The sequence below is a fragment of the Pelecanus crispus genome, chromosome 2 (assembly GCF_030463565.1).
Source record: "Pelecanus crispus isolate bPelCri1 chromosome 2, bPelCri1.pri, whole genome shotgun sequence".
Classification (NCBI taxonomy): Eukaryota; Metazoa; Chordata; class Aves; order Pelecaniformes; family Pelecanidae; genus Pelecanus; species Pelecanus crispus.
Window position 1 is genome coordinate 70,914,818 of NC_134644.1, and position 72,089 is coordinate 70,986,906.

General features: G+C 38.0%; 1 protein-coding gene across 1 annotated transcript; it reads left to right on the forward strand.

Moving 5' to 3' along the window:
• The first annotated feature begins 4,308 nt into the window (after positions 1-4,308).
• SLC9A3 (solute carrier family 9 member A3) lies at positions 4,309-57,053 on the forward strand. Its single transcript, XM_075705235.1, has 16 exons — positions 4,309-4,504; positions 30,161-30,463; positions 35,988-36,148; positions 38,214-38,292; positions 39,679-39,856; positions 40,735-40,955; positions 42,916-43,118; positions 43,933-44,022; positions 45,691-45,761; positions 47,994-48,123; positions 51,378-51,493; positions 52,125-52,254; positions 52,787-52,963; positions 53,537-53,612; positions 55,336-55,449; positions 56,806-57,053. Exons 1-16 carry the CDS (start codon positions 4,309-4,311, stop codon positions 57,051-57,053), a joined length of 2,493 nt encoding a protein of 830 aa, XP_075561350.1.
• The last annotated feature ends 15,036 nt before the right edge of the window (positions 57,054-72,089 follow it).

Consider the following 72,089-nt stretch of genomic DNA (forward strand, 5'->3'; position numbering starts at 1 on the left):
CCCAGCCAAATCCATTTTCACCTATTTCTCCAATTCATTCATCCTCACCCTAGTCTTCATTTTGTTCTCTTAAACTGGTAGTAATATGTGTTGACTGAATTAATATATTGCTTCTTAAAGCAATTTCAGAGGTTTGTATTCATCATGCTGTAACATAATGCTCTGCAACATTACTCAGTCCAGCAATATTTGTCCAACTCTTTGCAGCATAAACTTGCACAGCTGCACTCATTTCATTTGGGGAGAAGTTGGCAAAATGTCAGCTGTTGAATCAAGTAGATTCACTATAAATTCATATGGTTCTGCATTCATCTGCATATAAAACACATTAATTTTCACCAAATCATACAGTTATATTGGTATTATGCCATTCACAACAATGACTGTTCTATTTAACTATGTATACAGTTGGAATTATGGCATAAAAATATACACTGGAACTATATTCTTTTCAAAATCTTACCTTAACCTGCTTATGCATTTAATGGACATTAATATAAAAAGAGTGCATTTCATTGAGGAAAGACAGGAATTGTAATAAGTGATTTATGATGGTTTATGTTGCATCAGGAGATTTTTCACAGTCCGCTTGCCAATTCTTCACTACTTAGATTTATTTATTTTCCTTTATGAAAGGGTTCTGGGTTCCACAGGAATGTGCTGCTTAATTTCACCTCAGCTTAAACACATTTGTTGTAAATGCTAATATTGAAAATTAATTATAACTTCTACCTCTGAGTTAGTACAACTGAAATAGTATGTGTGCTTTCTAGAGAAAACTAATGTAATTTTAAAGATTTCAGTTTATCTGTTTTTTTTGTTTTGTTTTGTTTTGTTTTTTAACTGAAATTGTCTTTTACCTCAGCTTTAAAAAAATCCCCAGGAAGTAATCTTTACAGGACACAGACCATGTGAAGGGTGTATAAAATACTACTAATTCTTTTCTTTAAGCAATTATTTACACAACATTTCCAGAAGTGACAATGCTGGATTTCTTTCGGTTGGGGAAAAAAAAAAAAAAATCACTCAAGACACAAAGCCATTATTTTACAGTAAGAAGAAATCGTCCTTGTGTGATCTTTTTGGAGAGTCAGGAAATATCAGCTGTTGTGTGATATGATATCTTTATTGCAAACATTGTACTCAAGCTAATGTTTTTTATTACTGATACAGAATGAGATCATAGGAAACCACATAAGGGCTTCCATAAAGAACCTTCAGGAAAATTGAATCTGTAAATAAATACATAAATGTAAATGTATTTCTATGCAACTATGTGTTCTGTACATGAGTTCACGTATATTCAGTGGACTGTTGGTTTAGCATGTGATTATGTACCTACAGGAGATTCATGATTGCCTGTTCCTTCTTCTGTGCTCTCTGTGTCATTCTAACATATTAATGAATTGCACAAGAATTCCCCGATATGTACAGTCATTTGATATCCAGCCTACTTAAAAAAAATTCCATAAACAGTTGGATGATAGGACAAATGTCACAGATACACCTTGAACCATTAACTTGTTAAACAAAAACCCAGTGTTGCCATTTTAACAGTGTTGTAAACCTTGTTTTGAGAAGATTTTGTGACAAGCAAAATTATGTACTTTTGTAGCAGTTTGGACCGAGGCCTTAAAAAGTCTTACAAATTCTAAAATTCTCACAGCATCCCTTTAAGGTAGGTTGCTGGGCATTATACTTTCAGCTGAGGAGCATATGCATATTAACGTTAGATTGTCTGTGCTAAGATGGTACTTCCAACATTTTTTGTTTGCTAATACTGGTTTACCTCCACCAGCAAACTCAGAATTGTCATGTAACTTGGTTGCTGTCATCACTATTGTCATGAGTAGAACATTACTTAAGGGCAATCAGAGGCATGATCTTGGCTGCAGCTCCTCCAAGTGAAGTGTAAGCCTTTGTTCATCTGTTAGAAAAGATCCACTGGAGAAGGCTTTCTCATTCTTCCAGCACAGCTGCAGGTATTCTTGATCTATGATGCATTTGTCCTAACAACATGGTTAGCTTCAACACTTTCAATAGTAAGGTTTATTTCTAACCCATTTGTTATTTTGTGGAACTAGATTTGGGAAGAATCATATGTATAAGATGGGACACTGTGGCAGCTGTGGTGCCCTTTTATCAGCTGCAGCTGAAATATTAATTGTGATGTCATGGTATTTGGAATAAATTGTGATAATAAAAACAGTGCTGACAGCTTGTATCTACTAAAGTTCTTTGCTCCCCTAATATCAGCAAATGGAACTGACATTAACAACTGGGAACTACTACTATCCACAGGGCTCAGCAACAGGTTACACAGATGATCAGCAGCTACTTACTTCCAACTGAAGTTCTCTCTCTATAATGGCAATGCATGAAAATATTACTCTTGCATTGGCCAGAGTCATTTGCAGAACCTTTAAAAAACTTGGAAGGAAATTCTAAATGACATTTGTGTGCCCAAGTCATACTCAGAAAAATATTAAAAAAATATAGGTAGAATTTCAGTTGTTAGACACTGAAATATTCTTTAGGTCTTTGTCTACAACATTTCCTACATGTAAAGAAAATATTTTGTCTGTCATGCTTCCTAAAAAGACTTGCCAATTCTATCTTCCTAGTTTAAAAAATTCCTACATAATTTTCTTTCCCTTAAGTAATGAAGAAGCAGGGGAAATAAAAACCGCAAGATGTTTCATTTTTTGGATAGAGGGTCCAACACAAGGCCTGCAATTGCTTTCAGGTAATAATAGCAACTGAATCCTCAGTGCATTAACTCAAGAGAACTTTGCTACCTGAATTCCTTAGCTAAATAAAATTAATATGTCAAAATTATAGACACCCTTTATAACAATGACATTCCATGCAAATTTATTATTTTAATTAACCGGTTAATTGATTTATGGAGTGTCTGTGCAGGTGACTTAGACTTTGAAAAAGTACTTAGCTTTTCTCCCAAAGTGATTGAAATAATCAAAATAATTTCTGAATCTTCCAAACGTTTTAAAGGAGAGATTTATCATGTTCATTTTGGAACTCTTGATAAACCCAACGGTCATGTAAGTAAAACAAAAAGGTAGTATTTTTCCACAGAAAGTCATAGAAGCAGTGGACTGCACATGTGGCCAGTTGAATTGCTTCCGAGCACACAGCAGAGGATAGGAGCTGCTGCTGTGCTGTGTGGAAAGGTGCACTCAGCTCTGTTTGCTGGGAACATGCTGCTTCGCTGCCTTTTTGCTGCAGGGTGATGACTATCACGGGTCCACCTGCCTACAAAACACAACATGGACCGTCCAGGATATCAGGCAAATGTTATCAGAAAGAAAGAAGGCTTTAGGGGGGAAGTGAGAACCTTCTAAAAGGTTTCACGTTGTAACCATTAAAAAAAAAAAAAAAAAAAAAAAAAGAAGAGGAAAAGAAGCCAGGTAGCATTTTTAATGCAGCGCATCTTAACAAACGGCTGCAAGCAGATCTAAGTGGAAAGGCAAACCTTGCCTACTGGTGTCATTTCCCCGAGCGCTGTGGGAAGAGGTGCTCTCTGGTGGACAGAAGGAAAGGCTGGCTTGAGAAATCTCTCGTACCTTCGGCGAGCTAGATCCTAACGCAGTTTGAAGCCGAAAAGCGGAAAAGCACGCGTCTCCTCTGTGGCAACCGGCTAGGAGAGTGGGCCTGAGGGAGGGAGGCTGACCCCTTGGGCTGCGCACCCAAAGCACCCGAACGGGGACTCGCGGAGCTGCTGCTTACCCGGCTCCCGTCTGAGCGCGGACCCGGGCTCCACCTCGGACATGCCCGCGGGAGCGCCCCAGCCTCGGCCCCCGGCGCCAGCAGCCTAAGGCCACTTCTTCCCAAGCCCCATGTGCCCAGAGCCCCGCCGGGGCGGCGGACACAGCCCGCAAGCCGCCGTCATCCCCGCGGCGGAACGGAGCGGAGCGGAGCGGAGCCGCCCCGCCGGTGCCGAAAGGTGCTCAGTGAGGGCACCGCTGCCTCCGCACTGCAGCCTCCGCGGGAGCGGCAGGAAAGCTCCGCCTCCGGCCGTTCGGGAGCAGCCTGATAAAGGCAGGTGCGGGCAGGCAGCAGGACCCCGGCTCGAAGCATCCGCCTGTGCTCGGCGCCCCCGGCCGCTCCTTGGCCCCCGGCGGGACAGGGCAGGAGCCCCTCGGCCGCCTGCGGGGCGCACCGCCGTCCCGCCGCCCGCAGCCTTCGGTCGCGGCTCTGCGGAGGGACCAGGACCTCGCCCCCAAGGACCTCCGAAGAGGCGGGATTTCTCCGGGAAGGGGAAGCGGGATTTTGTTGTGTGGCTTGGAGATGAGGCAGGTATCTGGAGTGGGGTTCCTCCTGGGGCTGATGGCTCTCCCAGCGGCGCTGGGACAGAGAAGCTCGGGAAGCTCCGCGAATAGCAGCCACCCTACAAGCTTTGCCATCGTCTCTTTCGCATGGAAACACGTCAAGGACCCTTATATCATTACACTCTGGATACTTGTGGCCAGCTTGGCCAAAATTGGTGAGTACGGCGTTACGTATTAATACATGTCCTCTCCCTTTCCCTTCCCCTTCTCCCACCCAACGTAGATGAAGAAAGCTTATGATAAAGTCCACTGACCCGTTTTCAGGGGGTTTACTGTACTCTGTCCTGATTTCATAATACTGCCCTGCACGCTGCTTAGCAGTGTGGTTTTCCCCTGCCCCCATGGGGTTACCTAGTTCATTTTCAGTGTCTGGGACTGTGGCTTCTGCATCTGGCTCCGTGCAAAGCCTTGCAATTCCTTGAAACCTTGCATTACTGTTGCTTCCCGAAAAAAAGCTTTTTACAGAAGTGAAACAGAAATAGGGCCTTATGGTTATACAAAACCTATTCCAGTTTACAATATGCTATTCTCCTGATTATGATTGGTAGCTATATTAGCTAGCACCATCGAAAATAAACACTGTAAACTACACATATGAACTTAGCATTCTCTGCTTTGCAGTGCATTGCTGAATTAGTGAAAGAACATAGTTTAAAGAGAAAAGTAGTATTATCAAACCATCTGATGCAGCTGAAACCAAGTTTTAAAGCACACAGAGTGTTCTTCATGAAATTGGAATCAGTGAAAAGCAAAGACTTAGTCTAAATTCAGTGTAATTTACGTTAATTTCTATGAATGCTCTAACTCTTGTGTTCTGAACTTTGTGACTTTCCCAAAAGCAATCTTATATTAATAACACTGCTGAATTTGAAGAGTCACTGTTTAATTGGAATGTATTTTATTTGCTTGATGCTATTATTTTCAGTCCTTTTATCTTTGGATCTAAGAACAGACCTCCAGCTTGGCTGACATTTTCAATGTAATTTTCAATTTTCAATAAATCATCTCTAAACTCAGTCCCAACTCAGAAAATATGATCAGCTGAAAATCCTACCAATATTTTTCTGTACTTGTACTGTTAATACTAATTTGGGACATGAGAATCACGTTCCATGGATTTTGCGTGCCACAGAGAATGGAAGGTGAGAAACAGTGTATTCAGGTATATTCTGCCTAGCACATAAGATAAACACAGTAAGATTTGGGTGGAAAATACTGTCTCTGAATCCAAATAAAATGTTTTCAAAATGAAGAGTAAGTTATATAGAGGTGATACCGTAAAACATTTTTCACTGATACCTGCATCTTGGGTTTTATTTGCTTAACCATAGATAACTAAATATCTTTATCTGAATCGCTGTTGGACTACACCTTGTAAATAGTTTGTGTTCAAATGGTTGCTGCATTACCTAGATTACATAAAAATACAGTTTTGTTTTAATTGACTTTTATTGGTGGGTTATATCAAGTAGAAAGCTGGGGAAACCAGATACAGGAAAAAACACTGACAACATTGAGTCCCTATAAAATTGTGCTAACTAAACTAATACGCAGGTTGCTCATTTGAACCTTCTTTTTGAGATACTCTTCTAAATAGGTATTTGCCCTCTGTGTTATTAAGACTTTGCTGCTTTGTACATGAGCCACAGTGGTACAGAGTAATACTAGTGCAGCACAACCATACCAGTGCTGTGTCAGAAACCCAATGAAGCTAACAGGACAGTTAGATTGTCCTATATTTAAATTACAATGGCCTGGATTAAGATTCGTTTGGATTAAGATGAGCCATTTTACCATGAAGTCCTTAGTCTAAACTCTTGATAAAGTGCTAATTGTCCTTGGATTTCAGGAGCTGAATATCACTGGTTCTGTTTTTAAATTCTTTGCACTTCTTTCACAGCTGCGCAGAGTGTCACTTATGAGTAGATAGTATCTATCATCAACTCCACCATTTTTCTTCCCCAAAGCTCTCAAGCTTTATTCTTTTCTCTCTTCACATTTGTAATTGCAATCCTATACTACTCTGGACATTGTCTCTGAAGAAACAATGGACAACTGCTGTATTCCACTGAGAGCCTATGAATGCTCCTGCTTTCCCCACCAGTCACAAATAAAATACGGAAAAGCAGAAATGTATGCTCACTGTTCAACAGCTTATTAATGAAGAAAGCATGAAGGTGTTCATATATGTCAATGAGAAAGGGAACTGAAAAAAAAAGCTTGTCAGCCTTCTATCTGCCTTGGTGTGTCAAGGGTTCTGGAAAGTAGACCAGAAATCTATCAGAAGATTTTGAATGGCAAAAATGCTATGATGGACCAAAGAAGTTTTATACATGCAAAAAGCAGACAGAAAAGAACTGAGGAAGAAAATATAGACCATCTTCCCTTGTGTCTCTTGCTTTACTACCTGAAGAAGGGCAAGGTAGTGGAGTCAAAATGCCGGCTTTGCTGTGGGTTTTTCAGCAGGTGTGGAGCTGTTCTTATACATGCAAGTTCACTTCCCCATGGCTACAGAGGTTGGGAGAGCTATTTTACTGGTGGAAGATAGGCAATTGGGTCAGCAAAAGGGTTTTCTGGGAATTGTAATTGGTAGCTGGGGATGAAAAATGTATGAGAATACTTTGCCTTCTTTTGCATTAGAATAACTTTAGGGGTTGCGGGGGGGGTGTTTGTTGTGGTTTTGTTTTTTTTTTTTCTAAAAAAGGTTTCAGTTCAGGATGTTATGTGGCTTGGGGAAACGTGTATTTAATTGGAGATTCTTGTGGATTTTCTGGGACTTGATGTTCAGGTTGTGTACATTCAGAATATAAATTGGTGCTGACAAGGTGTTCTGCAACATAAACTATTGTATGTGAAATCTCGTAAGCATCCCAAATAGATGAAGTACCTGGTGGTTTGGGCTTTATGAGAAGGAAGCTGCTATTTTTTTTTTTTTTTTTTTTTTCATGTGAAGCATACTTACATCTCTCAGGCAAGTCTAAGTATTGCTACAGATGAAACTGGAAGAAGCGTCTTCATACATGGCTTTCATGCACTATAGGAAAGAAATTAACTTGTCTGTGTCTACTATGAAACTGCTAATGCATCTCAGTGTACTGTTTTACATACTATAATTGATTTGATTTGACCCTCTTCATTTGAAATGTTCCAACTCTTCATTCTAAGGTACACAGTGTTCCACTTTGGCTAATGATCTTTATTTCCTCTTTTGATAGGCTCTCTTATCACTACAAATGAGTATCCTTATGGGATAAGGCCAATAAACTACTTACATGTGTAAAGCTAAGCCAGAAAAACATCTTATCTAAGTGAAGAAGGTACATGAGGTAAACTCCTAGTGGAGTTCAGGTGTCTACTTCCTGGTACCTCAGTTCTCCAGATGAAACAAGCAATACCAATGGAAAAAAAAATATAAATACATACATCTAGTATATAACTATATATACATAGGACATTTCCTACTGTAACTATGTTGATAAAGGATGTAACATTTTTAATCAACATGCTTGCATAGTATAGTTCTGATTTAAGATTAAAGACACATGCACACTGACCAGCCTTGGACATGCTTTCTAAGTTCACTTCATCATGTGCTATCCTCCTTCTTTACACATCTTTAATAGAGCACATCTTGAAAATATCCTTTTAATAAACAGACATGTAGAGGATGCAAACACTGGCAGGAAAATCTGCTACAGAAAAAGCCAGAATTAGGAGGGAGATCAGAAAACAACTTTGGAAACAGGTAGGAGAGGAATAATCAACTCAGAAGCTAAAAATGGGCAAGAGAAAAATAGTTTAAACTCTGAATATTGTATACCATTTTTTCTGAGGATATTTCTGAGGCCATGTGTATTGAAAAAAAAAAAAAAAGTATGCTTTTTACTTGAGGAATATCCACTGCATGTTTCTATGCTTGTTCAGAATCCTAGGAGACAGAGAGGGATTGTATTTATATTTTCATTGGAGGTTATGTTGGGGAACTTGTAAAATTCCTACTTGTGGTTTAAATCCTTTTGTGTACTATAATATTTTTCAGAAAGATAGTTAATTGCTTGTCCCAAAATAAAATAAAAAACCCTATAAAGCAGTCTTTCTATCTGTTTGGCTCCCTGAACTTGCCCAATGTGGAGCAGATAAGTAATTGTAAGAAATGGTGGGAGAGTGAGTGACCATGAACAGGAATGAGGAAGGGTACTTTTCATTATCTATGAGTCAAACTTCTTGCCACTGGTTTTGTTGGTATAGTTTATGCAGAGTCTAAGAATGTCACAAAAGCTCTTTTTTTTTTAAATGTCTGTGTAGTTGCACACAAATTCTAAAGGCTTTTATATTCTAAATTTAAAAGTGGGAGTGAAATTTGAATCCGGGGCAGTTGGTAAATCCGTCTTCAGGAATGTCACAAGGCTTTGGAGAAGGGGGAAGAAATTATTCAATAGCAACAAACAAACACTTAGAAAAAAAGCTGCCCTAATGATATCTCAAAAAGAAACTGTGTCAGATGGACTTGTTAAGTCCATTAGCTCCTGAGACCCCAGGAGGACATGAGCTGTAAAGCACACTGTATCGCCAAGCTTACAGTGATACGGGTTCCTACAAATGCTCTAGTTTATGCATGCCCAGGCCCCTCCATATTGTCTCAAACTACTCCGAGAAAGGAGCTCTTCAGAATATTTTAACACAAACAATTGCTGTGGAGAATTTTAAGCATGTTAGGGATGGGCTAGGGAAGGAGCTGTGAAATGCAGGTCTAACAACCCATCCAATTTAGACTCCTGGGGCAATATTTTCTTTGAAGAAATCAATACCCCTCCCTCCAAAGCAAACTGTCAAAACAAAAGCCCATTTGCCTCCCAAGTTTCTGGCATTTGAGCACTAGTGAAAAGTGTCAATTACTTAGAGAAAGTGATTTAGGGTATTGTTTTAATAAAAGCAAAAAATGTGAGAATAGCTATTCTGTTGGCAATTCTTCAGTAAATAACGTCTTTAGGAAGAAATGTTGAAGGATGCTTAGCAGAACTTTATTGGAAGTATTTAACTGAAAATGGAATCAGAGACTCAAATGGTCTCTGCAAAAAAACTACCAGCCTTGTCATGATTGTAGTGCTTGTTAAAAGCTGCTTTCATTAGCAAGTGATAATATGAAAAAGGATTTTGCATTGTGACTAGGAAGTCTGGACTTGGCTACCTTCCCCCATATCCTGAACAAGAAAACAAGGAAAAAATGTATCTTTTACTTTCATTGTGAACTCAGTAGAAGCTGGAACAGGCTGGCGTATTTATAAGGGAGGCATATGTGTTTCCTTCCTCGATACAGCCTTTCATTATCTATCTTAAAAGCAATTACATAGAAATGCTATAAATATGTGCTGGCCACTATGTTATATAACCGTGGTGTCTTCATTTTAGTAAGACACTGTATTTCCTCTTGCAAAGTGCTGTTTATAATACCTGTGAGCTAGGAATATTAAGTACTGTAAAATCTCTGCCTTCTAAGGAATTACCTTTTGTATGCAACATTTTAGGCAGCCGAAAAGGACATTTCCAACATATAATAATAGCTTAGCATTTCCAATCCTAGGAACAACTGTGTAAGCCATGTCTTTATTAAATTTATGATCTGTAAATGGATGCCTATTTCCACATTTTATTTCCATTTTACTCTTGTACTTTACTCATCCTTTTCCTGTCCTTCCTGCCTCCCTGAAACACACATCTCTTTCTTCCCCCCTCCCCCTCCAAGTCTTGCAAGTCTCAAGTCTTAATTATTTAGAGTAGGGAAGAAGATATCAGGAACAGTATAATTCAACAAGATTCAGATTACATCCCCTGAAGAATAGCAAATGTACAATGGCAACTTGTGTGAATTACGTAAGAAAACAATGGCATTTTGAGAATGGCCCTGAATTGAATACAGTTCAGGCATGCATACCTAAGAAAGGATCTCTGCCATCAGTTACTTCCAGGCACCTGTGTGCAAAGTGCTCAGTGTTCTTGGTAGAACAATGGAATCCTTTTAATACTTTAGTCTTAGAATTGTTGAAACCATTGATTTACTGTCTTCAGAGCTAAAGCCACTTATTACTAAGAGTGATCTACAAACCCCTTCAGTGACTGTAAATCTCTCATGTGGTAATGCAGCAGACCACAGGCCTGCAAGTAATAAGTGCAAGCAGCAAACCCTTTCAAGTGTACACAGGTTCTTCAAGTGAAAGGCTTTGTGAGGTCCCCTTTGTTTTTGTGGAGCCTTGTGTGTTAGAAATGCTTAGCAGGGAAGCTGGTATTGGAAATCCTGAATTATTACTTTGACCTGGCAGTAAGAAGGTTGCCTTTCCAGTTGTTTTGACTCATACCACCAGAAGTCTATCAAAAGTCACTGAGTTTCACCACCAGGTTGCTTAAAGAAAGGTTTTGAATTCAAATTTTCCTCCTATTTACCATGTTTTAATTGCTCTGAAGTAATGGTGTAATGGATTACTGAGTTTTTCTGTACCTTCTGTATGGCTCATTCTATTCCAAGATGAAGTGTTGAGTCCAAAGTCATAGAAGAATATTTCTTATCTGAATATTCTTTTTTTCTCTTTCAGGAAATTGTCTTTGATTTTTCTCATATGTCTGCAGTAGTGCAGTTAAACTAATGTCCCAAAGAACTAGGGGCTCTAACTATGCTCACCTTGCTAACAAGTGACACCCATTTAAAATTACAGACCATTAAAACAGTCTTGGTAAACTGCAGAGCATGGCTGGTTGGCCATGTTGTAATATTTCGATTCCTTTTGTAAAACAGCTTACAGAGTATTCACCCCTATGAAAGGAGTGATTTGGTACCCAATTGGCTATGTAAAGCGCTGTAAAGTCATAAATACTGAAACTACAGGCTGATAAGGAAGAGCTGACCTATATGGAATGCAAGACCTCAACTGGAAACACTTTTAATTAAGGCACAAATATTTAATGTTTATTCATGGAGAAGAAAACTGGAAGATATTCTGAAAGGCCTATGCAAAAGCATGGTTTTTAAGTAGATGGATCTGAAGGGTTTTCTCCTTCCAATAACTGAAAGTAGAAGTCTTTCTGGATTCACTAATATGTGCCTAAGTGAGTTCTTCTGCTTTTATCTATTGAAAGAAAAAATGCCTCAGCCTCTTGTCAACTCCAAATGTTAAAATAGCAGTACTCAGGCACCAAGAAAGAAATCTCCAAGTAGATTGTATACTGATTTTCAAAACCATTTGGTTATAATTTTCTCTGCTTCAATTATTGTTTTTTGAAAGTGGAAAGTGGAAGCTTTATGGATTCATTCACTTCCAAAAGTTTGGCTTTGAGGAAAATATGAAATATTCAGAAACCTGTAAAGGTCTTGAACCAGTAAGATTTCCTAATTAAATCTCCCAGGTGCAAACAGATTGTAAACTGGTGGAGGGACTTGTCTAAACACAAAACTGACTTTATGTTAACTATTTTGTCATAGTTAAAACATTCTAGCTCCTTTATTAAAATGAATATTCTTGCATTGGTTTGGTATAGTAGTATTCCAGGGACTAGATGCCATAGGTTGATATAAAATGGCTTTATATTAATGTAAGTACACCAGTACTAACAGTTGTACTGGAGGTATAGTTGTTACGTGATCATACATAAAACTAAATATAGTAGTAGTATGGAGTTATTACAATCCTCCTACTCGAGTGCAATAGCAGTACTGATGAATATCTGGATGTAGATTTTCAGGTCTTGACAGCTTAGACATATGCTTAAAAAAATCATTTAATAAATGTAATTTAGTCATTTCAGTGGTTACAAAATTCATGCGAGAGTGAATGAAACAGTGTTTGAATGCTTGCTTTTCTGTTCTGATGCACAGTCTAGAGTTTAAACTGCTATAGGACTTGGTTTGAATTAAGTTGCCAGGTGTTCCACTGAAACAGCTCTGGTCCTCAGAGCTATTGCATCCTACTTATCCAGACAGCTTTTGAATATCTGCAAGGATGGAGTCTCCACAACCACTCTGGGCAACCTGTACCAATATTTGGCCACTCTCACAGCGAAAAACTGCTTTCTGATGTTCAGAGGGAACCTCCCATGTTTCCGTTTGTGACCACTGCCTCTAGTCCTGTCACTGGGCACCACTGAAAAGAGCCTGGCTCTGTCCTCTTTGCACCTTCCCTTCAGGTATTTATACACATGGATGAGATCCCCCCCAGAGCCTTCTCTTCTCCAGGCTAAACAGTCCCAACTCTCTTAGCCTTTCCTCATATGTGAGATGCTCAAGACCCTCAATTGTCTTCCTGGCCCTTTGCTGGACTGTGTCCAGTATGTCCATGTCTCTCTGGTACAGAGGAGCGCAGAAGTGGCCACAGTACTCCAGGGGTGGCCTCACCAGTGCTGGGTAGAGGGGAAGGAGCACCTCCCCCAGCCCACTCGCCAATACTTTGCCTAATGCTGCCCAGGACACCAGTAGCCTTCTTTGCTGCAAGGGCTCATTGCTGGCTCATCTACCACGACCCCCAAGACCTTTTCTGCCAAGCTGCTTTCCAGCTTGATGGCCCCCAGCATGTATCTGGTGCATGGGGTTGATCCTTGCCAGGTGCAGGACTTTGCACTTCTCCTTGCTGAATTTCCTGAGGTTCCTGTCAGTCCATTTATCCATCCATTTGAGGTTCCTCTGGATGGCGGCATGACCCTCTGGCCTATCAGCCACTCCTCCCAACTTTGTGTCATCAGCAACCTTGCTGAGAGCACGCTCTGCCTCATCATCTAGATCATTAATGAAGATGTTGAACAGGACTGGACCCAGGACTTACGTCTTGGGTACACCACTAGTTACCAGCCTCCAACTAGACTTTGCGCTGCTCATCGCCACTCTCAGGGCCCAGCCATTCAGCCAGTTTTCAATCCACCTCACTGCCTGCTCATCCAGCCCCTATGGAAACAGCTTCAGGGGCTATGAAGCTCTTATAGGAGACAGTGTCAAAGCTCTTACTGAAGGCCCAGTAGATGCTAGCCACTGCTCTCCCCTCACCTACCAGGCCTGTCATTTGATCATGTAAGTTGACCAAGTGGGTCAAGTGTGACTTCCTCTTTGTGAAGCCATGCTGACTACTCCTGAAGAATTTCTTGTCCTTCATGTGCTTGGAAATGGTTTTGAGAATTAGTTGCTCTTTCAGTTAGACCTGCAGATCCCCGTCTTTGGATTAGCAGTGTGGATGGATCTTTACCCACATCCTACCTAGTCAAAGAAAGCAACACTTCTGCATGCTGTTTTGGTAGAATTGGTATAATTGGATTAACTGGAGCAAAATCACATGTTAATATACAGAGGAGAGGAGAATACATGATGGCCATATGGTGGCCACAATGGTCATGCCATCATGAATTAAAGAAAGGAATGACAAGGTACCAGCATAAAGTTCAGCTCTTCTCTAACCTGGATGCTTTCTGATCAGAATAGCTTCAATTTTCTCATCCAAATGGCTTTCACTCGTATGTCACCCACTCTTCTGCCTTCTCTTAGCTGATACAGTATGAGTTCCATCTCTTATTTTAGGGAAACAATTCTCCAGGATGAATTGATATTCTAATGAATAGTATTGTGTGGCCAGCAGGAGCAGGGAGGTGATTGTCCCCCTGTACTCGGTGCTGGTGAGGCCGCACCTGGAATACTGTGTCCAGTTTTGGGCCCCTCACTACAAGAAAGAGATTGAGGTGCTGGAGCGTGTTCAGAGAAGGGCAACAAAGCTGGTGAAGGGTCTGGAGCACAGGCCTTATGAGGAGCGGCTGAGGGAACTGGGATTGTTTAGCCTAGAGAAGAGGAGGCTGAGGGGAGACCTTATCGCTCTCTACAACTACCTGAAAGGAGGTTGTAGTGAGGTGGGTGTTGGGCTCTTCTCCCACGTAGTTAGCGATAGGACGAGAGGGAATGGGCTCAAGCTGCGCCAGGGGAGGTTTAGATTGGATATTAGGAAAAATTTCTTCATGGAAAGGGTAGTCAAGCATTGGAACAAGCTGCCCAGAGAGGTGGTGGAGTCACCATCCCTGGAAGTGTTCAAAAAATGGGTAGATGTGGCACTTCAGGACATGGTTTAGTATAGTCTACACTTGATCGGTTTAGTGTGGACTTGGTAGTGTAGGTTAATGGTTGGACTGGATGATCTTAAAGGTCTTTTCCAACCTAAACGATTCTATGATTCTATTACTCAATGGGAATGTGCAGTGACATCTAGTAACTGGTAGTACCAAGCTCAAGCAATATCTAGCTGATTCAGCAGGAACATGTGTAAACCTGGAGGTGGTGGTTGTAGTGTTCCCTGCTTCCTGCAGAATGGGATGATAGATCTGTTTCCTACAAATCTCTCTTCTGACCACAACTGTATGCCAGAAAGCACACTTCTGCAGTCCTCCTCTGTACTAGGTAGGTGTTAGTTTTGGGTCTTCCACTTACCTGAACTGCAGCACTGGTACTTTGGAATCCTATCTCAGTTTCCCCATTCTTAATGGGATTTTTCCTAAGAGGACTGCCTTTGTTCCCCTAAAAAAAGAAACCCAAACCAAACAAAAAGTAAAAAAACTGAGCAAACAAACAAATTAAAAAATGCCCCAACCCTCATATTCCATCATTACAGTTCTTTCCCCCTACAGGAAGGACCAGGAAACTTCTGAGTCCATGATAGTTATGGCCATGGTGGTCTCCTATCGCTTCCTTATATGAAACTCATTTGTCTCCTATCTTCATTTCACTTCACAAAAGACTGTTCAAGCTCTGACTCTGGATAGGAGGACATTTTGACTATTGAACTGGTATTCTGTCAAGATATTGGAGTGTAGATGAAGATATTTTGAGCTCAGTTATCTGTTTAGATTAGTTGCCATGGATGATCATTAGTGGAGGATAGTTTATTCTTTTTTAAGTAGAAATATCACATAAATACTGTGTTTATTCTCATGTTTCTTTAATACTTGCTAACATAGATGCTATGTGAAAAACCAATCATAGATATTTTTATAGGCAAACAACTAATCTGTTGCATGCACAATGTTTCTAGTGTAACAAGCTGAGTATGATAGTCTACATTTTAAAAAAATGATCAGTTTTGTGTTGAACAGTCCACTGATCAATAATGAAAAAAAGTAGGATAGAAAGTACTGTTAGAGAAAGGGTAGGATGGAAGCTACAGATGAGAGTGCTATTATGTATTTTGCATAAAAATATGTAATTAGATTGTGAGGGAAAAATGAAAAAGAGAAGAAAGTATGTACATATTTACATTCAGTGTCTAAGAAAGAAATGTATTAATTTCTTATTTTCTTAATTTCTGTTGTTGCCATAAAGAAAAAAAAATTGACTATCATCAGAGGTTTTCTGTTAACATATCTTCCATTCATTGAAAAGATTTTGTCATAAACTACTCTCTGACAGATTCTATCAATATGTCCATTAGTCATAATCTCTTATCATGAATTAGCAATATAAGATTTTTTTTAGGCTTTGCTCTATAGAGCTCTTTCTCTTGGGCAATCTGTCCTCAGGGGGACTCATCCAGTGGCTCTACATGTTTTCCTGTGGAGTACAGTGTATCTTAGAGGATGCTACCTTTTAGAGGTGTAAAAATAACATGCATAGCAAGGCTTAGTTTTTTTTTCCCACTAACAAGGCATTTTCTAGACAAGACGAATAGTCAGCATCACTTTGTTCTATTCAATGTTATGCTAAGTATTCCTTCAAATCAGGGAGCCACTTTTCTATCTGTTCCAAATAATCCTATAGATATTCATTTTACCTGGGCTTTTTAAAGGTGTATTATATATCTGCCAGTTGCTGCATTGTTGCTGATCTGTACATGATTATACCTAACAGGTTTAAAAAAAAAAGTATGGTGCAGCTATCCACAGCTGCAGAGTTTGAAGTGCTTTTCTATTTTAGTATTTACCTTTTTTTTTCTTTTTACTTCTGTGTTTCACAATCTCATGCAGCAAAGTCTTATGATTCAAGACAAGAACAAAAGATAGGTTGTAAAACAAGGAAGGTGGTATCTCACTCAGGCCAGTTACCTAAGTGGTTGTGCAGTATTCGTAACAGCCTGAAACTTGTATCCTGTAGTGGTGAAAACTTACATTTCTTATGCAGTAAAAGTGTCTGGAAACAGAAGGCTGGTTTTGTTAATTTCTTCTTGATAACATTTAGAAAAAAGGTCTGTGGTCTTCCAAAATTTTTATTAGAAATAAAGAACATAGCAAGTTGAGAAACTGCACTTTTTTTTTTTTTTTTTTTTTTTTTAAACCTCACAGTGTGATAGGTATGGCATTGAAGTCAGTGGAAGATAAGTGCTTTGTAATTCACCTTTCCCGTCCCCCACCTCAAGGTAATTTAATCAGTTTTCAGATATCTTCTGACCTGAGGATGACGTTATTACACTTCACATGAGTCTAAAAAAAGAGCTGTCGCATTTATCATAGAGTTAAGGGGAGAGCAATTCATTAGTACATAATACATTAATCTTATTTGCAACCTTATGTTCCCTAGCATTTCAGTAAACAGAAGTACATCTTGTTTTCACGTCTTGAATACCTGTACTGAAGAAAGTGGTAATTAAGTGAAAAGCTAAAGCTTTTTGCTTTGAGACAAACCTACTCTTTTTGAGCACTCAATAAAGCATCTTAATTCTTCAGACTTTCCTAAGGAACACAACAGAGCTGACCTTACTAAAAACCATAGTTTTCAAGGCATGTTCACTTGAATAATGCTTTTTGGTGTTTGAAAGTATGAGGATGTTAAAACAGCAGGAGGAAGGATGATGTTTCCTTCTGTTTATTGTGTTTTAGAAGTAAAGATTAAAACCAGTCCAAGATAAACCTGCCACTGTAGGTGGAAACTCAGCTTGCATATGGGTACGGAAGCTCTTATGTCAGGAAAGACCTACCCAAAAGTAAGGATGAATGGTCTATAGCTATATTTTCCTCTTACTGCCTGGTGTAGTATATGTTCTTTGTCACATGATGGAGGATCACAACATATTGAAAGTCAGTAGAATCTTGTCTATATGCCCTCATCTGTTAACTGTTTTGTGATTATAGTCAAGTGTAGTACTACAGCCAACAGTAGTGACTCTGCCCCTCTACTCTGCTCTGGTGAGACTCCACCTGGAGTACTGCGTCCAGCTCTGGAGCCCTCAGCACAAGAAGGACATGGAACTGTTGGAGCAGGTCCAGAGGAGGGCCACAAAAATGACCCGAGGGCTGGAGAACCTCTCCTATGAGGCCAGGCTGAGGGAGTTGGGGTTGTTCAGCCTGGAGAAGAGAAGGCTGCAGGAAGACCTTATTGTGGCCTTTCAGTACATAAAGGGGGCCTATAGGAAGGATGGGGACAATCTTTTTAGCAAGACCTGATGTGACAGGACAAGGAGTAATGGTTTTAAACTAAAAGAGGGTAGATTCAGACTAGATATAAGGAATAAATTTTTTATGAGTGTGGTGAAACACTGAAACAGGTTCCCCAGAGAGGTGGTAGATGCCCCATCTCTGAAAACATTCAAGGTCAGATTGGACAGGGCTCTGAGCAACCTGATCTAGTTGAAGATGTCCCTGCTCATTGCAGGGTGATTGGACTAGATGACCTTTAAAGGTCCCTTCCTACCCAAACTATTCTATGATTCTACTGAAGTTTAGCTCAAGTATATGTGGTACAGAAGACAAAAAGAGGCACTACTGTGCAAATACTGGGTGTACCATTTGATTCATAAAGAATTCTTGCTGGTCCCCAAAAATGAATTTTTGCACAGATGTTTTTAGGAACACATGCAAAATCTTTATCCATGTCAGAAGTGATCTGACTGTATAAAAGGCATTTTCCTATATAAAGCAAAGAATCCTATGTTGATATAACTTCGTATGTGTATCAAGTTTAGTCTATGTGTGTGACATTCTGGGATGTTGTTTTTTAGTTAGTAACAGATTTGTGTCTGGCTTCTACCCTCCTTTTTTCCTGAAATAAGCAGTCATCTTCAGTAACTAAAAGGTTTGAGTCGTGAGCTACTTCAAATACAGCTTTAGCCAGTTGTTTCTTTCCCCTCTTTTTTCTTTCTTCACTGTGAAAAATCAGTTTAATCCAATCTCCTTGTGAACTGCCTTTTGCATGCTAACCTTTCTCATTTTCCCTGTGTATGCACTACAAAACACAAACGCATAACTGAAAAAACTGCTATCTCATCATCATCTTCCTACCCCATTTCGAAACACCAAACCTATTTTCCATGTACTACATCTTGCAGTATAAGGATGCTCCTTAAACTACTGTTCTTCCTGCTGTTATCATCATGTACTTCACCACTTGAATGAGATAATGAAGGTATGAGAGTTAACTTGTTACTTAATCAGAAAAGCTGTAAGGACAAAAATCAAAAGCCATATTAAAGCACATTGAATGATAGCAGTATCTCAGAGCCATCTGCAGGAAAAAATTAGTGATATAAATTAAGCTCCATTTTGTTGTTCTTAAATCTGTGGAAAAACAAACCATGTACATGGATTTCTGAGCAAAATTACTTCCTTTATGGTCAGGAATGAGTGCATTCAATAAGGAAGCATGCAATGTCTTCTCCTCTCTATTGCTTAAGCCAGAAACTCCCAGGCTTGATTAGTAAAAATGGTGCTTTCTTAACCTTCTGTGGAACAAATAGAGAGAGTAGTGTGCAAGTATTGTAACATGAGAATCCTTGCCTATTTCTTTCCCAGATATCATCTTGCTCAGTTTCTTACCATCTTCTTTCTGACTAGCACTACTGATGTTAAAAGACCTAGTCTCTCATTAAGTAAAACTCCAAAGAGGGAATTGTATATGGAGAAACAGGTGAGTGACAAGTGATTTCACCGGCGTTCTTATACAAAAAACTTTCTACTTGCTTCTCCGTTTCCTGACAAAACTTTGGAATCCCAAATCCTTCACTGAGGAGCTTCCATAGCCCTGTAAAAATCTTAGGAAAAGACTCTATCCTTTATCTGTTGTCATTCTGGACACCTTCTGGCAATAGGGAGAGTTTCTCTTAAAAGTGTTTCTAACTTGTTAGTTAAAAATAATCTCATCTAGAAAATCTGAGATTACCAGATTCCTAGCACACGTAAACAACATACTTGAGTTTCTGAAATTATGTACCACAGTTGTAATCCATCATGAACTTCTTATCAAGCTGCTGGAGCCTTTCCTGCAATATAAGACTCTGGCAAAATTCTGAAGCCTTGCAGGGTGCAGAGTAGTATTCACTTTCGGTGGAAACTAGCCAGGTATGTTTTCTTAACTTCTCTCAAATTAAGTTTGTTTTCAGTTTTAAGCAAGAGGTACTTGACATTTGTGATTTTTTTTGTTTGTTTGTGGGCATCACTGCTAAATTTGAATACCCTATTGCTTATTTAATTTATGGCTGTAATTAGGAATACTCCCACTGTAATCCCATGCTATTCCAGTTATACTAATTAAAATATTGCCAGGGTGGAATGTAGGGTGCAGGAAACGAGGCAGTCTACCAAGGCTTGAAAAAAAAAAAGTCCTTTCCTACCCCATGACTTGGAGCAACCTTCATAGCTATTCCCCCTAGCCCCTAGGCTTTAATAATGTCCCTCATGCCCTTCCTAATAGGCAGCAATCCTTACTGTGCCCTGCAAGATGCAGCATTGGGGAAGAACAGGAAGTCCCTATAGTACAAGGAAATTTTCAGTTTCAAGCTACTATTGGGATTCATCATATTATTTCTTCTTCATCTTCTTTTTTTCTTTGTACAGTGGACCTGAACCAAGGAGAAGAACCGGTTCTGTTTTGTGTTCAGGCTTCATCATGTAAACTGTAATCCATCAGTTTCATAATGGATTACAACTCTTGTACATAATTTCAGAAACTCAAGTATGTTTTCTACATGTGCTAGGAATTTGGTCATCTCAGATTTTCTAGATGAGATTATTTTTAACTAACAAATTAGAAGAACTATTTCTGTTTTGTGTTCAGGCTTTGGTAATTCTTTATGTAATTTATCATGACACCAGCACAACTGTTTCCATATATTACCAGTAATCCATTTCTTTGCAGTTCTTTATCTGTATGAGCAAAAGCCAAAATATTCCCAAAGGGAGACCTTTGTTTTAATTCATTTATCATATTAAAGTGAAGGTCAAAAGGAAAAGAATTTCTAAAACTCGTAGAGTGAATTTAGTTAACTCAGCATTTCTTGGCATTTCTTTATTTAACTCAGTTCTCCCCATGTTACTGAAAAATAGTTTGGAATTTTAAAAATAAAAAATTGTTTTCACTATCTGTCAATAAATTTCAGTGAATTTTTGAAGATAATTTTAAAGCTGGAGCAGTTGCAATGTATACCATTAATAGAAAGTAAATTCTACAATTTCATTCCCCAAAGCAGTTTTTTAATTTATACTGTAAAATCAGCCAGATTTTTACACCTCAAGCAATCATTTTAGTCAAAACTACCTTAGTGATCAGAAAATTACTGCTAATTCTACTTACAGTTATTGCTGACCCTTTGACCTGTAATTGGAAAAAGTTATGACAGAAACACACCATTTTTATTCTTTTGTATACAGAGTAGCTCTAGTATGTAATACCCTTCAGCTGTGCTTCTTTATATTTGTATTCCGTATGGAATATCATGTACTGACAGCATCCTGAACACAGACAACTCACAGTGACCCTTAACTGAGTTCAGTCTGTGAGGAATATTAGTTTGAGCAAGAAGATTGTCTTTCAAACTTAACTGACCTTTGCATAGGAAATGAAGCAGTTTTATGATACTTTTGCTGTCCTGTTTTATATCCTCTGCTATACTTCAAGGTGTTTCTAATGTGTGCTTTGCTCTCATTTTGAAATATTATTTTTGACTGTTCCCATTTTTCTTTCAGTGCCATTCAGTTCCATAAGGGCCAAATGCTACCACACTTGCACTGCAGTGGGACTGCTCCTTCAAAAAAGAACTATTTGGCATAATTATGATAAACTGTACCTGACTGTTTAAACTTCATTATGTTCTAAGTGCTTATAGAGGTAATAGTTGCTTACTCACACACTTCTTTGATTTTGACTTGGGGCTATCTTGTTATGTTATGACCTATCAACTGGGAACCTTGACCTGTATGTTGATTGCATTTTTAATTGCTTACATATTTTGTTAATTGTTCACCTACAAAGAACAGCGACCTAAAATCTCCTGTTTAATGAGCTCATTACAATGCTGTACACTTTGTAAATGGTGATCATTACATATGTGACAAATAAAGAAACCCTTCCTGAGCTGGATAAAACCAAACTCAAACCAGTTCATCAAGTAAAATATGAAGGACTTTGTGCCTTGCTTAGGAAAAATATGTCCAAGATTAAGTATGATTAGTCATGTTCATGTAGTATATTTTAAGACAGTACCCAAGGACCTACACCAAAAATGGCTTTTACTGCTTCTTACACAATACATATATCTCTGAGTTTCTTCAGATATAAAGTACCTCTAAGATATAAAATATCTCTGAGGTTTTTTTCAATAAATCTTCCAATTTTTGCTAGATTTGGTAAAAGCCTAAGGTACTGACTAAAAAATAATTTAAGATTTGTCTAAGTAATATTGTTTAGAAGAAATTACTAAAAGCTTTTTCTTTAAGGATTTTGTACCACTTGTATATATGCAATTCAAAATGGCAAAATTAATTCCTAAGACTTGCAGAATACCATTGTTGCAAGGTCCACAGAACAGAATATAAAGGACTGTAAAATATGCTATCAGTCTTCTGACCAGGAAAAAAAAACCTGAGCACACTTTGTTGATAAAGATTAGAAAGGCAAATACAAGTAGTAATCAGCTTCAGCCATGTCAAGTCTGCTCAAACACTTCCTGGACAGGCTAGAAAATCAGTTCCCTAATGCTTTGAATCCTTGCTTCAACCAAACCACTCTTAGAATACAATAAGATTTTTTTCCCCCATGATTTAGATCTAAATTAATCTGTTAATAAGACAGAGTAGAACAGTTACTGAGTGGGTAAGGGAACGACAAGATAAAGTATGAAACTACAAGAAGGTTATTCATGGAATTCACTAGAGTTTAGTTTTTGGACTGGTCTTATGCAGGGTTTTGTTTTGGTTTTTTGGGGTTTGGTTTTTTTACTCTAGTTTTATCACTGCACAAAGAGGTTGAGGTATCCTACTGAAGGTTTCTGATGACACATTTCCTTAGGCATTATCCATATTCATATAGATCTGGCTATTGTACTAGAAAAACCATATAATCTTCAGGACTGGGGGAAGGGATGAAATACAGTAATACCAAGGCAGTTTTACTCAGGGACCAATGGCAAGAATTTCTACATGAGGTTGTGAATGAGAAGAGGTACGTGTCTGTATGAAGTGAATACAGAATGACTGTGAGTCACCAATGTGATAATGAATCCAGGATATAGCTGAACTAGAGATTGTGATAGGAAATTATTAATGGTTTTGGACCTGCTTCTACTGTGACTCATGCAGAATGCAGTCTATAATTCTGATGACTGACTCCACAAAGGTGAACTCAGATTGAAACAGACAGAGAGAGCTGAAGTGAAGACTGAAAGCAAGTGGTTTCGTTTAACAAATCAAAGAAAAGACAATGTTTCTCTCTGTGATTATATAATAGGAAATGAAGGATTTAACATTAGGGAAAAGGAACTATTTAAGAAAGTTGATATCATTGCCACAAAGGAAAATGGATATAAAACAGCTGTGAACAAGTTCAGGCTAGAAATCAGAACGAAGTCTCTAACTATGCGATGAGGGCTGCTGGTATGCCTTCACATAGGCTTAGCTGGAGCCAAAATCCTCTGAAATGAGGATCATTAAATGTGGTGGTGTGATAATGGAGGGCCTGGCTACACAGCCAAATAGTTCTAGTTCTTATGGTTATAATTTAAATTCCTAGGTCCTCTGTGCAGGCTACATAAGCAACTGTAATTAGTTGGAAGGTATGCCTACAGCTATGCAGGCAAGAAATGTGTTTGGTAATGTGGCAAGGGTAGAAAACTTATGTAGTCAAGTCATGAAGGAGATCTTAAAGAAGAGATCCAGTACAACTGAAGTCAATGCACAGGGATGCAAACTGGCACGTCATCTGAAAATAGTAAGAGTTATAAGGATAGAACAGAAAATGAAAGACATATGAGCATAAAGAAATCAAGTAGAGCAAGTGCAGGAAGCTTATTAGAGAACTAGTAGGTGGGCAGGACTGTTGAGAAGTAAAGGGAGCCATAGCAGAAGAGAGAAGAAATATAAATACACAAAACTTCATTACACAGGAAATTGGATCCAAAACCTTCTCTTTAGTAGAAGAGTGGAGTATGTAGAAAGTGGACTTATCAGAAGAGTGTGCTCTTGAACAAATATATGAAATAGATAGCAATTAACACCAAATACTTAAAGACAAGTAGCAAAACCTCTGGAGAAATTTGAGATTAAAGATGCAGAAGTATAAAGGAAGTTGCACATCATGCAGAAGACAAGGTGACTGAAGAGTGGAAGAAAGCTACCCCTCTTTAAAAAAAAAAAAAAAAAGAGAAACACTAATGGTCATTATTTTTAAGTAATTTTCTAAACTTGCAACAGTGACATTTCCTACTGCATTTGTACTGTCTACTGTTTAGGAAACATTCATTTAATCTGGACTTGCTGATGTGCAGAATGAAACTGACATAAATTGCTTTCAGTATCATGAAAGGACCACAGCAAACACTACAGGCAGCCAATAAAGATCAGGGATTATATGAGACTGTTAGTAAACCAAGGGTTAGAAGTAATTTTAAAACAGTGGTTGTTCAGCTTTTTAGATGTTGGGGAGGTCAGGGTATCTGGATCTCCTACATATACAGCTTAATGAGAAAAAAAAGTCAAACACTAAGAATCTAAAATAATCTTTTAAAGGAGTTTGCAGATAAAAAACAGGGGGGAAAGGGTAGCAAGTACACAGTTCTCTCTGCCCCAGCAGCTACCCGTGGTTCCTACACCATGAGTGCTGCAATCTCTGCCCAGGGACTTCTTGCATAGGCCATACAATGAATTTCTACAGCACTGCTGCTTCTTTCTTGGTATGGCAGATGCAGCTGGTTAGTCTGAGGTGTGATCCACTAACTGGTTGCAACTAATCCATGGAGATATGGAGCAACAGTGTAGCCAGGGATACATGCCTTTTAGGGATGGTGGAAGCAAAATGATCCCATTCCCTGGTCAGGTAGACCAACATAATAAGAATTGGCACTTTTCAGAGGCTTTTGGACTGTATTACTGTCCAGCTACACTTGATTAATTTAGTTCACAAACTGGTATTTGATTATAGTTTAAGCTATTATACAGGCAAAGTAAAGCAGATTTTTCCATGTGTGCTATTGGAATATATTTCAGTTTTATGATTTTTTTTTTTTTTTTAGGTAATAACATGTGTCTGCAGAAGACACTACTGAAAAAAACTGCAGAAAGGGTAGAACTAAACCATTTTAAAATAGATTCCCCCTCTATAATGCTGAGGAGAACATGAACAGGTAGATAAGATAAGAAACAAAAATTTCATGCTTGTCAGTCAGAGTCCAACTTCTGGAAGATGTTTAGAAAAAGATTTCCCCTTGGGCAGAATATTCTTTTCTGGAATTCATTCATGCCTTCTCTTAAGTAGCTTCTATGTTGTGCCATTACAGGAACCTGATTCTATACTGCCTTGGAGATACTATTATTTGTATCTCTGTGAAGCAAATGTAAAGAATCAGGAAGAAAAGTTTGCAGCCCTTTGCTCTCACTTTGGTCAATGGCAAGGGTTCTCACCACTTACAGAGAATCAAGTCTTGGATCTCAAATTAGAAGCATTCATGGCTTGATTTAATATCATAACTTCATCTTTGTAAGTGAAAATAAAAATTCAAAACTGAAAAATAGCATACCATCAGTGCATATTTGACCCACTAGCAAAAATGTACATGGTAGACCCCACACCTGTCACTGCCAGCGGTAGGAGGAGCTGAGAGATGTGTGCAAATAAGTATCTATGCTTTCATGGGAACTATGGAAATGATAAGTCCGAAAAAAAGAGGTTTAAAGTCTTTTAATAATCTAAATTATTTTAAGATTCCTTGGATTTTATCCAAAGATAAATGGAAAAGAAACTTCAGCAGAGAATTACTAGCATTATTTTAAATAATTTCTTGATTTTTCTGGATGACATGTTGCATACTGTGCACAGGCAGTAGGTCTTGTGATGGACTGGGACAGTGATATTATGTGAAAAAAATTATTTCAGTGTTTTCAAGGCCTTGATTTTACACTATCAAAATTAATGGAAATGTCATTAGTCACTTGAACTTGAGATAGTTCTGAAATGACCATATAAATCCTGAAATTTATCAGTACATTAAATAGGTAGTTTCAGATTTTTATTTTTGCAGCGCTGTATTTTCAAAAGGTGGCAAATCTATCTTGAATTGTTAATTTCAGCTGGAAACAAAGCACAAAATTCTATAACTAAGTCATTAAAATGTTTTGCTTGATAAGCAAAAATCAGTACTCCTTAAAAGCAGGTGCTGTTAGAGATAATTTGGAAAGAAATCTGGGAAAACCCTACTTCAGAAAATTTTGTTGTGTGTGTCTACAAATATTAAGTGGCTGGAGCATGAATTGTACATTATCTCATCTTTATTATTCTTTTATTTATTATTCTTGCTATTTAACCAGTCCTTTGTGTCTTCATTTCATTTAGTGAATGAGAAAAATGTTATTCTGTTGAATCACTTCTGGCAAAGCAGTCTCAGATGGCCTTAGAAAGCAACAGATAGTTCACTGAATGCTGTAAATTCCACTGAAGGACTTAATCTAAGTTATTGTGTTCTTAAAAGGTGATAAAAAATAACTTATTTCTTAAAGATGATTCTAGCCATCAAATCATAGATTGCTAATTTGTTTTGTCTTTCTCATCAGATACGTTAAATGTCACAGTCCCTTTTCTTGGATCTCAAAGGAAGTGTCAAAAAAAAAAAATCACAGGAAGTTTATACTATGCAATTGTTTCTTAACTTTGTAGAAAGCTTCTAATTCAGCGATGCTCAGCTTGAATTTAAACATAGTTTACCCACTAGCCAGTCCAACCCACTTTCAAGCCAGGTTTAGCATGCACTGGATGTTTAACTTTTTCGCTAATACTGTGCCTAGACTTATGTAGATGAATTCTAAATGATAAATGTTAAAATTTATAAATCAGAAGATTGCCTTGTGCACTGTTATTTCTTTTATGCCATGGACTGGCTACAATTTTTCTGTCTTTGCCCTTTCCCTCTGCTTATTAAAGTATATTCATGTACTTTTCATTACTAACAGCAGTGAAAATAGACTTAATTTCATCTCTGGGTCCCTCACAGCGTAATTTATCTGAGCAGCACTGCATGCTATCCTTCCTGATATTTGCAATTTCTTTCACAACAAAATAAAACTAAACTCCTTGTCCATTATTGCTGGATTGTATTTTACTCCTCAGTCAGGTGAAATACCTAGTCACGCTAGACATTTAGATGTAATTCAACCTTCCAATTCTTCTACTTTGTCATGGGGACATAATTAATTTTGTGGGACTATTTCTAGATCTCTCCTAAGCAAGTAAAGGCAAACTTTATGAAATGACTGTACTATCATTATGTCGGTTTGTTACACAATCAGAATGTATTAGCGACATAACTTCAGGATAATGAATTGTTAAAAAAACATTGAGTGATTTTAGAATTAATCTATCTCTATAAATGTCTATAAATGTAATAACTACTCATAATGCACAATCCTGATTGAATGTGTTTTATGCACATAGCCAGAAAAAAAAAAAAAAAATCAATCACTGCAAGTGCATACATAAACTCAAACATCAATCTAAGTTCCAATTACATCTTAGTCTGAAGCTATTTCATTGAATTTCATCAGTTGTGGTATTTTCCTTTTACATATTTCTATGTTTATAGACACTAGGACTCTGCTAATCATATTGCCTACTATCTGCCTGCAGAGTTAGCTAGGCAGTTACCTTAAAACAAATACAGTCTAGTGTTCACATTTTGCTTGGGCCAAATGCAAAAAAGAGAAGAGACTTCTCTAGAGCCCTATTTCATGCAATAACTTTCCTGTCCACAGCCTGCATTCCTAAACTAACAAGAGTAGAAGAATTTATTGCTGATAGCATTAAAATCTGGTACTGATAATCAGTTGCTTGGAGTTAAAGGAAACACAGACAGATATGATGTAGCTGATTCACTGGGAACATGCAACTTGTAGGAGGAGACAGTGTTACAACCAAAATCTGGTTAGCTTCCCAGCAATCACTGGGAGAAACTGGTTTTGGCTGTAAAGGTGAGAATTCTACAGAATATGAATTTTTAGCTGGACGATCGTTTTTTTTCCCAAATGTCTAGTTCTGAGAAGTTTTCACAGGTTTATTTTAAATTTTTAACTTCTTGTAGTCATGGCTTATCTGCAAACATAAGAGTAGGAAAACCAGACTTGGGTTAGTAAGACTAGCTCAGCAACATTCATTTTGAGGGATAAGGAGATAATCCCTACTCTGTGAAGTGATAAATTAGTTGATAATTCACTGACTGGAAATTCAAAGAATCAAGAATGACCAGTAGGAAAGACTTTTGAGAAGCTAAATGCTACCATTTATACATATGGAATAGTAGCTAGTTTGTTTTTCTTTATTTAATTTCTTCTCCTTTTTTTTTTTTTTTTTTTTTTAATGCAAGCCCAAGGGATTTTATTATAAAGAGAGGAAACCAACTGGGAAAAAACACAGTGTTTGTTTCTATGAAGTGTTATTCAGCTATTGATTACCTGACACAGATGATATAGAAAACTGGTGTGGTTTAGCCAACTTCACGGAATGCAGTTTGCTTTCATGCGTGGTCGCTGTTGTATTAATCCCACTTTGAAGCTATGTTCTAACATAGTTTTCAAGTGTTGTCTGCAAGCACTTAGGAACATCTACATTCACGATCATTGTTGGTATAGGCAGGCAGTTGTAATTTTTCCTTTCATGTTTTCTATTCTGATGAGGCCACAGATGTTATACAACTAGTGGGAACCATCTTATTGTGTGGCTACCATAATGATGGGTGATGCTTCTAACATTTCCTGTGTAGATGCAACCAAGATGAAGACAATTCAGGAATGGGGCCCTTAAAACACTCTAAAAGTTAACTAGTAAATGTTTGACTAGGACAAATGCTTGGCTGGGAGGAAAAACAATGGCCTTTCAGTAAAGTGACCTGGTCTAACATCTCTGCATAGTCAAGGGGGAGATTCTTCCACTACACCTTAAAAGGCTGGAATTCTTAATGATGGCTTCTTGTTCAAACTAGTTTTGAGCTAACTTGTATTAAAGCATTGCAAAAGCTTCAACACAGTTCTAGGTTGATGCTCAAACCAGGAGAATCTTGATGACTTTTAGTGGAATTTTCTTCCTAAAGTGAAACTCACATTTTCAACACAAAGCTATATAAGTAAAATCTCATTTATTTGGACGGTATCACAAAGTACCAGGGTTCAGACCATCTGGGACACATTGATATTTAAGGTAAACTGAAGGAAAAGCTCACAGAAATCCCAAGAAAATAAATTAGCACACCTGTGTTTCCTTAGTATCAAACACATTTGCCACCTCCTCCTTTTTCATGTTCCATCTTTCTTTCTAGACTTGACTTCTGTTATTCTCTCTTCTTTTTTTTTTCCTTTTATCTGATACCTAACAAGTGCATTATGAAAATATGTTGCTACATATATTTGCAGTCTTACTTGTGTTTCTGTCATCTTGAACAGTCTATTTTTTCTGTCTTGGCCTTGCCATCTTTCTGTCTCTTTAGATTCATTCATGGGACTCTGTAATTTTCCCTCCCTCTAATTATTGGCTAGTTTAATAGTCTTATCGCACCATACAATTACATGTTTTTCTACAATAGATACCATATACTGTTCATCTTTATTAATAGATTATTAATAGATTTCACACACTACTGTAAGATACAGATTTTATGACCCTGTTTATAGAAAAGAAAGTAGCCTGTGGCAGAACCATTTCCCATGAATATATCTATATATGAAGGAGGCACCACTAAAGCCCCCATTCCTCCAGAAGGCCTCTGAATTAACTGAAATCCTTACTAAGGAGATTATGAGGAAAAGGCCCAAAAGGGATCTCCCATGATATCAGTTCCATTCTGCTCCTGCTGCAGGCTACATTGTCATATAATATTCTTCATAAATTTAAAAACAGTTGTCTTGAAACTAGTTCTTCTTTTAGCATTCTTCTCCCATCCTCCAGTAAACCTGCTATTACAGTGATCATTTTTAAAGACAAATGTTGAGAGGTCAGATGTGTATTTTTAGCTACAAAAATAAACTGTAAAGTCATACATTTCCAGCACTTCTACCATTTCTTTTTAGTCTTGCACTTACTGCTTTGTACAGAACACCATCTTTCCCTAAACAGATCTTGTATGGAGAAGATAATCCAATAAAGGAAGTAAATGTAATGGAATATTGGTTTCATATAAGTTGAAAAATGCTGGAAAAATCTGAAAATCAACCTTTTTATTTTATAAATAAATAATTTTTATAAGTGGCTGGGTTCTGACACTGTAATCCCATGCATTCCATGCATGCTTTTGGGTCTAATAACAATGAAAGCAGGAAGTTTGTGGAAGTCAAAATTGCCAACTAACAACAGTTGTTGCTCAAATTGTTTCTCCATTCCAACTCTGACAAATTGTTTTCTTCTTTCCTTGCAGTTTTCCACTTGTCCCACAAAGTCACTCGGGTGGTTCCAGAGAGTGCTCTGTTGATTGTTCTTGGTCTTGTCCTTGGTGGCATTGTATGGGCAGCAGATCACATTGCCTCCTTCGCCCTTACACCAACTGTATTTTTCTTCTATCTGCTGCCCCCCATTGTTTTGGACGCTGGATATTTTATGCCAAACAGATTGTTCTTTGGAAATCTTGGTTCCATCCTTTTGTATGCTGTCATCGGGACAGTCTGGAATGCGGCCACAACCGGTTTATCTCTCTATGGTGTCTATCTGACAGGAATAATGGGTAAGTTTGATCTGTGAAGGCACAATTGCGAATGCTACTGTATGCCAGCTGTTAGATGGGTGATATTTTACAACCTAACAACTCTTTTCAGCAGAAAAATCCAATTTTAATGGGAACAATTTGTCATATTTTTAACAAACTTAAGAATGATCTGAGAAATCTTCTCTGAAGCAAGCACAAAAGGGATTTGAACCTGTGCCTCTCATATTTTCCTTCCCTAAATGTGTGCGTACACTCTCAGGATACAGCTCAGCATTCATCCTGCTAATAGACATCTGGACAAAAATACACTCTGAAGGGCTTGTTTCTTTCTGCTGTGATAGAAACATTCAAAGTGACTGTGAAATGGAACTGTCTTCCTTCAGTCAACTTTAATATTAAGTAAGCAATGGTTGCTGAGTGTGTATGCATGCATGAATGACACATGTCTTATTTTGTCTTCTGAGGCTGGAAATTGTAACTGAAGACTTACAGAGCCAAGTAGCACGTCAGACGCTCCCTGTCTTAATTAAACTACAATATAAGGGTATGGGGCTGTTAGAAGAGGCACAGAACAGCAATTTTTAATCTCCTGAGCCGGTGTGGCATGCACATAAGCTATGTACTGCCACCTGAAGAACAATAATTCACATTGTATGTGGATTGCATGTGTTTTGAAACAGGCATCGTATCTATGCTTTTTTAGTGTCTGTACTGAAGAAGCTCAAGAGCCCTTCTAGGACAAAATTCTCTTAGGTTCATGAGTTCTAGAAAGTACAAGGTACATCTTTGGGAGACCTTATCGCTCTCTACAACTACCTGAAAGGATGTTGTAGTGAGGTGGGTGTTGGGCTCTTCTCCCACGTAGTTAGCGATAGGACGAGAGGGAATGGGCTCAAGCTGTGCCAGGGGAGGTTTAGATTGGATATTAGGAAAAATTTCTTCATGGAAAGGGTAGTCAAGCATTGGAACAGGCTGCCCAGAGAGGTGGTGGAGTCACCATCCCTGGAAATGTTCAAAAAATGGGTAGATGTGGCACTTTGTGACATGGTTTAGTGGGCATGGTGGTGTTGGGTTGATGGTTGGAATGAGGATCTTAGAGGCCCTTTCCAATCTCAATGATTCCTAGTTTTTACTTTCATTATAAATAATCCAGCCACCAAGCCAGGAAATATGAAATTGCTACTCTACGCTTAATTGGTTTAGTGGTGGACTTGGTAATGTTAGGTTAATGGTTGGACTGGATGATCTTAAAGGTCTTTTCCAACCTAAACAATTCTATGATTCTATGATTCTATGATCGGAGTGCTGCTGAGAGCAGTACAGATATAGTGTGCTACTGTGCCTGTGCACTCTGCCCATCCATTCTTGGCAATCAGTGAGTGAGTGGCTCCAAGACCACCAAGGGATATGTTGCGTTGTATGAAAGGCTCAACAGCTAGTCATGGGGCTGTTCTCTAACCACAGTGGTGCAAAAACAACTCAGAACAATTTACCACAGACTTCCTTTTCAGTCCAGATAAAAAGAGTGCCTCAAATGTCAGAAGGTGCAGATGTTGCAGAGAACATTTTTGTGATGAAGAATTAAACTATTAGCTGATTATTACAGATGATAACATAGTACGAGTTTTCCAGCCTCAGAAACTGATCCCATTGTCCAGCACAGGGAAGTAGCAGAATTTGGGGCTGGGTTCTCTGAAATGGAGCATAAGATTGGGATATCTGTTCCATCCATTTTAAGGGAAACCTGTGTTGTCCTTATTTGAAAATCCCAGTCTGGAAGAAGTAGACCACAGACTTATTCATATAAGACTCATGTAACTGCAGATGTTTGTAATATAGACATCTATGATAGACTTAGCTTACATTTTAGATATTTGCCTTACCATAACTCACATTTTATAAGTAACAATTTTTCTTTAGAAGATACAAAAGTCACAGCTCAGATGCAGACACTATTGACTTTCATAGGCAGGTAAGATGTTTTATGTGCTTTCAGCCTCTAGGCACAATACATTGCATCCACAATTTCACATTTATGGTTAAATACAGGTTTTCATGAACAAAAAAGATGACAAAGGGATATTGCTATTGCTACAGATTGGACAAGGATTTCTCTCTTTAAATATCCAAGCTGCTTGGAACAATTTAAAAAGTATGACCAAAAATATTTTATTAACACCTTGTTCTGGGAAATACAATGAATGATAAATGATTTAAAAATATATTGATAAAAATCATTAAAGGAAAAGCATTGATGTCTTTATGACATATGAAAGGGAAGTCAAGTGTTTTCCCCAAAATGTTATTTTAAGTGAAAAATCCATTTATCTCTTGCTCTCCTCCCAATACATAAACAATTATTGACTAACTGTAAAAGCTGGATTTGATGGCTACATGTTCTGTTTCATCATTATGCAATTCTTTTAGTGACAGTATATGCTAGAACTCTGAGCTTACAGTTAAACAGGAGAATTAGCCCCTACCACAGGTCACAGCTAAAGCTCTACAAGCTAAAAATAAGGATGTTAACAAAAGCAAACAATAAACTGATATGCCTGGCAAATTTAAATGTTTGGAATGAGCGTTAATTGGTATATTGTGGGGACCTGTCTTTACCACCAAGACATATTATAACCTACTAGAGTTCTAATTTCAGCTATGGAAAAGGCCAGAGAAGCCTGTCCCTGATTCAAACTATGTCATTCTCCAGCAAAGCTAAGTAGGACTTTAAAATAGCTACATGACACATACTTACTAATCCACTAAATACATTGTGTTGACCTCCAAGATGTCAGCAACATCTGAGCACCACAGTTTGTGAAAAGCCTTGCTGTTGTTACTTACTTGCTGAAGATAGGAGAATGCTGAATTACTCAATTTCTAGAAGAGTTCATAGCAGCCTCTGGTTGAAATTCTAGGGCATATTTTTGTTTCTACCCCACTTTTTCTACAATTGGAGTGAATAATGCTAAAAGTAATATCATTAAAATGTAGGAACGTATATCCACTACAGACTAAGATGAACTAAAACCAAATTACTTCCAATTTCACCATGGAATGGAATGGGTCTGTAGTACTGTTCATCAATATGAGAGTGCATAATCCCAAGTGGATTACATTGATTTCCTACATACACTTCTTTAGAAGTGAAAATAAAAGATCAGCCCTTAACTGTTAACTAGCAGCCATGCCAGTCTGCTTTCACAGCATATGAAGAAGTATCTAATCCTAAATCTTCCTGGCTGATTGCACCTAACTGTTCACCATCTGCTGGAGAACTGACATATGCAGCACTTCTCTGTGGAATAATTGTGGTTGTGACTAATGCTTAGCAAAGTTTTTCCTGTACAATCTAGGTCACAGCAACAACATGCTGAGTATGTGTAGAAGTCTTAAACTGGGCCCAGCAAACTTACCTTGCTCAGGTGTCACTGCTGGCAGCTAGTCATTCCAGAGCTGGAGGAAGCAATGGTCATGCATCACTTGGAAATAAATTGCATTATTAGTCTAAATGAAAGTCTGATTTAGAAACCCCATGCCTCTTGACACTGCTTTGTAGGAATTATAGATGTGTCCTAACCTTTCCATAAATATTTGCTCGCTAGCTTTGCAAGTCTTCAAAGAATGTACCAATGATTATAATTGGTAACATATAAAAAAGATAAGCAATCTCAGTGAACCAATTTATTTTAACAGCTTACATTCTGTGGTACCCTGATATCTGATAGTTATTGTCATTGGGCTTGTTCCTTCCTTAAGCATGGTAGAGAAGGACAACACTTGATGGAATCATTACTTAGATTCAGGTTCAAGGCTGTTCTCAGAATTTTTGGCACAGACTTCAGCTCACTGCTTCAACCACTCTCTCACACTAAAATGGATAGATTCAGCCCTCATTCACAGTCCGGTATGTCCAAGAGTGAAAAAGACTATTTCTCTTTTTGAAAATATAGTTATATGTCGGTGGAAAACTATGAATTTCTGTTTTCAGGGCCTTACCAGGTCCCTGTAAACTATATGGAAAACATTGTAGATGCTCTGATTGGCAGACAGCAGCTAAGAGAATATGTACTTCTGCAGCTCCCCAGATTATTTGCCATTGTCTTGTACAACAGGGTGTTGTCTACTCCTGTCTCTAGCTGCCCATGGAAGTGTCCTTCTCTTGAGTAAATATGCCCATGCCATTTTGTATCAAAAGTACTTGGAATCTAGTTTCTGTTTCAATTACCTTCCAAGCACTAAACATTCTGGATTTAAAAATTATCTTGTAAGAGTTCTTGCTAGAGGAGTGGCCGTATTGTCCCGAAAGTACCTTACAGGAAATATTGATCCTTTGGCTACGGCTTACTGGCTGTCATTGTCTGACTCATGCTTCCAAATCATTTAATCAGATTTCTCCCTCAGCCGTAGAAATCATGCCTGATACAACTGTCTATTAATTTTGGGCATGGGCCTCTGCATTGTGTTCTAATGAATGAACTCTCAAAGTATACCTTCTTTGTTCTTCCTCATATACATTTGGGCTTCATCACCTCTTAATGAACCTTGCTTCCTCCTCCATCCATTAATGAACACAAAGGGAATTTTCCTGTTCCCTACCCTTTCAAAAATCTGTTCCCCAGAAAAAATGACCGGGATACCACTCTTGATTGCATGAAATGGGTAAATTTTGGAAGATATTTAAGAAGCTGCGCAAAGCAATCTTTGTGGCTCTCCCTTTTCTGTTACTTTTAAAGCGATAGCGATGCTTGTCTCAGTCTATTTGCATAACTGAACAAAATAACATTAATAACTAAAAGAAGATTAAAAAAACGAAATACTGGGTTACTTTGTCACTAGAGTTTTTTAGTTCCACAACTTTTGAAATCATTGCCAAAATTCCTAAGGGGCTACAACACAAACATGTTGAGCTACATCTTAGTCCTTCATCTATATTTATGGTCCACTTGCGGACAATTTAACAGTGGCCTCATGAATCATAATTTGGGAACAAGTAGCTTCACTGCACCTATCAATGAGTGTCTACCTGCATAAGGAGTCTACAAGTGGTATTTAACTGCACTGACTGCAGTTAAGCCCCACTGTAGCAGTTCTTAGCAACCAAGAGTCAAATTTGGCCTATGGCATGAAGTATTTTGGAATATTTACTTCAAGAGTACTGGTATATTCCTCTTACCATCTTGTCAGTTCTCAATCCTGTGATAATTTACTCAAGTTAGATAAACCATACCACACACAAATACAAAGCCAGTTTAGCTCTGGAAATACTTATCTCAAGTGCCTTGCCATAAGAACAAGACTGTACTGCTCCCAGAATGAACTTTGATCTCCATGGGCCAATGCTGGATCCAACAAACCTTGTAGGACACAAGATGACACAATGCAGAACTTGTGAAGTAGTTTCTGTGCCATGCTTTCCAGTTGATGCTTTAGGATCCCTATTGTCAAGGATTTTGCATTATCTGTAATAGCATAGTCTGTCATTACTACAGATAATACAGAGCTGACTCTGCTTTATACTTTGTTTGCTTTGTTTTTGAAGGCCAGCTGAAGATTGGACTGCTAGACTTCCTCCTGTTTGGCAGCTTAATTGCCGCTGTGGATCCTGTAGCTGTTCTAGCAGTGTTTGAAGAAGTCCATGTCAATGAAGTTCTATTCATCATTGTTTTTGGAGAATCACTTCTGAACGATGCTGTAACTGTGGTAAGTAAATCATATATCCAAGTTACCCAAACTCTAGAGGGTTTCCTCTGAAGTGTATTTTCCCCTTAAATAAAATAATATATCATCTGTGTGTATCTACTCATGGGCTAGTGTAGTGTAGCTCATGGTGTTCTCTGTCTTGCTTACAAACACTGTATTGCAAAGATTAAATGTTTGAGCGTGAAAGCTATTTGGAGCCCGTAAGTCACATAAAAATATACAGTCCTGGATTGGATGAGCATAAAGACATTTACAATGAAGTTTCACGTATGTATGTTTTATTTCCCTTTGCTGTTCAAGTAGGGCTTTCATGACTTACTGAAATTAGTTCCAGGGATTTTTAGCCTTTCTTTGCTCTTGTTTTTTAATGCACATACTCTTTTCTGCATATTTCCATTATGCCCATAATTTATATGCATACCTCAGATATATAGACACTCAGAGAGAGAATAGTCACCAAAGCGCTTATGCCTGTTCCCTCTCTTTTACTTCAATCAGATGTTTACCAAACCGATATATAACAAAGAGCCAATTTGGGAAAAATTGTGGGACATTTTAGAAAATTTCTGGTTTGGGTTGGGGTTTTTTGGTAACATGATAAATTCTGGAGTTTTTTTCATTTAGAAAGAAAAGGAAAACTTAATAGACTTCAATAGACTTAAAATAATCCCAAATTTCTAATGATGATTTTATTTTGATTGAAACACCTTTTCTTTTCACACAAAATTTTTCGCAGAAAAAAATAGTCAATAGTTCTGTAGCACAGTGCTAGTGGGCAGAGACCAGGAAGTCCTATGGCAGAAAGATGCTATACAACTGAGTTGCTATAGGGCTTCAATTCGCTTCTTGGATCATCTCCCATTCCTGCTTCTGCATATCTCCAAAGGAGGGTAAGACATGTCTACCAGGCTCAGTGACTTAATTTTTTGCAACCAAGGCAGCAAGGCACTGCAAGGTCACTGGCAGCAGCCTAACTGTTCACACAAGTTTGAAAATGCCATTTAGGGCCTCCAGAGAAACTTAACTGCCTTTAGATATCAGTCTCATTAGTACTTCTGGGGTATTACCAGAAACAAATATTAAAATAAACTGTTGATGAACTCAAGTATCAACACCACTAGCTTTCAGAAAGAAAGGAATTTTTGTTGCTGTGAAATGAATACAAACACTCACTCTATAAGTAAAAGAAAGTTTGATTGTTTGTTGAAGAAAATCCGGAAGAGAAGAGTAAGCATGATCAAGAGTCAGAAAGCACAGCCTATGAGAATATTTGAAACAACTGGAGTTCTTACTTGAAAAAGGAAAGACTGGAGGATAGAAGAAAGTGGATGATGTAGCATTCTTTAAATGTAAATATGTAAAAGACTACTGTTACAGTACGAAGTAACCTGTATGCCATGACTGGGGTAGATATGATAAGAATTAACAAGCTTAGCTGCAACAAGGAAAGCTGAGAAAGCCATAGTAAAGTTCGCTATCACTGGGAGAATTAAGAACAGATTAGACAGGCATAGGTCAAGAGTGATGCTCATACAAATCTCCTTAGGCAGGGGTATGGACAAAATGAATTCTTTACTTTCAGCACTTTCACTGTTAGTCAATTATTTTAAAAGCTTTAGTACAATTATTATAGTTTATTCTCTTTTATGTTCAACTTATTTTATGTATGTTCAACCTATTTCAATCCAGTATCTTATTATTAACATCTTTTTATTATCTTATTAAGTATCTTATTTATCTTATACAGGCGCTTAAATAAATCTGCCAAATACCTGGATTTTAGAGTGAGAAGTGCTTTAGAAAGCACATCTAGATGAAACAATGCTTCTTATAGATAGAAATCATATTGAAATTGAAAGGTTTTTTTTTTTTTACATTTTTGTTTCTTGCTCCACTATATTTTTTCAATTTTGCAAAATTCAAAAATCTGCAAAATCTTCTCCCTGCACACAGAATTTCCCTCAGTTATACATAATTTCAGAATTCATAATGTTGGGGCCCATAATGACATTATTTTAATAGGCTTAATTCAGCAAATATTAAGTTAGTCTACTTTTCTTTTCAGGTGCTGTACAATGTGTTTAAATCTTTCGTTGAAATAGGTCCAGAGAACGTGACGGGGATTGAATGCGTCAAAGGCATAGGTGCGTAGAATTGAATTGCCTATAACATCATTGATGTACATATGCAGACTTTTAAACAAAATATTACTATTATGCTATCAGTAACTGTTATTTTTCAGCCCTTTCTCGTCACTCATATTGTCACACTCCTGTGGCATAGACAAATGTCTTAAGAAAATAAATAAGTGAATATTTCTGAATATTTGGGAAACTTAATCAGATTTATTTTCTTCTGAGGAGACTCAACAGATGTGGAGTTCAGTTGTCAAGACCACCAAACTTGACAGCTTGTTGTGGTTTAACTCCAGCCAGCAACTAAGCATCATGTAGCTGCTCGCTCACTCCCCCTGCCCCAGGGGAGAGAATCGGAAGAATAAGAGTGAGAAACACTCCTGGGTTGACATAAGAACAGTTTAATAATTGAAATAAAGTAAAATAGTAGTAGTAATAATAACATAATAATAATAATAGTAATAATATTATACAAAGCAAGTGATGCACAACGCAATTGCTCACCACCCGCCGACTGATACCCAGACAGTTCCCGAGCAGCGATCGCTGCTCCCTGGCCAACTCCCCACAGCTTGTATACTGAGCATGATGTCATATGGTATGGAATAGCCCTTTGGTCAGTTTGGATCAACTATTCTGGCTGTGCCCCCTCCCAGTTTCTTGTGCACCTGGCAGAGCATGGGAAGCTGAAAAGTCCTTGACTAGCACAAGCAGTACTTATCAACAACTAAAACATCAGTGTGTTATCAACATTATTCTCATACTAAATCTAAAACACAGCACTATGCCTGCTACTAGGAAGAAAATTAACTCTATTCCAGCCAAAACCAGGACACAGCTGTACATATTTTCTTTGTATTTTATAACATGTCTGTAGTTTCAGCCTATGCTCTCCCTGCATTCCAGGAAAGTTGAGATTGCACATGGGCATTCTCACTCCGTATCACTGATTGCCATCAAGTAACATTTGCCAGTGACTATCAAGAGATGTTATTTACCTAAAAATTTAGTCACTATGTCCCATTCCATTCATGACATGATACTACAGTATTTTATGAATCAATGTTTTAACAGTGACATTGGCACAATCCATAATATGCTTTTGGAAGAGGATTTGTTTACAGAACATGGGAAAAAAAAATTGTTCAAAGAAATGTAGTGGGATTTGAATAAACCTAAAATGGTGAGGCTTAACAGAAAGTAACCTTGTTTTTTCTACAGAATGCTGCATTCACATACCAAGTACTCAAAAGCAATTCATGTTGTTGCTTTTTAGAAATAATTTTTGACTTGTCCTCCAAAATTTTCTCCAATTTGCTGGCCATACAAGAGAAGATAACTAGTTCAAACCATTATGTTTCTACTGTTTAAGCTGTGTTTGGTTTTGTTTTTCAGTGTCATTCTTTGTGGTCAGCCTGGGTGGGACACTGGTTGGGATTTTCTTTGCATTCCTGCTCTCATTGGTCAGCCGTTTCACCAAGCACGTGAGAATCATTGAACCTGGATTTGTGTTTATCATTTCGTACCTGTCCTACCTCACAGCAGAGATGCTTTCTCTTTCTGCTATCCTTGCGTAAGTCTCTTTTTATTACTGCCTGTGAAGGGGTGAGAAGGGAATATGTTTTTTAAAAACATTAAAAAGAAAGACCTAAATTATATAGGACAGCTATAGAATATGACACTCATGAAGCTTATGGTGAACATTACTATCTTCACACTGCACTCTATTATAGTTTGCAAATACTGTCATTCAGCCTTGAAAAGGAACACAAGATTTCCAGGATCTGCTGTGCAACATGAGAACTTCCTTTGCAAAATACAGACTTGTCTCTTTCCTCTTTGTGATTAATAATACTTCAATAACTAACAGTTGTCCATTTGTATTGACAGCTTTTCCTATAATTTGTAACTAAACCAATATTTTTCTAAGACATTATGTGAATGTCCATTATTTGCTGCTCTCAATGTCTTGACTGGCCTGTTAAAGTTTGCCTAAATCTTGCCTGTTTTGGCTTCAGTACCTCTGTGGTCTTTCTTTTAGTATCTATTGAATCCTGGCATACCTTTCTTCTCAGTTTTGCATGTCAGTTTGTAGATGTGACAGTGAGTATATTCAAGATCTGAAAATCTTACTGCAAACAGATCACTAGTTTAAGATTATGTCTAATGTAAACAAGATTTAAAATTTTGCATGTAAACCAGTATGGCAATCTGAAGATAATTAAGGTCTGTTATGATCTAATGAAATGTTGTCTTCAGACCTCTTGGGGTCATCTCAGGTGGAATGTTTGAGATATGCTTTTCACCTAGATTAGACTCCACAATGAATCCTAAGTGTATTTTTTCTTAGGAATTAATGGTGGGGTTTTATCACTATGTGAGACAGATGGAGATAATATTAAATGTTACAATGAATATTTTCTGAACAATTGCTTCTTTTTTTTTTTCTAGGATAACTTTCTGTGGCATCTGCTGTCAGAAATATGTCAAGGCTAACATATCTGAACAATCTTCTACAACTGTAAGATATACCATGAAAATGATGGCCAGTGGAGCAGAAACCATTATCTTCATGTTCCTGGGAATTTCAGCTGTAAATCCAGATATCTGGACTTGGAATACAGCTTTTATTCTGTTGACTCTGGTCTTCATCTCAGTATATAGAGTTATTGGTAAGGGGATGACCTTCTTTCAGTCCTTGCATTGTATTGTTGATGCAATCACATATTCTTTTGCCAAAACAAAACAAACAAACAAACAAACAAAAAATTTCAGTTCTAGACTTGTTCCTTTTAAAATATTCCATTTATTTTAGTTCAATTTATGGTTGGGGTTGGGTTAGGAGGGTAGATCTCTACAGTAAGTTTCATCATATGCTGAAATACAGAAGGATTTCACTTTTGATGACATGTGAGGATATGACTAGCCCAGCGGTTAACATGAATTACCCTGTGGCTAACCTTTGTTGACCCAGCACATGCTATTGGCAAAATCTCCTAGTGGACTTTGTCCTTTAGCTTGCAGCCAACCAAAAGATGTGAGTCCTGTCAGCCATCTCTTTCCTTCAGCTCTTTCAATTTGGTAATAAAGAGATTGTCTTAAGCTAATTTTATGGTTGACTTCAGGTTTGAGACACACAGTGATGTAAGACCATACACAATTACACTGCAGGTTCTCTGGCTTAAGAAATAATTCTCAGGGACTGGTGAAAAACTGAGTAAATAAGATTGTGGTAGGTAGGGATTATCTACTGTCAATTTACTGGGCTTGTATAAGTTTGCAAACATTTCAAAATACCAATGACCATTTGCCCAACTATGTAGTTCTACTATTTAATCACTGTTTTGTCAAATAGCAAAGGGGCTAAAATCACAAAAAAGGCATAGAATGAAGTACTTCTAGAGAGTAACATACATAGTGATTTGGTATATGTACTTACATCTGGGTTTATTTGCCTGTTTGTCTTGAATTAAATTCAAATAAAAGGTACCGGCATCTATCTAGCTGGCAGTTTTCCTAAACTCTTTATTCTTATTCTGTCTAGATTCCTGGGCTGAATGAAGGGCCTAGCCCTATGTCCTCCTTTCGAAATATTCTGTAACCACTGTTCATTTAGTCACCTCTCTGTAACCACTGATGTGTGTGAGGTGTTTAAACAAGTTTTCAGTATCTTGACTTTGTCACTTGTATTCCTGGAATGAGTGGTTAACAAAGCTGTAATAAGTGTGATCAGTAACTAAATAGTAAATATTCAGCAATAACAATATGCATCCATTAAAGTAATTGAGCTTAGACATTGATAAATTACTAAAGACCTGATAATATTGGGCCTTACGTAACAGAGCTCTCATACCCTTGGAGGAGTGAGATTGGTGACATGAATTAATTTTCAAGATCTCTTCCACCAGAGGCCTTGCTTACAGTGATACACACAAGACGCTCTTCCCTTAGCACAAGTTCAAAGTTCTCTAAAAAGAGAAATATCTCTTTTGTGCTTGTTAACAGTCTTGGCCTGCTGCAGTGGGACACACATGCTGTGCTCCAGGATTGGTGAAACTGGTTTCCTTCTGTATGGTGGGAGCTCTGGGAAACGTGATTTCTAGGGCTTTAGGTCTCCTACAGCAGGCAGCATCTCACCCGTAGGCCTGAAGATAGTGTTAGCATAACTATACAACCCTCCACATGACAATGTCATAAATGTCATTTTTAGTGATTTGTAAAGAGTACCACACTTACTCCCTAAATCAACACTGTATCAACCTGTTTCTGTTAAAAGACCCTGTGCATATCACTGACTATGGTGCTAGAAATTCTATTCTTTCTCAACTGCAAATTTCAAAGGTCAACGCATAGCAGAATTTCACCTGTAGTGCCTATGCCAGAAGGCAGCACTCTCACAAGAGCTGCTGACTGACAGAAGCAGCTTCATCTAATTCCTTTGGCTGAACATAAGGGGGTAAGTACCAAGGGGGCCTGCTCTCCTTGACAGTGTAGCAATACAGAGGAAGAAGTAGACAGTGCAGAGAATTTTGTTTTGAAAGCAGGATGGTGGTACCGTTACTGTTACACACATTTGGGATATTGACATTTCATAAGGGTATTTCTAGACATGCTGGCATTTGTTTTTTATAGGTGTAGTTTTACAGACATGGATTCTTAACCACTACAGAATGGTCCAGTTGGAGATAATAGACCAGGTGGTGATGTCATATGGTGGACTACGTGGAGCAGTTGCTTTTGCTCTGGTTGTACTTCTGGATGAGGAAAACGTGAAAGAGAAAAACCTGTTTGTCAGCACAACTATCATTGTTGTGTTTTTTACAGTTATTTTCCAGGTAATTCAACTTCTTAAGCATGCTTCTTGCAAGGAGAAGGAGTCCCCAAAAAGTACCAAATGCTTAAAGCAGTTCTCAGCTGAAGGTTGCATATTGTTTCACTGAACTGAAAGCATAATTGAATTTGTAATTTTAGTAACAAAGATCCTATTTTATGTTTTCATATGGCACCACAAGGGACAAAACACAATTTCCTCTGTGCTAAAAAACGTTCAGTCTTAGCTGCTTGGTATTAATAGTGCTCAAGTTAATATCTGATTAAGCATCCTTCACCTCATGTGAATAACTATAGGGAACAGTCCTTTTTATGGGCAAATACAGTTATTAAGCTGATCTACCTGAACCTAAGTCCTTGTTTCAAAATATAACAGTAAGCAGTGGGACAAGAAAGTATTTAACATCCAAACAAAATAGCACTTTCTGGCTGAAAAAAACAACATTAATTTAAATGGAGATATGTCACTATATACCAGCCTGGAATTTTTTCTCAAGTTTGTTATATAAAGTTTATCTGTGGTCAGAAACTCTTGATACGTGCAGAAATACCCCATTCAATGGTATAGGAAACATTTTAGCCCTTCCACTACCATATTTTTCTTATAGAAGATGTATTTTTCCACTGGTTGGTGTCTTTTTAAACAGGAGGTGAGGATACTGCATTATTTTATCTTCTAAAGGGGACAGAGATCAACTGAGGAAGTATGAGAACCACCATATAACATATAAAAATGCTCTATTTCTCTATAACCATGACCAGCTGGAGGAAAGCCAAAGACTAATTCCTAATTATTTATTATCATTTTTCAATCCTTAGGGACTGACTATCAAGCCTTTGGTACAGTGGCTGAAAGTGAAGAAAACTGAACACAGAGAGCCAAAACTGAATGAGAAACTTCATGGCAGGGTAAGATATTTTTAAACAAAACTATGGTATCTTGTTTGGATTCTTACAGAGTGCCTTAAGAGAAAAAAAAAAATAGAGAAAATTTCTTTTTGGGAGGGAGAGGAGAAATAAATTTCAAGTGTAAAATCCTTTTTCCTTTTTAAATATTGTTTATTTATGAAAAAGATACGAAAGCAGGCTTTGTAGCTTGCATATTACACAGAAAGGTAGTCTGGTGCCCAGTGCAGATGCTAATTATATACTGAAATTCCAGATTAATGGTAATAGTTTTAGTTCAGTGTGAATGCTGTGTGTGCCTGCATTTCTTTAACCTTTTAAAAGATTTTGAAACATGATCTTTTCCAATTCACTTTCACACAAAATTATAAAGTTTTTATTCAGTAAAAGAAAACATACAAATATAGGTTAAAGGATGGAAGACTATAAGGTATCTTTCATGGCCTTCTTTAATTCATAAACTTTTCAGATTTACACAGCTATCCTGCATTGAGTATTTTAATACATTCTTGTATGAGCTTCTAATCTTGTCTGTTTTCATGTTGGAAGTTACCTGAAGTGAATTAACAACTTAATGATTGACAGGGTTTGTTTCTGAGGAATTCTTTTACAGACTACTGAATAAATGCTTTTGTTATCCAGCAATTCAAATTTCCATCTCCATTCAAATATTTTACTATTTGAAAATCAGGATTCTTCCCCCAGGTGGAGAAATACAGTCTGTCTACATTTATGGGATATACCTTTACATGTTAGTTAGTAGTGTAGGCTGAGCAGTAATGTTAATCCTAACACTTTGTAAAGTTGTATGTACTGATACACCACTTCCTAGAATATTCTAGCAGATATTGTCTCAGGAGGCACAGTGCTCCTAGAACTGTATAAATTGCAGCCTTCAGAGAGAGGGAGCACTGTCTGTTCTCAGGCAGTAGGAGTGAGACAACTTATTTATAGTAACATTTTCTCCACTTCCATGTCTGATATCTTCTGAGGCGGTAATTAATATGATATTCAGGAATAATCCATATCACCCATGTTGTTATAAACCTAGCATGCTGTATATTCTGCAGTAATCACTCCAATGTTTGGAGTGAAATGTTAACAACCATATACAGAAAAAGACCAAATTCTACCTTCAGCTGCCTTGGTTTGAATCAAGAGTTATAAACCTCAGAATTTCTATCAGACATCTAATATATCCAGTATGTGATTTTGCCCTAGATATCAAAAGAATGGTGCCTACTTCTACGCTGAGGGAAGTACGGATTCCTGAAACTTCTAAAAAGAAACATTAGGGAAATTTTTCAACTGATTTAATCACCGACACTAATAGTGGCTGATATACTTCATAGGGCAGAAATGGAGATGGTAAAATGAGTCAATAAAGAATCTTAAAATTGTATGTTAAAATGGGGGCTTAAGTACCTTCTTGCTTACACCCTTTTAATTGAAGAATAGTTAGTGAATTTGTAAAGAACTGGTTAGAAAGCTCAGGACCTTTGGAAAAAAGCATATAGTAGTTAGTATTTCTGTAAATGGGGAAAAAAATCTGCCTAGCAGCAATAGAATTATTCTGCATAGTCACCTGGTCTAACCTGACATAAATTGAGCTATTTTCTAATTATGTCTTTTATTTCTGTAAAGATATCAATTCCACTTTCGCTTTCCTAGGCCTTTGATCACATTCTTTCTGCTATAGAAGACATTTCTGGACAAATAGGACATAATTATCTGAGAGACAAGTAAGTAGCAACTAACTTGGAATGTTGAAATACTGCTAAGAAATCTTATCTGTAAATTATGACTTTTTAAGCCTGTGAGTTTAGGGACAGCAAGGATGTCAAATGTAGTTTAAAAGGCTATATACTGAAACTACTGGAAATATAGTAAATGAGAAAATAGGGTTTTTTTGTCCCCTACAGCTGGAATCTTTTATTTTTCTTCCACAGTTCATATTAGGCCTTTGCAAATGTCTCAGTCCACATCCAGGGATCAGCTTCTCTCAAGATTTGAGAACTGGCCATTTGCACAAGATTTAACCTAAAATGTTAATGTTGCTCTTTCTCTGTAGTAGTCCATTTCATGAACATTATTTGTGTGTGGAGACACTAAAAAAACTCAGCTATGACTGTGCTAGTTGTTTATACTATTTCTACAAAGGATGTGTTCAATACCTCTGAAAGTGAAGGCAGAGGGTGCTTTGACTTGGATAGTTTAAGCCCATCAGTTTGAAACCAATAATTAAAATTGTGAATCATTTCCATCCCCCTTTGCTTATAGTTGATTCATCCTGAGAGAAGAAAAATTACTCAGCTGAAAGATACAGACACCATTTTCTTTAAACTACATGTGAAGGGTTACCATTGTGATGGGCAGACTTCCATAATCTAGATGAATAAATGTGAAAAAAGGACATTAACTCTGGACATCTTTAAGAGTGTTATTTAAGGTTAGGCAGTTCTCTCCCTGGAGGTAGGTCATTTCATAGGTACAGTCACAGTTCTGACCTGCTAATGTCCTGCTGACTAAACATGTCAGCTCCAATCCAAAAGCCATGTGGTTGTGTTAGCTTTCTGCAGAGCACTCCCCTAACCCTTGCTAAGAAGCTGAGTATATTTAACTATACAACTTCTAGGCTGGAGCTAGATTGTGTCTAAGCTGAAACAGAATTGCTCGCCTCTCTGTACCTCGTTATAGGGACAGTCTCCTCCATCTCTTCTCTTTGTTCATTTATGCAGTGAAGAATTTTCACGAGGCATCCCAAATAGAACAATCTCTTTCTTTTGGTCTAAATTTTTAGTTTACTTTTGGGGAATGAATTTCAGCAGGCTATAATACAGGGGAATACATCCCCAGTTTTGAAATACTGTCTTGAAGATGGAGCTAAATATTTTTAAAGTGGCAGATTAGAGTTTGACTTCTTAGGTGTCAGAAAGTAATCTCCCTGAGTAACAAGAGAAGGAGTAGCTTAACATAGATTCATGGTTGAGCGTGTTGTTTGATGACTAATGTATTTTGAATTAGGCCACCTTAAGTTTGCTTCTTTTGGATTATATGTACTTGAAAGTGCTTCTTCCTCAAAGAAATGGCAGCCCCTAGCATCCTCACTGATGTGCTCAGGTGTGGCAGCCTGAACTAGGGACTGCTTTTCAGATATTCTGGCTAGAGAAAAGCTATCAATTCTGTGACTAATGTTTAACAACAAAAAGGTTTCAACAATCTGAATAAAAAGTCATAAACTCAAAATACTCAACTTGGGCAAGATGGGTAGAATCACTTTGAATAGTAGTCTCCAAAGTTGCCTCATGCCCTTTAGAGAAAATCTTGAGGAAAGTAGATGAAAATAAAGCAGCCTGTATCTTCTGGAGCCTAAATATGAAATGGCAGATATCTTACTATCAGACAAGCTTAGAAGTGTAAATCACAGAAAATACATATCACTTCTATCCCCCATAGTACATCAATGGCATGAATAACGCCCTCTGTAAGTGCTTTTGGAACGGCACTGTTGTTGTGAACTGATTTTCTAGGCTGGCTGTCCTACAATGCAGCTGGGGAAAAGCAGATTCCCTTCCAAAGGAGGAAAGAAAATTAAACTTTTAGAATGAAGCTATTAAATATAACAATGCATAATCAGAAGTGGAAAAATAAGGTAGCATGATCTCCCAGAGTATAAAATGTCCTAGTGACTCTGAAATGGGATACGGTAATCATAGCACTCTTGCTTTTGTAGTACTGTTTGGTAAGTGAACCTATTAAATGCTTTGTGACAGCTGCAAAACTCTGTAGCAGGCTTTTCCTTAACTTTCTTTAAATGCTAATTGAAAAGCTTCAAAACACAAATCCTTTACACTGCTATGTTCACCATGATTTTTAAGGGCTTCGCTCACAGAAAATATCATTTATGCTAAACTAAAAATGCTGTGAAACTAAAATTGCTTGTTGCCATTAACACAGTTTGTTTAAATTGTCAGGTGGTCCAATTTTGATAGGAAATTCCTCAGTAAAGTACTGATGAGAAGGTCTGCTCAAAAATCAAGAGACCAGATCCTTAATGTTTTCCATGAACTCAACTTGAAGGATGCAATTAGCTATGTGGCTGAGGTATTTATAAAGAATTATTGACGTATTATAGCATCGTTTGGGTTTGGTTTTGGTTTTTGGTTTTTTTTTTTTAATTTGTAATATAACCTAAAGTTGATATATTGCAGGAAATGTCTAAAAGAAAACTATTTTCATTTCTTCTCTGCCTTTTTTTCCTAAATGTGTTTTAGGTCTCAATATCACCTGTTAGAATGGCTCTAGTTCTCAGTATTATGTCTGATCCCCAAGTATGAGTACATTGTACTTATATCAGTGTACTTTTCTGTTGGATTTTACTGAAAAGCTTTGTTTCTATATTTCATGAAAAAATACTGTAATTCTAAAGGGATCAGGCAAACTACTATCTTTCTAAATGTGGCAACAGAGTCTGGCTCCTGCAGTACAGTGGTTCCATGTGATGACAAATCTGATTTGAAGAAACTCACTTCCAAATGATGTGGATATATGACCAAAGTAGTGGACTGCTATAATCTCATTCTGCCAGATCACAGCAATACAAAAAAATTGGGAGGGGTAACTTTAATTCAATGGAATCATAACAACTACACTTCAAAAATTAGGGTTGAAGTGATATACTACAGATACCAAACGCAATCACAGAATTGTGAAGTTAGACTTAAGACTTGCAACAGGAGAATTTTTTAAAGTTACAGAATGGAAAAATGTTACTGGCCTTCTGCAGGAGTACCATTCCCAGACTGGAGCAATGTTAACAGACTGTGTAAGAATTCCTAATATTCTTCAGTATGGAACTGGCCACCTTACGTCAAATCACCAGAAATGTGCAGTGTACATGCAGTGTAGAGGATAGTTTTAAATGGAGTATTTTAAACAGTGATCTTTGAAGTGATAATCTGTCTATGCCCGTAATCTCCAAGTGAACTCATTCTCACAGCTAGGTGATAAACCAGTTCATTTCTTTAATTAAAATGAACACTATTACTACAACCTATACTACTACTACTACTAATCTCTTTTCTTTTTTTGAAAATGAGCTACAGCCAGTCATATTTTTTCCAGTGAATCATGGAATTTCAAAGATTGAATTCAGAAAATAAGCTGAAATTCATAAATTATGTTAGTGTGAAAAATGGGGAATGGTTCACAAGATAAGCAAATACTTCCTTTTGGGATTTTGTAAATTACCCATTCAGTTTTCAGACCATTTGAGCTCAAGAACTAATTTTCTTTCTCATGGTGATTTCTGGGTCACACCTGAGAGGAAGAAAGTTAGATAATGACTTTGATGTTGACGAGCACAAGACTCATGTTCAGATTCACTGCTGAATCAGTTCAGTAGATACATTACAGTATTTTTTTCTCTTTAACAGTTGCAAAGGGCTCTATAGATCACTAAGTCATGCAGATTTAGCCCCAGAATCTTTACCCAATAGTGTCTTGAATCCCATATAGTAATGCCAGATTAAATTAGATTATTGATTTTTTAGGAGAGTTACCTTTTTCATTATACCTTAGTACAGTTCATAACACAAGGAAACTGACTTTTGCTACCCTAGTCCAAATACTATTTGCGTATATTGTGTCTTCCAGACAAATTCTATTGGCAAATGTCTACTGATTTGATAATAATAGACAAAGAATTAAAAGTTCTCCAGGTTCTATGGAAGATTTGCAACATGGTTTCTTCCAGTGAAAATTAGTTATGTTAATATGCCTGATTAGTCATGAGCTGTGCATCCTAAAGTCATTCCACCTTTCTCACGTTAATATTTGCTTCAGTGAAACACTGTTTCACTGTTTCACTTGATTTCTGAAATACATCTTTGAGATAAATATCTGTGAATTACAAGCTGACATTGAAATTGAAGCCATTTCTTCCAGAAGGAGTAAAGATCTGCCTCCCCCAGCTACTCACTCTCTTCTCTCTTGCAAGAAACTGAGGAGTTTAAAAGCTATTTTATGAATTTTTCTTTTTTCAGCTCTGCTGTTATGCTGCACATGTACAATAAACAAGACCTTGAGAGAGTTCAGTCTGAACCTAAATAAATTCCTTACAGTTGAGAGGGGAGAGCATAAGCCAGGAAAAATTAAAATAATCCAGAGCAAGTGAACAGAATTTACTTAAAATACTTACAGTTCATAACAACTTCTGGCTAAAATTCCTCCACTGATGATATGGTATGATATATGTATGAAACAGTAAACTTGATTTGAAAAGAAAGTCAGATGTGCTTAAGAAAATGGACAGGATGATGCTGACCCAGAATTTACTTTTTTTTCTCTTAAGTTTTCTGCCTACAGAGGCCAGAGTGTACTTAATGCCACTGATCTGATCCAACACATACTACTGTAACATGTATGTGGGCTACCACAGTAAAAGGAAACATTTGTTTGATTTGCTCTATGAATATAAAAATGTAAAGGGGACACAATATAGTTGAAGTTGGAGAAATGTAGATAAAATCTCTTCCAATGTTCTGCAAGGGAGATTTTTTTCTTGGTGTATTCTTTATTACAGTTTAAAATTTAGAGACCTGCTATGTGATTTCTCTCTGCTGTGGTTCAAAACCATAGGTGGATTCAGCCTATGTAACCACAAGGCCACTCAACATCTACCTTTCACCTAATCAAGAGATCACGCTAGCACTAGGGAAAACTGTGAAGACATCAATCTGAGCTTTTCCAGCAATTCACTTCTGTGACACTAGTTTTAGAACTGAAAGTAAATCTCATCTCATCTGTTCAGTATCTCATCTCTTCATGCCACATCAAATAGTCTTGTAGACTTCTACCACCACTTAATATTTGCTGCTTCCAGTCTGGTACAGAACAGAAAACTTGGTGTTGTATCTTTGAAAACACTACTGTTAGTGCAGGGATGTGTCAAGTCATAAAAATCTGCATAGATATCCCTATGTACTTGGTTTCCAATGTGGTACAAAGTAAAAGGTTCATCCCTGAAAGGGTCTGTGAAGAGAAAAGAGTTAGACTGCAAAAGTGCAAGGACATAATTTGCAAACAGATCGAGGCCTAAGAAATCACTCATCTCCTCAAAATCAATTTACAAGAGCAGAATAGATTTTGTCCTAGTTTTGTTCATTGGGATAATGTCACCCAATGTAAAGGAACCATAAAACCAAAAAGTGGTTTGTATTCATTACCTAAATACAACTTCTCCCCTGCTTCTTGTGCCATTTGCGTACAGCAGCCTCACAAATTATCCGCATCTTCTGATACACATTTTTCCCGAGGTGTTTACAGCTGTAATATGTCTTTTTTCTTTCTGTGGCCAGGGAGAACGTAGAGGTTCCTTGGCATTTATACGTTCTCCAAGCACAGACAACATGGTAAATGTGGATTTCAGCACCCCACGTCCAAGTACTGTGGAAAGCTCTGTCTCTTATTTACTGTAAGTAATGTGGACTGATGGGGGGGTGGGGGAGGAGTGTAATTTTTATCTTATATGTGACGAAATGGAGACAGTGTTATACATTTTGAAAAATGCAAATTACAGGGGCTTCATTCACTACTTTTTTGAACTTCAGTTAATCTTTTCTCCCACATAAAATGGGTATACATACATATTGTTGCATTTTACACACAAATTTTTGCAGTAAAGGCTGGTAAGATGAAGCAGACATCCACATTAGAGTTGTTTCATGTGCCTTTTGTTCACCAACTGCTATAGACAGGGTTAGATGTCATTTCTGTGTCTGCTCCAGAAAAAGTCAGGAGAGAGGCAAGGAAAAAAATTGCTCCTTCCTTAACTCTTTCATGATTCTTTCACTGAACAGACCGTGTGTCATCTAAACTAAGAAATTAATGCCATACCCACCTGAAAGACAAAAAACAATAATCTTTTTGCATTTCCCATTATGTATTTGTTCATTCATTTTCATTTAGCAAATTTTGACCTTTCCTTTTTTTTTTAAATTTTATCTTAATTTCTCCCTCTTGTTCCACATTTTCCCGTTTTTTTCTTCCTCTTCAGTAAATACCGATTTTTAAAACTGCTGTTTCTATATTCTATTCTTCTTCAGGAGAGAAAAAGCTGGACCAGTTTGCCTTGACATGCAAGCTTTAGAGCAGAGAAGGAAAAGTATCCGGGACACAGAAGACACAGTCGCTCATCACACCCTACAACAGTACCTGTATAAACCCAGGCAGGAGGTGAGAGCAGAAGGCTAGCATTGGACTGTTTTCCAGTCTAAAACTAGGAGACATTAGGAACCAAAACTTGGGAGTGAAACTCAAAAGGAAAGAACCCATCTGCAAAATCTGCACCCTTGAGGAAGATAGGCTCTTTGTCTATATTCTTTCTCATTTATGAACATGCCTCTTTAACAGAACTAGTGCCTTTGATTTCACTGGGGCCAGTGGAATGCAGAACTGGGTCCAATATAGTTTCTGAAGCAGGATTAAATGGAATGTATCAACTGAAGTGATTCAGACACTTGTAGGGAGAGGTCTAATTTGAATGGCAGTCACTCTTACATACTTAAAATTCCTGGACTTATACCTGTTTCATGGTGGAGAAAGAGAAAGAAAAATGGGAGTTTCGTTAATGCCTTCAGACTAGTCTTTGGTTCATTCTTTTTTATGGAGTTATTTACATTTGCATGACACTGATTGAATGCATTGATTCAGGGCTTCCAGCTATAATTCTAAATAAATTAATATTGTCTTCCCTTCCTGGCAACAGCACAAACACCTGTACAGTCGACATGAGATCATGCACAATGAAGATGAGAAACAAGACAAGGAGATTTTCCATAGGACAATGAGGAAGCGCTTAGAATCTTTCAAGAGTACCAAACTAGGAATAAACCATTCCAAGAAGCTCAATAAAATCCACAAGCGAGACCGGGGACAAAAAAGGGTAAAATACTTTCACAAGGACCCAGATGTAGCCACCTATTATACAAACTAAGGGGTGGGGAGGGCAGGGAGGACTCTGAAGGGTCCTATGTCCTGCATTTATCTCTGTCCTATAGAACTTCATGAATTTAAAGGGCTTAAGCAAGAAGAGATTAAACTATGAGATAACTCAAGGGGCATCTTCTCACATGCTGCTTTTCTCTGTGCTTTGGGACCCTTCTTCTGCGTAAGAGCTTTTTGATCACTTGAAAAACAACAGACCTTGAGCCTTGCTACAACACTGCAGGGAGATGTTGCAGGGTAAAAGTAGCAGGGTAGCACTATAGCATAGAGCGTTCCACAAAATTTGCGTGAAACTACAAGGGAATGTACAGCATACAAAGAGCCAAAGTTCCTTTCTTTTCCTGTAGTGGAGTGTAGCGGGGGGAAACTAATGACGCCCATATTGAGTCTCAAGCAAAGATTACAACAGATTTCAGGGTTATGCTGCTGAACTCATGATTTCAAAGGATGTCATTGCCATTGCTATCTGATGGTGGTAGTGTTTTTGGTAACTTACTTTGTTTTCTTTCAGCGAAACAGCAATGTTATACCAAATGGAAAAATACCTTCAGAAAATCCAGTACAAGATTTTACTTTGAAGGAAAAAGGTAAAAAGACTCTTAGACCAGTTTCATTAACTGCATCTTACCAGCTATGTTGTCAGTAAAGCATCACTGAAAAATTTCATGATATGCAACAGTGAAGCTGGTATTAAAAAGGGACTTCTTTCTAGTCGTAATTCAGAATTCAGAATGGGGATCTGCTCCATGCTTAAATGCAGGGTCTCAATGATTTAGAAGTTGTTTTTCTAGGCAGCTGGATGACAAAACAAATTTTAATTGGCGTTTTTACTCATATTTTTAAAATATCACTTTTAAATTTTGAAAACAAAACAATGCAGTAGCTACAACATAGATGAACTTTCAGCTTCCTTTTGGATAAGCCGCACAGAACAACTTTTGCTAACATTTTTCTTTTTCATCACAGAAGTATATAACTGCCCAGGGCACCATGCCACATAAAATTCAGTAGTTGAGATGACATTCTGATCTGAGTTAAGGTCCATTTGTCTAGAAAGGTCTGAATCAGAGCTGATGCTAAGCAAGCACATTAGAATTCAAGGAGAGTGTAGCTTTGAAAGGAACACATAGTCAGAGGCCAGTTGCAGCACTGATTCACCTTTCATGCACAAATCTAACACACAGGTCTGCCTTGAAGGTGTAATCTGAACTTGACTGGCCTAGGGAGCATCCCTAGCAAAAGTTGGGTTTGCATGTAAAGCCCCAAATTCTTTCATCTCATCTTTTAGCCATCTTTTGGCATTGATGTCAGTCATAGCAAGACATGATGGATGCTAATATGTCTGTTATGTAATTATAAAACAATATGTGCCACTTAAAAACTGAAGCATGGTTTAAAAGCCACTGAACTAACTCTTATTTGTGTTCTTTCCTCTGTTTATGCATGCAACCTCTTGACCTCAAAAAGAATTGAAGTAGAGAGGGATTCATCTTTTCTTAATAGCTCCAAGCAAACATATTTTTCTTTATGTATATTCTTTGAATCATTTTCTGAGCATTACTTTTCCTTGACTGAGAGGGGCAATACAGGCTGGCTGAATAAGTGTAAATTCTAGAACCTTTTTGCATGGGAAGAGCTTTCCAAATACTTAAAAGCAGATCATTCAGTGCTGTCTTGTTAAAGAACACTGTGTATAGATGTCATCCTTTACTTAAAAAAAAAAAAAAACAAACAAACCACCAAACCTTCATTGGAAGACAGTCTTAACAAGTGGTTTAGCAGCTGTTGTAGAACTGATTCTACTGCAGTAGAAGTAGCAATGACCTCACCAGGTTTGAAATCATTCAGGATACTCATGCTGACCTCTGTCAAATGATGAAAATGCAGTGACTGGTCATTGTAATGGGATGACATTTTTCAACATGTGAGCATTTAAGACACAAAACACACCAGCAGCAGTGGTGTCATGTCATAGGTTGGTTTGTTTCAGTGCCAGGAAAGCAGACACTTCTGTTAGCCAAAAGCTTAGCCACAGAGTGAAATCTCTATCATAGCACTAGGTAATAATGCAAGCCAGAAACCTGTGTTGAGTTTCTTGATGTAATTGGTATCTAAGCTGCAATCTCTACATACATTCACATTCACATTTCAGTGCTACAATTGTTGATTAAATTTTGCCCTTATCTAGATCCTTGTTAAAGATGTATCTTTGATAACTATGCCAGCACCAAAACAGCATGAAATAGCATTTTCTATCAATCAGAACTGATACAAATCTCTAATCAAATTGGACTTTCTTTTTTTTTTCAGATTTGGAGTTTTCCGAATCAGAAGAAAATAATGATTATGAAACTTTGCATCTAGGCAAAGGAGCTGATTTTCTGGCTAATGTGATGAAGCAAAATTTCACAGATACTCCTACCGGTAAAAATATTAATTACCTACAGAGGTTTTTTTGCCTCAAATGTTAAAAAAAATATTAGAAATGCTGCTGATTTAACCTGTATTTTTTGTTTTGTTTTGATTTTATGTGTTCAATTAGAAAATATATTTGTTTAACATTAATGTTAACAGATAACAGGTTTTGGATACCCAGAGGTATGGAGAGCATCAGGTTTGCTACTGATAGAAGTTGTGAACATGACTGCCTAAACCAAACCTAAAATCACTAATTATTTCTAGCAACAGAAAATGTTATTGTAGAGTTGTCCTACCTCACAAGACCAGTCAATACAAGTCCTTTGGAACTGTTTTCTACTTGCATTTCAAGCACCTTGTTGTGATAAATTTCATGCTGCTTCTTTCAGGCAGGATTTCTCCTCTTAAACTCAAAACTCGCTCAGATCCTTACAGGCTCATAGAAGTCACTGGAAAGGGCAGATCTGCAGCATTCCTGGAGCATTTGTTGGACTTGATTTCCAGCCCTGAAAGGCTCCAAAATATCAGATTGAAAGTGTATCACTATATAGAACTGAAATCATATATGATTTGCAAAGTTTAAAATTTAGTGTTTCTCTTTAGCACTTGTGTTTGAATTTTCAGCATGCCACTGTATACTTCATATGTAACATGGTGCATGCAGTGAAGAAAAATGCTTGTGTCTGTACTCTTTTGGCAGACATGCTGATACAGCCTTTTCACTGTTCCATGACAAATTCTGTGTTTGAGAATGTATAAAGACATCCAGAAATTGATCCAGAAATAAGTGGGTGGCAAGATGCAGACCTAGACTCATTTTCAAAATTTCTTTTTCTGTTCAAACACTATGAACTTGACATCTATATTAAAAGACTCCTTTAACTTAGTTTTGACTGTTCTGTGGCCTGCTTTAGCTCCCTCATACATGTCTCATTCCTTGTGTTGTGCAATTTATGCTTTTGCATTTTTTTTTTTCCATCTTTTGTTTCTTTTTTATGGGTTTGGTTTGAATTTTCTGCAGTTATTTTATATTGTGCTTTATTTTGCTTCAAATTTGCTGACTGATTTCTTCTTTTATGGATTTCATTTTTTGTCTCCAGATATCCCAAACATAACTGCATATTGGATATAATATTCAATTTTTCTCTTTAATAGGAATCCAAAATGGCTAGCAATAACCAAGGTAGAAAGAGCAACGTATGTTTGTATAATGGTCTGTGTATGGGCCTAGTCACACCTATATCAGCACGTATTGGCCTGTTTTTTTCCCATTATAGCCATTCTCCTTTTACAAAGCATCTTGCTGTATTACCAAGAAATTATTTTGATTAATTGTATTTGTCACTCATGAATTTTTTTTAGGAATTGATAACCCAGTATTTTCAGCTGATGATGATCAAAGTGTCTACATGAAGTTCTCACCATGGTTATCTAGTGAAGATACAGTGGTACCATCACAAAGGGCCCGAGTGCAGATCCCATATTCTCCAAACAACTTCAGACGGCTCACTCCATTCCGGCTCAGCAATAAATCAATAGATTCCTTCCTGCTAGCAGATGGCCCAGAGGACCGACCCAGATCTTTTCTCCCAGAAGCAACACATATGTAATATTTTAAAAGATATTATCACCTTTATTTTTAATCAGCCTTCCAATCAACCCTGACTACTGACAAGTAAACCTACTTTTCTGATTTTTCTTCTCCCAGAGCATGTCTGTCTTTCCTGATTTCTTCATACAACTAAACATCTTCTATTTTCCTCCAGCTTGAATAACAAAACATATTTCTATTTTCCTTCTGCAGAAATGCTGTCCAACTATTTGAGGTCCAATGCCTTGCTATTTTTACAGCAGATAAGGGTCCTGCTCTTTGTTTTGGCTTGAATATTTTATATGCCAAGAAAATGGTATTCCAAATACCAGAATATTGTGCAGCCATTTTCAAGAGGCTCCAGGTTTCTTGGTTAGTCAGTTCTAGATGATGAAATTTGTACCTGAATTCCCTAACAGGAATCAGGTATTCTGATTCCACCCCCTTAAACAGTGATTGGTCTTTTTGAGTAACATTGTCACTACTGTCTGCAGATATAAGCAAAATAGTCTGAAGCCCCAGAAAGACAATACAGTTGCTGATGTCAAAGGATATGGTTTGCCCATGTCCTGGTTTCGGCTGGGATAGAGTTAATTTTCTTCCTAGCAGCAGGCATAGTGCTGTGTTTTGGATTTAGTAGGAGAAGAATGTTGATAACATGCTGATGTTTTTAGTTGTTGCTGAGTACTGCTTATGCTAGTCAAGGATTTTTCAGCTTCCCATGCTCTGCCAGGCGCACAAGAAACTGGGAGGGGGCACAGCCAGAATAGTTGATCCAAACTGACCAAAGGGCTATTCCATACCATATGACGTCATGCTTAGTATATAAACTGGGGGAGGGGGGGGGGTGGCCAGGGAGCAGCGATCGCTGCTCGGGAACTGTCTGGGTATCGGTCGGCGGGTGGTGAGCAATTGCATTGTGCATCACTTGCTTCATGTATCATTATTATTATCATTATTATACTGTTACTATTAGCATTACTATTTTACTTTATTTCAATTATTAAACTGTTCTTATCTCAACCCAGGAGTGTTTCTCACTCTTACTCCTCCGATTCTCTCCCCCATCTCATCGGGGTAGGGGGAGAGAGCGAGCGGCTGCGTGGTGCTTAGTTGCTGGCTGGGGCTAAACCACGACAGCCCATAACAGGTCAGATGAGTTATTTAACCCATTGGACTCTATAGCATTGGGATGTACAACAGGAGCAGCAGGGCTAGACCAGCAATGAGCTGGGCTAAGTCTCTCATTCTTAGCATGATTAGAATATTGGAATATGATTTTTGACTCTATTGCTAAGAAGCCTTGAGTCAGTTCTGAACATTTGTCCAGGTTATTTATCCAGTGCCCAGGAAGGGAAAATGGTCCCACTGCTACAATACAAGTACTCAATGACACTGCTGATGTCATCATTAAATTACATAAGAAAGGTTTTAAAAATGAAGCATATTTACTACAATGCATCAGAGTTGCCTTGCACAGGTAGAGATAATTACACAACAGCCAGACTGTGGAGAAGCAGAATTCCAGTTTTGGTTAGAGTTTTATCCTTAAACTGTGTGTTTATCTTAATCCATACCTTATTATTTAACCCAGAAAAATGCTTAGCTTTCTGATGCAGTAAATAACTTGTTGCTTCTAATGTGTTAGAGGCTTAAAATGAAATTAACTCTGGGTTGTTGTTGTTTAACCCCAGTCGGCAACTAAGCACCATACCGCCACTCGCTCACCCTCCTTCCTCCCCCCGCCCCCCCCCCCCCCCCCCCCGCCCCGCCCTGGTGGGATGGGGAAGAGAATCAGGCGAAAAAAAGTAAAACACATGGGTTGAGATAAAGGCAGTTTAATAGGACAGCAGAGGAAGAGAAAATAATAATAATAACAACAACGATAATAGAGTATACAAAGCAAGTGATGCACAATGCAATTGCTCACCACCTGCTGACCGATGCTCAGCCAGTCCCTGAGCAGTGATCACTGCCCCCCAGCCAACTCCCCCCAGTTTCTATACTGAGCAAGACATCATATGGTATGGAGTAGCCCTTTGGTCAGTTTGGGTCAGCTGTCTTGGATGTGCGCCCTCCCAGTTTCTTGTGCACCTGGCAGAGCATGGGAAGCTGAAAAAATCCTTGACTAGTGTAAGCACTAGCAACAACTAAAACGCCAGTGTGTTATCAACATTATTCTCATACTCAGTCCAAAACACAGCACTATGCCAGCTCCTAGGAAGAAAATTAACTCTATCCCAGCCAAAACCAGGACATGGGTTTAAATGAATATCCTAGTTGCCCTTTAATTCTTGCTCCGTGGAAATATTCCACACCATAAAAAACAGCCTTCACTTCTATAATCAACACAGTCAGTGCTGTAAATGAGGTGGGTCAGGTCACAGTTCAGACATCATAATTGAATAGAACATAGGGCACTGTGGGGATTATGTAATGAAATGCAATAGTCAGTTTCATCATGAATTCACTTTTGTGGAATCTGTGATCACAAATGTATGATCTAGTGTCCTCTGTGCATCAACAAATAAAGGACTGTGGTAAGTTGAAAGTACTTCTGTAGTTAGTTGATGAAACTTTGTTCAGACAAAGACCTCAGGACAAGAGTGAATAATTGTAATTTTGATCTGAGAAGAACTTCATAACCTTTTGAAAAGAAATAGAAAAGGAAGTTCCATTTTTCTCCTGCTCTGGCTTCTGTCCCTGCAGAAGATGTGCTAGTTCAAGTATAATTACAGGAAGCACATCACTTTCTTTACTGGAGTGGCCTGTAGGTCTGTGGTTGGTTCTAGTTCTCAGTTCCTTATTAATGCATCTCTGATTATTTTTTTAAAGGATGTTTTAAAATGAACACTGGATTAATTAAAGAACTGTGAATTGAATTCCAATATCCAGATTAAAAACTTGAACAATGAGCAGCATTCCAAAAGGAAAACTCCTTGACACTTACCTGCATTGAAATTCTCTTCACTTTTTTTTCCCACTGAGAACATTGTCATATAATATTGGCATATGACTTGCTGAACATATTCTTGCTAACCTTTGTACCTTTCCTCCATTCTATTGCCTTATTTATAATTGACTTTATTATTAGGAACTGGTATGTATAAGTTCTTGTGCAGGTATCTTTGATATATCAAAATCACTGGGTTCTGACTGCTGTGTTTTCTTTTTTGGGAAGTTAGATTTCCCAAGCTAGTAAGCTGAGACCTTGATTACTCTGTGAAATAGTCCTCTGAATTATCTCCTTAACAAAATTCTCCAAATAGGAGAACAATACTGAAATTTCAAATAAAAGGTTTTGAAAACCAATGTAAATTGGAAGCCAAGGGTGAAAATATGGTTTCTCTACAGTCTAAAGTATATAGAAAACTGATCATAGGCTCTGGTCAATAAGAAATTGACTCCCTGGTGATACCCTCTGCTACTTTACTGAAAGAGCACAATTTCTTTAAAAAATTTCTGAAAGTTTTCCTTGCTGAGCATCAGGCTGAATGTTTCAAGATAAAGATACACTTTAATGACCAGATGATGGCTCCATCTCCTAAATATCTGTAATAGGCAGTTGTTCATCACAAACACTGAACAAAGTTTTGCCTGACACTCAGCAAGCATAAGAAGTTTAATAAACTCCATAGGAAGTTTAATAAACTCACTTTAGGTTGTCCAAGAGAGAAATTGGGACAGAGTACAGTTCCCCAGCAAAAAAAGCCATCTTAAACCACTCACTTTCATAAGACTTTCATAAAAATAGCCAAAAGCAAAGCCCAATAGCCCACATACTAGTATAGAAAGTGTGTATTACAAATGTTTCTATTTAATTGTGTTCTCTAGGTGATATGGACCATGATGTTGAAATGACAGAATACTCCTCTTCAGATGACCAACTAAACCAAAACCAAAGTGTTTCAGTGACTCCCTTGCACTTCTTCCCATCTTGTCTTCAGATGCCTTGGACACAAAACTATTCTTCATTGGAAAACAGAGGGAATATATCTCTTTCTACCGTCTCTGAGTATATAGCTTCTTGTGACCCAAATGTACCTGATCTCTTCTGGGAAGCAGGTACAGATACAAATAACAAAGAGACAGTAAACTCAGGTTATTGTTCTGAAGTTAGCTACAAGTCAGAGAACTCACAAGAAGAGAGTTCTCTACTTACGTTTGAAGGGCTGGAAGACTCTTATATGAAGGAGCCCCAAGAGAAGAAAATGTTGCTTGATGTACAAGGAGATTACAGATCTGCTGCAGCCAGACGTGTACAAAGCCGACGTTCTTTTCACAGGCCAAAACCTCTGCAACACCCAAAGCTTCAGAAGCTAGCATCTCTTCCAGCATCTTGCCATGTCCCTCCACATTCTTTGGAACAAGAGGAAACGCAGCTGTGAGTGAGGACTTACTTGAAAGGAGAAGATGGAGAGAATAACTTGAACAAACGGCTTGTGTAAAAATAGAGAGCAACATATTGGTTCATGGGATCTGGTCTAGAACGCTTTCAGATGGAAAGGGAGTGGGGTCCCATGATGTCAGAAACACTGGAGCTTTTCTGCTGCACTTATATTTTTAAGTTCTCATTCATAATGAAAGGGTGCATAGTGAAGGGGAAATATGCCTCCTTGTTATTTTTTCATGTAGACTGTTACAAAAAATCAATATTATTTTTGGAGGGCTAACCCAAGAATCTTTTCAAATGGTAAATCCTTGTTGTTTTTTTACATGGAAATGGTTTATTATGCCATAAATAAATTTAAAGAAGTAGACTGCATTTGTTGCTTCAGTAATGGAATTCAGTACTTATGATGTATGAAATTAATGTATGAAGCCAATGGTTAGCCTCTTGCCTGCTAAGTGTACTCTGATTGAAATGGATCAGTGCCTTTTATAAGTGAAAGCTAAAGAAAAATATTTTCCTGCTCTTGAATATTTGTGTCACTGAGTAATTGTGAGATATTGACTCTGATGGAAAGCCTTCCAGGGAGAGGAAAGTCGAGGCATCTTGAAATTTAATCAAGGACTGCAGGAAGGCCATTTCCTTCTTTCATCTTCATTTCCTCTACTCAGTAGCACTGGAATGAAAGAACATCCAGACTTAGCTCAGAATTTTAGTTTGTGTGGTCACAAGCAACTCATTTCATATTCTTAATTAAGCTGCTCTATTTTAAATAGCCTCACTCAGACAGAAGTGTAAATATTTATCATTTTTACTGCTACTTTGGAAGATACCTTCCAAATACTGTTAGATTATCTTGTTAATTTATGTATCACTTTCAGTAGCTGATCAGGAGGACAATGGTCTCTCAGATGCTATCCTGTGTTTTGCCACATGGTTTAAGTGCCACAATGACTCAGGATGTTGATGGTTCAAAGTATTGTACAGAGGTAGTTTGGCTACTGTGTATACGTGTTTGTGTTAGGAACTTCCTTTATTGGTTTTGTCCCCCAGTTTTCTGTTAAATGATAGTAGTTAAGATTGCGCTAGAGGCCTATTGCATATGAATCTGATCTACACCACCTTGAAGACAGCTGAAGACATCAGTAAAAGTCAACTCAGATGAACACTAAATAAAAGTGAAAACTCTGAGACCTCTCATGGATGTATAATGCTACATGTCTGTGTATAGTCCTCTGGCCTATCTGTATTTTGCCTTGGATGATTCCAATCCTGAAATTTTGGCTTGATATCTTCAGTGGTGTAAGTTGCAAAGGTTCTGTGACATCAATAGAAGATGAGTGCTTAGCCACTTCTGCGATCCTAATGTGTACCTTATTTCTATTTGATATCGGTGTATACCCTTTGTAAATGAGCTAAGTCACCTTCAGGGAGGTATCTGAATTGCTTAAGACTGGATCCAACAGAGGCTTTATTTGGTAATTTTTACTTTATCTATAGGAATTAGTGGTTGTTTACCTACCCAGATTTTGAACGGGTTCTGGATGATTCTGTGTCAGATGTCAAATTCGAGATTTATCCAGACACCCAAAAAGAGTGGAGCAATGTGTGAAAAATTCATGCCCACATCTTTTTCCTATCTTTGTCCTCTTTGCTAAAACTGCCTGTTAGGCTAGTGCAAATTACAGAGATGTGATGGCAACTGTCATATACAAACCTAGATAGATACATAACGTATGCCTTTAGAGACTAGATTCAGAGTAGTGGTTCTTTTGAAATCAACCCACAAACAACTGCCTGTTCACAGTCATTTTGAGCACTGATTCCAATCAGTGTCCCTAATTGGAAAGCTTCATCACCCAGAGCTAGTCTTGTTAATGAGGGTCATGAGACATAAGGCTGTCACCAGTAGGGATGCTAATTTTATAGTTCAATAATGTAAATACAATGTTTTGTGAACAGAGTACATATGAACATACTGTTTTGGTGAAGTAGAGCATATTAATGCTGTTCCAGATATTATAATTGGAACAAGTATTTTAGTCATTGGCATAGATATATAACAGGACCATGACTGATCCCAAATATTAGCACACGTAAAGTGCAATGTGCCAAAATCTAACCTCTAGTCTCATAGCGTAATACTGAAGTACCAACACCAGAGTTGGCAAGATGCTTGTCAGGTGTTGGCTTTGAAATGAAACTTTCACTTCTTATTGCTGTTGTAGAGAGGCCATTGCTGTGTTGTGCTTGGAAGAACCACCACACTGTGGACTGTGTTTTCTGCATGCTTGTTAGAGCATTCCTAATCTATTTGTGTACAGGCTACCTCAAGAAAACTTTTGCAAATTGCATCAGCAGATGGGAGTTTTCACCAGGTAAGTGTTTCACACACAAGAGTATGCAATTTTGAAAATCACAGGATATAAGATATTAACATTCTTGTATTGTTTATTCTAAACAAGAGAGGATCAATAGACACCACAGTGTTTATAAATACAGCGGTCTCTGTGAAAAGTCAGCAGGATCCTGTATACTTTTGAGAGGGCTGTGGGCTGTAGGAGTTTCTGCAAAACAGAGAGGAACATTATGCCATTTTTAACAACAGAAGAAACAGAAAGACACTATATACAAAGGGGTTAACTCGATTTACTTTCAAAGGCCTTAGGCATTGTCTGTATGTTGTGTCACCACAGATGAACAGATGAAGGATAAAATGGACAATTCTGATAGCTAAGAGACCTTTCCCTGGAATAACCTGCATAACTTCTGAAGCTCTTATGCATCTGGAAGATGTTTTCTAGTATAATTACCTCTGCAGCAAGGTTTTGTTCGGCGTAGTTTCTCAATTTGACATGTGATGCAAAAAAAGCTTAACATCCCTAATTTCTATATTGAGAACATACTCTTAGCTAGAATATAGTGGATTATAATTCCTTATTTCTTTCCGAGGCAATTACTCCCAGTGTCTACCAGGTATATACAAAAAGCAGGTTATAAGACTTGATCCTCTGTCTCACTTTTTTTTTCCCCATACTCTTTCTATGTACTTTCACATTTCAGTACATGTCCTGTGGGTACAAGTGTTTGGTTGCCTCTTCAGCAACATAGATTTAGAGCTGCTGAAGACCTGGCTGTACGTTTCAGCTTCTTTTTTACCATGTGAATTAGACTAGCATGATCATATGGTAAATCAGTTCACCTCTGGTGAGGCCAGTTCCATTCTTGCTTCCCTGGCTGGTTTCTAAATTTTTTTTTGTGACATGTCTGTCAAAGAAAAGCAAGTCGCAATTTATTGAACAAGTAACTATGGCCTATCTTGTTATAAAAGATGAAATGCAGAAATATTTGATGTCTCTTCTATACATTTTGCTCCATGGATAAGGTTCTTTTTAACAATGTTTATTATGCCACACTATGACCTAGCAATGTTAAAAAAAAGAAGCGTTGCCTGCATTCAGATGAATTCTGTCTGAGCTGCGAAGTTGGTTATTGAAATATATGAAATTATGTTTTACAAATATATGGTCTAGATGGAGATTTATGTAACAAAGGTTGCAAAATAATCATGTGCCTTAAACTGTCACTCTTTGGAATGATGTTGTTTGGAGATTTTGTGTGTACTTTCCAAAAGGTGTCAATGTACTGCATATATTTTTAAACAAGTCAAGTTGTTCTGCTAATGTGTCTTTATGGAAATATTTTAATAGTATATCATAATGAGAAGTTTGGCAATAAATTGTATCACTTGGGTGGAATCACACTGCTTTGGCAAGTGATTTAGAGAATCATTTATTTAATATATTTAGAGAAGACTTTCCGTACAAGACTTCTGAGAAGTTTATATTTCTGCTCCCAAATCAAAGTTAAAAAGACAATAGTGCACTGCTGGTAATTCCTGCCATTTATAAAACACAAATCATTAAAAACAGCAACAGAAGTTCTAGATGATCTCCTGAGTCTCTCTCTAACAACTATAACACTTTTTGTACAGTTCCAGCTCCACTGCAGTCAATGACAGAATTCCATTTGACTTTATAAGCCAATACTTGCATCCTTAGAACAGAAGGGTCCATATTTTGACAAGATATATATAGAGATGCTGTCATTACAACACTATAATTTAAATCTTACATATATGATGATATATAGCATCTCATTATAATACCATTCTTTTGATACAAAGATTCAAGCAATCTTTTGGGGTTTTGTTTTACTGTGCAATGTTTTTTTAAGATTTGGTAGTCACTAATGCCAGCCAGATGATTTCCTACACAGAAACCAAAGAAACTTAATCTAAGCTGTCCTGTATTGGATGAATCAATTTTCCCTGAAAGCTCTGTGATCCCAGTGAAAATTACCATTTCTACAGTCATCCTGCTGTTAGGATGTTTCCATACCTGACAGGAGGCATGGGGTGAAAAAATAACTTCTAAATTTATTTATAGTGTAACAGAATTAAATATCTAATGGAGTTAAATAAACATTATTTTCTAAGTATGGATTTCAAAAGTTTTAAAAAGATAGCGCATATAACCAAACCATATGCTGGTAAATAAGAAGCTGCAATGGCAAAATTAGATAGAACTGGTTTTGTGGTATGCCCATGCAATAGCTAATTAGCTAATAGTTCATTAAATCAATGGGGGGGGTGGGGGGGGTGGGGTGTCATCCCTTGTCAGTTTTGTTGATACACAAAGCATACAGAAGCCACAAACAGCCACTTCTGCTGGAAAAATTAAACTTGTAAATCAGCATTGAAAGCTATTGGTAAGGATTTTGATAAGTCAGATTTAATGGCTTCTTAAATTTGATGAGCCAAGAGGTACACCACACTGAAACAAATCACAGGCTTTTGCAAAATGATGTGCACAACACAACTGGCACACAGAACATGAGAGAAGTCAGTGCTGTCCATTGCCTAGAAACACAAATACAAAGTTGTGGTCAGCACAGTAGACTCAAGCAAGGTAAAGAGTGAACAGTCCAAGAGGTTTTAGATAATACTCCACATGAGCTCTAATCCCTGATAAAAACAGTGAGATTATAACTAAGTTTCAAATCCCAGCTGTGTTTTAATTTTTTTGAAACAGTGTTGGTGGACTGAACACACTTCACATCTGCTTCAGGCTCTCCTCACATTCTGAGGGGCATCCCAAGGCTTTGTACCTCACAGATCTGGAATTAGAGAAAGGCTCAATGCTAGTTATTAGCGACTGCAGCAAAAACAAGCAGAAATATGGAGTGGCACATAAACACTGGCTTTTCACATTGGATCTGACTCCTCAACTCGAACAGAAGAGAGTGGCTTTTGGAAGCTACAACATACACACACTATGAGAAAGTCAAAGCAGTTGGGTGTTCGGGCACACAGCATCTATTGCAATGTTGCTGCTTTGCATCATTTTGTTTGATTATAATTTTGGTTTGTTTGCCACTTTGTTTGATTTATAAATTGAAGTGTATTTTTTTCATGGTAATTACATTTGTTTCAGTTTGTATTTTTGGAGCATTGGATCTCTATATTTAAAAGATGTATTTTTATCTACTGGTATCAGTTCGTATCAGCTCCTGCTATGATACAAGATAATGGCTGTTAGAGTCATCATACCTATCATAGCCAGTGCCAGAAGATAGCCTTATTTGTGCGTGTCATGGTTTTAGCAGATAAGACTGGAAACCCCAACTTCACCCCACACATTATGCTTTACGGGAGGATGGAGAAGGTTTTGTTTCAGAGCTTTTACAAATTGGGTTTCATGTTCAAACCAAGACATAAAGTGAAGCTCAGTCAACAATGGCCTTTTGCCTATCTAGAGTCAAAACTACATATGCCTAGGGAGTTTTCAATATTCTAACTCACTCTGAAATCCTAACCACACCTGGGGTTCAAGTTTCCTTACCAATATTACACCCCACCATTCTCAACAGTTATGGAAAGGGAAGACTGGAAAAGAGCAATGAATTTCGTCTGATACTGTTATGGATCTGAGTGGTATCACTTCTGCCTCACAAAACAGGTCCTTCTGATTGGTTGGCTAGGTGATGTGCCACACAGAACCTGTACTTCCATCCATTACAGTTGCGTTGGTTGGCCTGCAATGCCTCTGTCAAGAACAGTCTGGAACACATAACCATTCAATGTTGCTCTTGTTAGAGCTACTGCATTCTGTTATTTGCAAAACCTGATCCTTCTCATTTGTGTGCATTTACCATTCAATTACTTGCTGTGTATTGATGCATTCTTCTTGAATCCTGAAAATGTCAGTATTACACCCAACATGTAATTCAAAGAAATCAGATTTGACTCTATGTGCAACTGGGCTGTGAACTGTGGGGTTATGAATGAGTGAACATTTGGCTGATACTGCATAAGACAGAGAACCAGAAAATCACAGAAGTTAAGTTGGAAGGAACTTCTGGAAGTCCAACCTCTGAGGAGCTAGTTGAGGACTAACTAACTTAGAGCTAATTGACCAAATTCAAATTAGGTTAGAATCTGGGATGATAGGGGAATGGCAGGTTTCACCTCTTTTTCATACACACACTTTCAGCTCTCAAGGCTACCTTCTCAGCTCACCAAAAGAAAACCTACTTTCCTGCCAGAAGGCCATAAGGGTATCTCCAAGAAAACATTGCAAGTGCCTGTCATTTCTGGTGTCTAGAGGTTTATACAGGAGCCAAGAGTCCAGACTGTAGAGAGGCATGGTATGGTATGTTCAGGAAAGAGTGGACTAGGATCACTTCACCAGAAAAATAAAACCTTCTGCATATACTAATCCTCAGAATTTGTGATAGAGGGGTGTTTATTATGCTGATGTGTGTGGCACTAATTTTGAATACATGCCGTCTTCCCTATAAGCACTGACTTATCTTGCAGTATGAAAGACACTGCTTCTCTGTTCTCCAGAGGTGGTAGCTACAAGTATGTCGCTAATCATAGGATTAAAGATAGGTAGTCTTTGTTTTCTTTAGCTTTAACCCACACTGCACTGTTTTTTTGTTGGTTTGTTGGGGTTTTTTTTCTGTCATACTGTTATCTGTTTTGTTTCACAGTAATTCTAGTTCCCTGCATCTGCAAGTCACTTATCACATTAAACTGTGATACATCCTGTAAAGGAAGGAAGAAGTCAGTCAGTCCTATAGCATACCAAATAGCGTCACAGAAGCAAAGATCAGACCAGTCTTAGAAATGGTTTCACCAGTTTCAGTAAAGTTCTAGAAAAGTAAATTGATAAACACAAAACTCTACTTTTTTGTAGGCGGTATTTATAGTTTATTTTACAGGGTGAACATCCAAGCATTATCAACAAGGGAAGAAGCTTTTCAGACCTATTGCTGAATTCGGCAGTGTGCTTTCGGGAGGCATGCATGTGTATGCATAACAGGAATCCTGAAAGGCAGTATAGCTGTATTCGTGACTGAAAACAGAGATGAAGAAAAGTCTGAAATGGAAAGATCAGCTTAGTACTGCTAAGATGTAAGTAGCTAAGAATGGGAAAAAACAAAATGTGGGCTAAGTATGTGCATGTGAATGTTCAAGACAGAAACAATGAAGACTGAAATGGGTAAAGCTGACCTCAAAGGAAGGTAAGGTAGATATCTGCAAGACACCTATATCACCTGTTGAATAACCAAAGCTTAATTCCTACCCACACATATATTTCCAAAGGTTAACCCTATAATGCACAATTTTAGCTGATGTGTTAATACTAACATTTCCTTCAGTGTAAAAGCAGTAGAAATACCAATTAGTGTAGTTACAAGTATTCCTGGATTGACAACTCAAGCTGTGAGAAAAAATTTCACAGAAGCTGTAACAAAGAACTAAAAGTGATGCTATAAAGTATCTGCAGGAAGGTACATGGATTGTATCAAAAAACAGTGTGATGATTACAAAACTTGCTATTGTTCTATACTCACTGTCTCAGAACATGACTATAGATCTGATAGCTTCTAACTGCAGGTTAAAATATAAAAGCTTATCTGTTCATTATAAAGAGAAGCTAAAACTACATAAAATTAATTAAACAATGAATGTATGTTTATTTTTAACTCTTAGCTTTCCTTTCCATAGTATGAAGTTGCTAGACCAGGTATTTTTGCACATTTCTTTAGTAAGTTCAAATTTTAGTAGAATATCAAATCTGACATAGGGATTCTTCTACTGCTCTGAATTTTTAAGCTTAAATCAGTCCACCCCTGGTGAAAATGATGGCCAGGACTAAATGCAGTTCCACTGCAAAGGCAACGAAAGCTTAAACCAAAACAGATAAATCAATTTGTTCCGTGTTTGCAACCAACATCATCTGACCTATTCAAAGTGTTAACACTATTCTGATCAATCCACATTCCTACATGCTCTTAAAATCACTGATTCCAATTTTTAAATAAGAAAAGGCTAGCTTTAGAGTCCTACTTCTGGCAAAGTAGCTTGTGGATTTTAAGCAGTTCACAGTAAGATTTGTGCTGTTTTGATGAATTAATGTTTCAGTTAGGAGTTGCCAAATCCAGTAGCCCAGTAGAGGCAAGGCTGCAGGAGGTCCTTGTCCCCAGATTGAACCAGTAGTGAGGCTGCACATGTATTTCCAATAGACGTGTGCACGTGCGCGCGCACACACACACAGAGATACAATACACATATACACAAACACATGGCCAGCCACACAGATCAACGCATACAGAAATAGCAGCACTCACATATATACAAACAGCACTAATGGCCTCATTCTGTTCCCCTCTGTGGCTGGTCAGGATGAAGGTCTGTTAATAGAAAATGTACACATACAGTGTGATCCTTCTGGTAACTGGCTTTATACAGTCTGTCCAGTAACAGGCTCTGGACCTCAGCCTCCCCATCTGCTGGCACCTGGACAAATGAGCCCCTGAGGCCTGCAACCCTGCCCCAGTTGCTGGTACTCAGACCGCTCACTCACAGATATACATGCACACACACCCAGCCCCTTCCCCAACACACATACAGAGGCACACAAGGGACTCCAGTAACTGGTCATAGACACAGTCTATCCAATAACTGTCCTTGGATCCCCTGGCCTTCCAGATACTTCGCACACTCACATGTACAGCGGCACCCACACACACATACTGTGGCTTCCCAAGTAACTGGCCTTCAACACTCAGGCGACCAAGAAGCTGGCCCTGAACCCTTGATCTCCTGAACTGGCTGACAAATGGACATACAGACCTCTGAAGCCTGCAGCCACGTTCCAGCTGCTGGTACTCAGACCCTCCTGCATACACTAACACATGCACAGACACACATGTTATGGATCCCTCCAGTAACTGGGCTTACACACTCAGCCTGCCCACGGGCTAGCCCTTGGATCTTGCTGTCTCCTGTTGCCTCATGCACAGACACACACATGCAAATGTGTCACACAGTTGACCCCTAGACCTTATGACCTCTTCAGTAGTTGGACTCATCTCTTCTGTAGCTAACTGCACCATTTGCCTCATGCATTGAGACACACACATGCGAACAGGCCTCTCACTCCAAACCCAGACCCTATGGTCTCTCCAGTAGCTGGCTTGAACCTCCTGGTCCCTCCAGTACCCAACTCACATACCCTCTGGTCTCTCCAGTATACAGCCCAGACTTACGGTTGCTTCGATTCCTGACTTCCAAACCACTTACCTGACTTGCCAGCTAGTCTGGCTTGATATTTGTCAGTGTCACATACTGTGCCCACACCATATGCACTCCCTTTGGTCTCTGCTGTTGCTGGCACCACTGACACACTGGCCTCTGTGAGCTGTGGTCTGACTCCAGTTGCTGGCACTTTGACCTCCATATACACACTTTTATATAGAATAGAGAGTCCTTCACCCAGGAAAATAGAAATGGATTTTAATAAGAAGACAGGAGAGACTGCAGTGATCAGGTGCAGGCCATGGCCAGAAGAGCATACTGACCAGCAATCTGTTTACACACAACCAGTCCCTTAAATACCCTTATCCCTCTATCTTCTTACATGTGTTCAACCCCAAAAGTCCTTGAGGTCCCCCTTTCCCTGTCTTTGGTTGCTCTTCAAAACAACTTATAAAATGTCTTGCAGAATCCCAAGATGCTCTTGCCCAGCATCTCATAGGCAGTAATGCTCTTTGGTCTGTAAGGTTATCAGAGAGCCTATCCAGTTGACTCATCTTGATGACTTTCACCACACAGACAATGGAGCTGATCGTCCTCCTGCGACAGCCCTGGAAAGAGCCAGATCAGAGTGTTCCAGTTTCTCTACTTAGGTTATAGGGGTTTCCTGACTATCGTTGTCCCTCTGTGCTCCTTTGCATGTGTGAAGATGAACTTCTTTCATAATCTAACAGTTTCATTGTAGATTCTGGAAAAAAAAAGTTCTAAAATTACAAAGATTTTCTACTTTTACTTATTAAGGGCTAAGTAAATATAATAAAATTATATACTTATTCTGATATTACAGATATATACTGCACATGCTTGAGCAGTCACATAGCCCACCACTGGCAAAATAACAGCTGATTGATGGGAATGTGGGTAGAAATAGTGCAAGTGAATGGGACATTCAGTCTGAAAGGCTGTTTGCCTCAAACTGATAAGGATAAAGAGGAAGATAACCATCAACCAGATTGAACAGTAACCAGAGAAATACCAAGAGACTTCTGGCCCAAAGA

Bases quoted from the DNA above. Each gene is read 5' to 3' on its own strand.
- SLC9A3 (XM_075705235.1), top strand. From the start codon at position 4,309: ATGAGGCAGGTATCTGGAGTGGGGTTCCTCCTGGGGCTGATGGCTCTC. The intron at 4,505-30,160 runs GTGAGTACGGCG...CTTTCCTTGCAG, and splicing joins GGCCAGCTTGGCCAAAATTG to TTTTCCACTTGTCCCACAAA. The intron at 52,255-52,786 runs GTGAGAGCAGAA...TCCTGGCAACAG, and splicing joins TGTATAAACCCAGGCAGGAG to CACAAACACCTGTACAGTCG.